The 72,089-nt window shown below is 35.8% G+C and overlaps 1 protein-coding gene and 1 pseudogene across 1 annotated transcript; both read right to left on the minus strand.

The window, feature by feature from the left end:
- Positions 1 to 15,871: 15,871 nt before the first annotated feature.
- Positions 15,872 to 18,677, minus strand: LOC113282398 (dual-specificity RNA methyltransferase RlmN-like). Its single transcript, XM_026531388.1, has 9 exons — positions 18,330 to 18,677; positions 18,192 to 18,235; positions 18,001 to 18,103; positions 17,792 to 17,889; positions 17,542 to 17,669; positions 17,327 to 17,435; positions 16,972 to 17,163; positions 16,744 to 16,880; positions 15,872 to 16,445 (listed from the first exon to the last, which is right to left on the minus strand). Exons 1-9 carry the CDS (start codon positions 18,580 to 18,582, stop codon positions 16,169 to 16,171), a joined length of 1,341 nt encoding a protein of 446 aa, XP_026387173.1. The 5' UTR covers positions 18,583 to 18,677; the 3' UTR covers positions 15,872 to 16,168.
- Positions 18,678 to 20,550: 1,873 nt separating this feature from the next.
- On the minus strand, positions 20,551 to 26,939 carry LOC113279443 (annotated as a pseudogene).
- Between the last annotated feature and the right edge of the window lie 45,150 nt (positions 26,940 to 72,089).

Here is a 72,089-nt window from a genome sequence, read left to right on the forward strand (position 1 = left end):
TTTGGGGAGGACGATCATGTGGGACCCACATTGAGCTGGTGGTGAGCATGTGTGTACTTGTCCCACGGTCATAGGCTTGATCTAAGCCATCCAAACATGCCGGTGAAGTTGGATGGTTGTGATCAATTTAAGACACTAGTGTACTTTCCTGTGACCCTTAAAGCATCACGCCGGCCGAACTTCCAGCAATCATTTGCTCCTCCCTGGCTAGGTCGTGAGATGGTCGGTTAGGTAAGTATAAAGGGGGTCCGCCGGTGTGCAGGACAATGCTTGTCCAACCGGTCATGGGACAATCTATGTCGTCCAACCATTCTGCCGAAGTTGGACGACCGCGATCTGTTTTGAGACCGATATTGGCAGTCTTGTGCGTACAAGCTTTTCCAAGCTGCTCCCCAACCATCCTACTTTAGGCTGGCATTCGATGATTGTTTGGGAGGCGTGGTATGTATTCGACCGACCAGGGCAAAAACGGGCCCGCTGGTGGTCATTAAGGTGGTAGCCTGCTCCTGCTGAGGATCGTATAGGATGGTTAAATCATGCGGCCAACTTGCGTGGTCGTGATTGTTTCTGAGACTGACATGGACAGCCCAGATATGCTCAATGGGGCTAGTATAACACACCGAGAGATATATGCTCAATCGGGATAGTATAACACACCAAGAGACTTATGCTCAATCGGGCTAGTATAACACACCGAGAGATGTAGCATGTACGGGTATTTCGTGCATGCCTCACTGTTGACACTTTGAGATTCGTGTTACTCTGTTAAGAGCAACACTCATTCGTCATGCCGCACCAATAATGAGGGTTCTGCGGGAACATCACAGGAAAGACAAGGCTAATCATGCATTATAAATAATGCTAAAAAATCACAGAGTTTTTTGGGATTGTTTCTACATGCTCCATCTTGGATGAATTTTATGTTTTTAATTCACAGAATACTGGGATTGTTTCCACATGCTCCATTCTAGGTGAATTAGTAAAGTGAAGAGGTACTCAGCACTTATCAAACAGCTTTATCCTCTGCAGGATGTCAGCGTATCAAATTTTCTTTTTTACAATTTTAGCCCTGAACTAAAATCCATCATCAATATTAAGTCCCCTGCCTAGCGCATAATGGTTACATTATTGTGGGGTAGGCATGAGATGGTGACGTATACAACGTAAAAATAAAAGACAAAGGAAGTTTACCTGGAGGGACTCTGGCCGACCGTGTTGGCAATCGTCAGTGTGAGTACGCCAGGTGTGACCACGACCTTGGTGGGACCGGTTTCCTCTTTCAGTTATTTGATCCAAGAAGGGAATAGAACTTGTATGCTCCTCTTCCCATAGAAAACCGTGCATGTAACCCTGGACGATGTGGACCCCACCATATATATGCTTCGACCAAACGTCACTCTGTTGCACCTGTTTGATAGGCATGTGGACCCGCGCTCAACCGTGGGACTCATCATGCGCCTGCTTGATCGAACGTGGGCTTGCTGTGCCTGCTTCGGTTAAACGTGGGTCCAATGCGCGCCTGCTTTGGCCGGACGTGGGACCCAATGTGAGCATGCTTGCTTCGAACATGGGCAGTTGTGCATGCTTCGATCAAACACGGGTCCACTGTGTACATGTTTCAAACGTCGGTCTTGTATTGTGCCTGCTTTGCCCGTATGGTTGATGTGCTTGCTCGAGTGTCATCCTTGCTACTTCGACCAAACACCGACTCTACTATCTTGACCAAACAACGGTCTTACTGCCTTGACCAAACACCGGCCTTGCTACCTGCTTCGCTCGAACGTTGGACCTAACGCGTGCTTGTTTTTCTCAAAAATGTACCTTGTGTGCTCAAATGTGAATGTGGGTCCTGCAGAGAGCGTTGAAGCAGCTTCTGGAGCGAGCAGGTCCCGGAGAGCGTTGAAGTAGCTTCTGGAGCGAGCAGGTCCCGGAGAGCGTTGAAGCATCTTCTGGAGCGAGTAGGTCCCGGAGAGCGTTGAAGCAGCTTCTGGAGCGAGCAGGTCCGGAGAGCGTTGAAGCAGCTTCTGGAGCGAGCAGGTCTCGGAGAGCGTTGAAGCGGCTTCTTCTGGAGAGAGAGAGAGAAAGCATTGGAGCGTTAAAGCGGCTTCTTCTGGAGGGAGCATTGAAGCGGCTTCTGCTGGAAGGAGCGTTGAAGCAGCTTCTGGTGGAGGGAGTGTTGAAGCGGGCTCTACTTCAGTTTGGTTCCCCCTTGCGAATTACATGCTTCTTGATTGACCATCTCTCTTGTGTTGAAGAAGTTCTTGACTGACGGCGAAGGAATTTCATGCTGAGCCTCAGTCCCCAAGCGTGGTCTATGTGGCTCCATCTTGTATACCCGATGGCTCTTTTGTACGTAATGGTCGTTGATATGGTGAAGCTCTGGATGGTATCAATCAACGAGGGTTCTTGGCAGCAGCTGTGATCAGAAGAGACTGACAGGGAGAGGCGTGGTGGCAACTTGCACGAACTTGGCACCCTCTTAAATCCCAGGTGCAATCTCCTTTGGTAACGCAACTACTTCTTCCACGGGAGACAAATTATGAAAGCGTCTCTCATTGATGTAGTTACCGTTGATCCAGATATGGAATATCTTGGACGTTGTTTCATCATTGTGGCAGTCGTGCATGTGGTACTAGAGTTGAAGTTGGCAATTTTGGACGCGCAAGATTTTGTATCTCGGTGGCTTTCCTCTTACTGCTTCAGCGAAACTGCTTACGGAAGGCTGAAGGTTGTATTGCATGTTGGCGAGATGTATGTTGAGTAACGAACATCATGAGGCTCTTAATTACTGGCAAACCTGGTTCTTTCTAGCAGGGCAGATGTTGTTGTAGATGAGCTTTCAACAGCTTCACGAAGTCCAGAGGATGACCAAAACCGCAGATTCTCCAACATAGCACGATATACATGCACCATCGTCTGATAGAGTGATTCTCCCGGATCTTTCTCGACATGACGCGTGGATATCGTTATCTTCTTGAGGCTGCTCCCTTGAGGTATCGTCTCCAGTGGAAGATTGCCGTCATAGAGCGTTGATACGTTGCACCAGCATTCTTTAAACCAAATGGCATTACAGTATAATAAAAATTTCCGAGAGGAGTTCGAAAAGCTGTCTTACTTGCGTCATGCTCGTACATCCTTATCTGATTGTACCCGCTATATCCATCCATAAAGAAGAACATGTCGTGTCCGCTGATGAAGTCTACTAACACGCAGTATTAGGTAGAGGAAAATCGTCTTTGGGGCAGCATTTGTGCAAGTCTCTGAAATCCACGCAACACCTGATATGTCCGTTTTTCTTTTCACAGGGACCACATTAGCCAACCAGGTCGGATGATGGATGAGCTTAATGAAGCCAGCAGCAAGCAACTTCTGAATCTCAGTCTTGATTTGCTCTTCTGACTCGTGCCTGAATTGCCTCGGATATTTCTTGATCAGCTTGGCTCCAGGTATGACATGTAGATGGTGGGTGACCAATTTTTCATCTGGACCGGGCATTTCTTCATACGTCCAAGCGAATATGTCCTGGTATTTTTTGAGAAGTTGTACAAGCTTCGTGCGTTCATCCGTACACAAGGTTGAGCTGGTGGAGATAGGCCTAGGAGATTCCTCATTCCCGATGTTAACGATTTCGAGATCATCAGTTGTGGAGTTGGTGCCGTCTTGCAGTTGTGGTGGAGCATCCAACACCTCTTCCTGTGGATATTCGTTGTTGTAGCATTCCGTTGGGCGGGGAGACTGGGTAACAGTCTCTCCTGCTCATTGCTAACAGCGGCGTCAGTATACGGTTTTCCTTTTCTGGTCACGGCTTTCCACAAACGTTCGTTCACTCTTAGCGTGAGCGTGGGTTGCGGCTTCACCGGATGAAGAAGAACACCTTGTCAGTAAAGATGCATCGTGGGGCTTAGCCCTCAATGATGCGAGTCGGTCCTCCTCCTGAATTGACGCCCACGTGGGGAGTGGGATGCAATGAACTTTGTTTGATCCTTCCTGCGGAGCTTCTCTTGGTTCAAACAATTCCACTCCACATATCGGTGCATAGAGAGACATGGATGCAGGGATACAAACGACTTCTTTATTCAGCATAGTCTTCAGGCACTGGTGATATGTCGAAGGGACAATCCTACTGTCATGAATCCACGGTCTCCCCAATATCATGTGGTAGTCTGGCTCTCTTTCTATGACTTCGAATTTCACCTTTGACTGGATGGGCCCTACAGATAAATTCAGGTTGACATACCCGTACGTGTTGGTTTGGTTTCCCTCGAAGTCTGTCATTGTAGTAGGCTTCCGTACGATCTTGTCCGGGCGAACCTTGGATGTCCTGAGAGTCTTGAGAGTAATCACATTCCAAGACGCTCCTGTGTCGATAAGGGCCCTCTTGAACTCTGAATCCTTGATGCATGCGGTAACATGTAGGGCACGGTTGTGACCTTCCTCTGGTTGATTGCAGCAAACATCTCCGCCCGCTGATTCTTCGAGAGGTGTAAAAGTTCGCATAAATTTTCCACTGAAGTCGCTTCCTGATCCACCGGCCTCTGGTTCATAGTGAAACTATTGACTTGAGGAGGATCGTTGTGAGGATCAGTCCCCAGTTTAGGAGTCTCCATGACAGGACCGCTCATATCTGATGTCATCTTGATGAGGAGATCGAGTATGTCGTTTATCGTTTCTTTGATCAGGTCCATGTGGGCCCGCGCTGCTGAAGTACCGTCTCCGGGTGCGTTGAATGCGTTCCTTGTTGGCTCCATGGGCTGTCGCGGCTCTTGTGGCAATCGCTCAGTTAATGTGTTAAGAAAAGTGAGTACCTCTTTCTGAGTTGTAGCCATGTCCGTTTGGGCCCTAGCGAGAACTTCTTGTCTCTCCATCAAATCCACCATGGTAATAGGGGGTTGTCCTCCTCTGGATCCTCCAGCTCCTCGTCCCAATGGAGGAGTGGCAGTTGCTCTGGTGACGGCTAGAGGCGTTACACTTGAAGATATGCCAGGGTTTGCGGTTTCTCTGGCTCTGGTGATAGGAGGTGTCACGCCCAATGGAATATCTCCTCCTGCACCGCTGGTGCTGGTAGTAGAGGAAGTAATTCCACGAGATGCATTGATGGCATTGACTGGTTGCACGGTGACACCACTGATTGGGATATCAACACCGAGAGTGTTGTCAGCGCTAGTCCCGTCAGGATTGGTTGCTGATCCAGACCTAAGATCCACCATTTTCGAAATCAGTAAAATTGAATTGGTATTGAAGAAATTGACTTCACAACCGAGAGATTAATCTCCCACTGTGGTCGCCAATCGTTTATGGGTGAAAACTGTTTCTGCGGTTTTTGGTAAATTTGGGTGTGTTGATGAGAAACGAATCTAAACCTTAAACAAATGAACTGCACGGGAGTGCTTTCTGATTCGAGAGATCAATCTGTACAATTCTGGCCTAAACCAAGAAATGGCCGTTCCATACTTGCTTCGGTCACAAAGTGAAGGAGATGGGGTTGATCTTAGGGAGGCAAGCAAAGAAGGTGTTGAGAGTGTGAAGGTGTTGGCTGTTTATGACTTGTATCAGAAAGATGATCTAGCTTGCAAAAAATGTAAGCAATCAGCTCTGGGTGTTTGAATACGTTGTTTTAACACTTGGTTTCTGTATTGTCCGTTGGAAATAGGGAGGAGAACCTATTTATACAAGTCATTGAGCCTAACCCTCATCTCTCTTGGGAAGTGGACGATTAGTGATGATGAGAGAAGTGGGCAAATACTGATCGTGTGACACTAACACTGCTCCACTACTCCATCACTACACTTCCTCCACTTCCCACGAGAGATGAGGGTTAGGCTCAATGACTTGTATAAGTAGGTTCTCCTCCCTATTTCCAACGGACAAGACAGAAACCAAGTGTTAATACAACGTATTCAAACACCCAGAGCTGATTGCTTACATTTTTTGCAAGCCAGTTCATCTTTCTGATACAAGTCATAAACAGCCAACACCTTCACACTCTCAACACCTTATTCGCTTCCCTCCCTAAGATCAAACCCATCTCCTTCACTTAGTGACCAAAGCAAGTCTGGAACAGCCATTTCTTGGTTTAGGCCAGAATTGTACAGATTGATCTCTCGAATCAGAAAGCACTCCCGTGAAGTGCATTTGTTTAGGGTTTAGATTTGTTTCTCATCCACACACCCAAATTTACCAAAAACCGCAGAAACAGTTTTCACCCATAAATAGCTACCTTGGTAACAAAGCATTCAATATTCACCGTTAGATGAAAATCTGATTAGACTCAAGCTAATATCTTTCAACCGTTAGATCGAATTTAGCTTGTTACACACAAATGAAAAGTGACTTCATTTAGATATGAGTAACCGTACCTAAACTTGTGCACCTTGTTGGCTCAACAATAGTTAACCGAAGTTAGCCATACGAACGCTTTCATATCAACCTTATTCATCTTAACCACAACTAGTTCAAATGACTCAAATGAAACTAGTTATAGAGTTGTTCAATTTTTTATATTCTCACAGAAGTATACAAGACACAATTGAAGCAAAATCGATTTTGGTTCACGCGAATCAAGTCATGAACATTATAGCCTCGGTTTGCAAAAAATTGCATTCCTTATTATATAAATGTATTAGTTCATGAAAAACGATTCTAGAACTTAACCTACTCAAGTATGCAAACGGGTATGCATACTTAAGTAGCCGGACTTGGATTGTGTTCGACAGTATGCGAACGGGTACGCACACTATCACACATCCAAAACAACAGTTGAATTAGTACGCGTACGGGTGCGCATACAAAAGTTTCTGGACTTCAACTGAGTTCGCCATTACGCGTACGGGTACGCATACCAAGGCTCCCGGACTTTACCTGACCTTCCCAGTACGCATACGGGTATGCATACTATACCAGTCTTGGATAAACATATATGCAAGTATGCATACTATGTCTATAATTCAATTATGGTTAAGTGTTCTAAACTCTATTTCAATCATTGAAACTTTTTTAGAGGATGACAATAGTTGTTTTCACTAACTATTAGCATCAAAACGATTTTCAAGTTATTGAAATAATCAATACGAAACATTCCGAGTCTACATCAAATGACTGTATTACACAAATCATGTAATATGTTACCAGGCGATTTCATATGATCATCTTTTGACTTTCGAGAAATATGTAAGCGAGTTATACTCAGCTCGAAATATCAAATGTGTATAATCGAATACTATATAGTAATACGACTTTTGTCTCAAGAAGGGGGATAGAGTAGAAATAAACTTTCTGAGTGATAGATGAGTTTCAGTCTCCATATACCTTTTGTTGATGAAGTTCCACAAGCTCTTCTTAGTAGTTCTTCGTCTTCAATCGATGAACGCCGTGAAGTCTAAAGCTCAACTACACAATCTATCCTAGTCCGAGACATTACTATAAGTAAACCAGACACCGAGACTTATAATTTTCATCACTAAACTTGACAAACAAGCTTGAGATAACAATGCTTGTGAGTTCGACCGAGAAGTGCTCTAACACTTCCTTTTGCAATAAATTGAATCTAGGGATGCAAAGTATGGTAATTCACAATTCAGTTTTAATAAAACAGGTAATATATGGTTATTTCTGAATAAGTCTTTACCCACACCAACTTTTATTTCAATGTCAAGCCAAATGGTCACTGTTAATGTGGGTGGTACTCTTATTTCTGGAGTTCATGCTCATGTTGGTTATATTCAAAGAAGAATTTTATGGACTGAGATGGAGGCAATTAGTGTTATGAAGCAACCTTGGCTTGTTATTGGAGATTTCAATGTTGTAACTTCACCTGGGGAGAAGAGGGTGGTAGATGTCCTAATACAAGCGCAATGATGGACTTTTCAACTTGGTTAGACAACTATGATCTTTTACAGGCTCCAAGAACAGGTTTACAACATTCTTGGTCTAATTGTCAGCATGGTAATAAAATAATTTCATGTAATTTGGATATAGAAATTTTCAATCAGTTATGATTACGAAAATATGCAGATTGGGGGTATAAACTTGATTTAAGAGTTTCTTCTGATCATGCTCCTCTTTTGGGTGGATGTGCTAGCATTCCTAGGCCTAAAAATGCTCCTCTAAATTCCAAAAAAATGTGGTTAACTCATCCTAATTTTATGGAAGTAGTGCAAAACTGTTGGTCTGAACTTATAGAAGGGATCTTGCCTTTGTTTTTCAAAGCAAGCCGAAAAAACTGTAGAATGTTCTTAGAGATTGGAACTGTAATGTTTTTGGAATGTGCATCTTCAAATTAAAAAAGCTGAAGAAAAGGTCCAAGAAGCTATGAGTAATTCTCATAATAATCCATTTGATATTGAAGCCACAGATGAATTAGTGGAAGCTTAAAATGTTCATAATTCAAAGGAGGTTCAGTTAAGTACCAAGAATTAAGTGGATTAAAGATGGTGCTGCTAACACCAAACTTTTTCATACAAATCTTAAAATTAGACAAGAAGAAACTGTACAGTGAATTAGAGACTAGTAATGGTGACAATATCTCAAATCAAGGGGAAATTTCTGATGAATTGGTCAAATTTTTTGAACAAAAAAGTTAAATTTCAAGCAGTTGATGATTCTTTGCTACATAATATTCCACAGGTTATAACAAATGAATACCAAATGATGTTAGATGCCATTACATAGGAGGATCGGATTAAAACAACTATATTTTACAGGGATCCAAATAGCTTTCCTGGTCCTGATGGCTTTTCAGGATGTTTTTACAGAGCATGTTGGCATATAATTCAAAAAGAGGTTGTTCAAGCCATACAATTCTGTTGGAGAAGAAGGTACATTCCTAAAGGTTTAAATTCTAATTTCTTGGTCCTGCTTCCAAAAGTAGATGGTGCTAAAACTCCAAATCATTTTAGACCAATAGGGTTGAGTAATGTAAGCTTCAAAATTTTCACAATAATTATTACTAATAGAATGTGAAATTTAATGGAAAAGTTAATCACTCCTCCGCAAGCAGCATATGTGAAGGGTAGAAGTATTAAAGAAAAAAAAAATTTAGCATCTAAAATGGCCAATGAGATGAAGAAGTAAAGAAGAGGTGGTAATGTTGGACTCAAACTTGATATCTGTCAAGCTTATGACTCAGTCAACTGAAACTTTTTATTTCAAGTACTTCAAAAATTTGGGTTCACAAACTCTTGGTGTGAATGGTTACATACTCTGTTCAAGTCAGCTAGAATTTCAGTTATGGTTAATGGTGGTTCTGGTGGCTTTTTTTTCCAATAGGAAGAGGTTTGAGGAAAGGTGATCCTTTGTCTCCAATCCTTTTTGTCTTAATAGAGTATATTTTGAGTATGAATCTTTCAAAATCAGTACAAGAAGGAATGATAACACCTACGGTGATTAGAAATGGCATACACCCTACACAGTTATTTTTTGCAAATGATGTGCTTATTTCTTAAATGGAGCAAAGAGAAGCATTGAAAATCTTCTGCAACTGTTAGAGAAATACCAAAAGTGTTCAGGCCAAATTATAAACAAAGAGAAGAACAAATATTTTATTAAGGGAACTTCAAGTTTAAGGAAAATCCAATTTAGAGACTTGATAAACAAATATTATTTAGTTTCCTGATAAGTATCTTGGAGTCATTTGAACAACATGTAGAGTAAAAACTACTACAGTGTGTCCAATGGTGGAGATGATGCAGAAAAAGCTTGCTGGTTGGAAGGGGGAACTATTATCCTTTCAAGACAGGTTAGTGCTCATAATATATGTACTATGCAATATTCCAATGTGCAACATGGCTACTTATAAATGGCTTGCTTCAGTCATAAAAATATGTAAGAAAATCATAAGGAACTTCTTTTGGCCTGAAAAAAGTGAAACCAGGAAACATAAAACCTTGTCTTGGAAAAAGGTACGCACTCCTTATAATGAAGGTGGTTTGGGTATCCAAAGGCTTGAAGTTATTATAAAGTTTTTTTAATGAAGATGATGTGGAAGTTTATAAAGTCATAGGATGATTGGGCATTGTTTTTTAAAGCAAAATACAAGAAGAAAAAAAACAGGATTTGGAGAGATAACTGACAACTTTCCTATGTGTGTCCTGGACTGAGATGGGCTTAGAATTCCTTATATTATGATTTTAGGTGGTGTATTAGTGATGGGCAACTAATATTTTTATGGTTTGATACTTGGATAGGAGAGTCTCCTTTAATTAAGAAAATTGGCTATACCCAATATGTCAAGGAAAACATACATATGAAGGTGTATAATATTTTAATTCATGGGTGTTGGTCCATTCAATTAGTTATTCCAAATGCAATTACTTCTCTCAGCTTACCAGATGTGAGTGGTCATTCAGATGAATTAATTTGGCAGGGCAACATAAAAGGTGGATTTTCAGTTTCTGGTGCTGCAAATAAGCTAAGAGTGAAAGAAACAAAAATTCAGTGGTCAAAGCACATCTGGAATAATTTCTCGCATCCTAGCATTGCAAGTAATTTCTGAAAAATATTACAAGGAATTTACATTGATGATGTCATTATGGTCAGTTATGGATATGATATGGTTTCTAGATGTTGCATTTGTGAGGAAGCTGAAGACAGTATGGAACATCTTCTACGGAACTGTAAGTTCAAACATTTGGTTGTGGTTACGTCCCATTTTTAATTTTGCAGTTCCAAAATGTTTTGAATATATATGGAAAAGTGCTTCAGCTAAAAGCCCAATAATACAACAGATCTGGATAACAACTGCTAGTGTTTGTCTGAAGGAGTTATAGTTTCAAAAGAATATAATATTCTTTGAAGGAACACTTCCTAATATTCAGAGTTTCAAAAGAAGAGTGTTGAAGTTAGTCTATGAAGGTGGATTGAGAATGAATGGAAATAAATTGAATCAAAATTATGACCTGCAAGTGATAGCTTTCTTCAAAATTGGTCATAGAAGTTCAAGATTTCAGTATATCAAACCATGTCAACGGTCTCCTCCAAGTAGTGGTTTCACTTTATTTTGTTGTGATGGTGCATCATTTCGAAGTCCTGAAGCAGCAGGATTTGGTGTTGTTGTTAGAGACCATTTGTGTTAAGTCATTGGTACTCTGTCAAGTGGTTTGGGTACTGCCACTAAACTGAAGTCTATGATGTGGTGTGTGTTGCTGAACTTGCTGTGACTTGGAAGTGTCAGAGAATTATCATCAGGTCAGATTCAAAAACTGTGCTCACTGACAGCAGGTTCCATGGTTTATAAAGATTAAATGGTTTAATGCAATCAAAAAAATCCCAGAGATTAAATTTGATCACTACTGTATAGAAGTTAACTTCTCAGATGATTGTACAGCTAAGAGATGAGCTCAGTTATTAGCTGGAGAAAGACAGTGGTAACTGGGAAGACCTGCTTTCCTGAAAAGAGTAGAAATGCCTTGAGTTGATTACTTTAGATTTTGCTAGGATAAAGTTTGAGCTTGATCCTGTAGGATTTTTTTTTATCTTTGCCTAATGTTTGCTTAATTTGTCATTCTTCTACTTTCACTTTTTCCAAATTAATAAAATTGTGTGATTTAGCAAAAACCAAAAAGATAAATAAAAAAATGGTGGTTCGGCAACCTTTCTCGAGTCCAAATTAAAGTTATTATGATATACTCTCTTTTGATGTTGAAACATTCTCAATTGTCATAGATATAAATACCATTGCTTGGGAAATTTTCAAATAATCCATATAATACAAAAATATCTCTTGAACAATAAATTGTTCCGAACTAAGATTGCTAAGGACCAATGAACATCCATTACTTAATTATATCATATTTCGAGATGTTTAACTAGACAAGCTTCACTCGAAATTTCTTATTTGAAATATTAAATCTTCTAGAAGTCATACGACATAGTCTCATAACGATATAATGATAAAGATTGTGAGTAAATAGAATGGTTCAGTCTTCACATACCTTTGTTGATGAAGTTCTACTAATGTCTTCAACGACCTTCAATCTCCAAGGGTTATTTAGTGATGTCTGATACTCAACTACTAACTTTTATACCTAGTCCGAGACTTGACTTCAGTAGACTATAAATCAAGATTATAGTTTCCTGCAACTAACATCGGAAACAAGCTTGAGAAAGCAAAACTTGCGAGTTCGACCGAGCAGTGTTCTAAAATGTTTGACTAGAAATAACTCGTGCCATAACGACGCTCATCGTAATATTTATTCGATAACATGGTGAACCCTGAATCCAACCAAAATCACATGTAACATTGTGTTCTAATAATGTTTTAAAAAAGTGTTAGAGTATTGCTCGGTAGAGCCCGCCAACCGTTGATATGTCAAGTTTGGTTGTCATACTTTAGTTCCAAAACTCAAGGTCGCTTGATTAGATTACTAAAGTCAACTTTGTTAGGTTAGACTAGGAAGTCTAGAAATGGTTATACATACAAGTATTACTCTGAAGAACCTGGAGAATTTGAAGACGTATAGACATCAACGAACACATCATCCTTTTGTTCGAGGTTAATAACATAAGACTTGACTTGTTTTCGTTTCTATCTACGTTACCAAGTCGTTTAGATTGAAAAAATAACATGTGAAGTTATATACAGGAAACTCTAGTATTAGAGACTTGATCATTCTATTATATATATGAAACTCTCTTCGTGTCCGGACTGGGGTAAAAAAGTGAGATCAAGACCAAGTGGCAAATCACAAATAGAAATGGTTTTTATTGAACCTATATCTGATTCATTTAACGTACCATCAAGGTTTGATGGATGCAACTTTTCGTGGTGGAAGATACAACTAAAGGAAGTAACACTCTCTTTCCAAAAGTTATTGAAAATATGAATTAAATGGCTTTGTATCGCAAGACCGATGTTCGGACTCTTAACAATCATGAGTAGTAACTACCTAATTTTTCTAACTGATTTCTATGAGAAAGAGTTTACTCATATGACTGTGGCATTAGAAGTGCCAAAATATGATCCGTATAAGATGTGTCAAAAGGATATGTCAAGATCTCCTCATGATTATCATTCTTGTGGAATCTGTATTCTTATGAAAGGATTAAATACTTTCCCAGTATATGTTGTTTGGCATAAAGATTTTCCAAACACTAATTGAGACATAAAACAATACAAGTATTTTATACATATTTCAAAACAAGTCTTCCTCGCGACAACACCTTGAACATGTTGGAAATGTGAAAGATAATTTTTTTGTTAACCACGTTGTTAGCAAAGGGCTACAATGAAGCTTGTGATCTTCTAAAGGAGTTTCGAACAAATTATTCCAAAAATACTCCTTGTAGATATTTTTTTCATAACCAATGAGAAAACACGTTATTTTATTTCATATCGTGTGTATAGGAAGATGTTACTGATTTTTAGTAATAATGGAATAGCTTTATGTTAGGTTATGGATATGAAATCGATCTTTTGTGAAGGCTAAACCCAAAAGGAAACATTATCCTTCATATTTATCGGTTTCAGATTTTGGAATTATTTCCTAAAAAACTGGTGTTTTCGGTTTCGAAGGGATTTCCTAAAACCTATCTCTTTCCAAAAAAGAATGTTTTCACCTAATATAAAAGGAGGAATTCATATGTTGTTTTCACATACAATTTTGGAGTTATTTTTCGGAATCAGTCTTGGGTTTCTGGTGAGCAACCATGGGAAAAAAAATCTAGGAGTGATAAACCTTCTAATACCGTCTAATCTTGATATTCAAAAAATCCGCTTTCCGAACATGATCAAAGATAAGCACAAATCTACCTTATTTATGGATAGTTCATGTTGTGATAAATATTTAGCTCTCATAGGAGATTTGATTCAACAGTTTCACATGCAAGCTATGTGAAGTTCGTTCAAGATCGAGACTACAGAAGACTCTTCTATATGGACAGTTATTCACCAGATGTGGTAAGAGTTTTATATGAATATCTTCACAATATTAATCATATAAAGATCACCTTTGTTACCTATGTTGGTTGCAATCACATTCATATCAATCATAAGATGATTCCTAATATCATCAAGTACAAATAAGAATGTAACCATATGATTACCGGTAAAGAAGTTGATACAAACGCTCCGTCAACTAGCCTTATTTGGAAACCTATTGATTGGGATAAAGGTAAATTACCAACCAAAGAAATACCTTTTGATTTGAAGGATCTTTGGAAAGCTTGTTATTGCCACTCTGTTTGCAAGTGGAAGAGACAGGTCACATTGGGACAAGGAATTTGTTGATTTTGTCTACTTTTTTCTTGAAGTAGATAAACAAATAGATCTTTGTGGAATAATCCTTAATCAAATGCTTAATATAGCTGAGTATCCTACTCTCTTGGGCTCCTATAGGAATCTTGGTTATCCATGTCACATAACTGAAATTTGGAAGAGTGAACAAGCAGATTTGTTTGGCCATCAGCTAAACACTAAAGCAGTCTCTGAAGGAAATATTAATCAAATGTTAGGAAGACAGAATAAAAAACAGATTCGCGTCTCTTCACCTCAGTCTTCTGATACATGAAATAATAACCTCTCATTACTTCTTTATGGTCTTGGCAAGCAATTGAACTGTATTCAAACACAATTAGCTTTTGCTGCTCGAAATCATCCGAAACTCCACATGGATTATTAGCTATCCATACTGACTTCTGGAAAAATGAAAGATTTCCAGGTTTGCTTTAAGAAAGTCAAAAGTGGTTCCAACCAAAAAGTGATCTTCTTCATCAGCCTTCATATGAATAAACTAATCAATTGGTGCTTTCCTTTAATGATTATGTAAATTTTATTCAACTATCAATAAATATGAATGATAAGTTTTTATCGCAGATCTTTGTATCATTCTTTAACGGATATGATTGCATTGCTTGTGCTGATTTAATATTTATTTCTTTCGGTTCTCATAAACCCTAATGATTTGGTCTCATATTTCTTATCTTATGTGATCTCGTGACTTGTTGATTTTGATACTTAAAGGTTGCTTTATCAATTGATCATATGGCTGATAATTAAACTCATGTGTAAAGTCACGACTATACTATTATCGATTTATGTTTCATAAATTGTGTATTTAGTATACATATGAGTTTCAGATTTAGCCTTTTACTTGGGAAGGTAATAACTAAGATCCATCGACCTTTCTCTGGTAAACATTGTCTCTTTGTTATTCTTTTGTTCCACAGGGGTATAACAAAACAATGGGGGATAGTTCTATATTAAACTTGTGCTTAAACGTCATATCTTTCTGGGGTGAGTGGTTGTGGAATTTGAGAGAAGAATTATTCTGTTAATCTTTTTTCTGATATGGAACTAGATCGATTTCGATCTTAGTTTGCCGTATCGAAGATAACGATTATGTCTGATTAATTATTTCCTGTTAAGAAAAGCAAAGTTAATTATGATATTTGTTTTTGTTTAACAAAATAAGATACAGTTATTTTCGGAACAATTGTTGCATGTTAAAAAAAATAAAGCTAATTCTGATCTTTATTTTTTGATTGGCGAAATAAGGAACAATTGGTTTTGGTACAATTGTTGCATTGTTAAAAAAAGTGAAGTTAATTCTATTCTTTACTTTTATTTAACAAAAAGAGATACATGTCTTTTAATACAATTCCATACAACCTTTGGATCGGATGGAATTTAGTGATTCCCCATGGAATTCAACAAAAGTAAACAATTGTTGCATGTTAAAAAAAATAAAATTAATTCTGATCTTTATTTTTGATTAGCGAAATAAGGAACAATTGGTTTTGGTACAATGTTGCATTGTTAAAAAAAGTGAAGTTAATTCTATTCTTTACTTTTGTTTAACAAAAAGAGATACATGTCTTTTAATACAATTCCATACAACCTTTGGATCGTATGGAATTTAGTGATTCCCATGGAATTCAATAACCCCCTGTAACCCTGATAATTTTGGCGATAATCTTGGTGACAATAAAAGGATAATGTTTCTACAGGCCAATCTTCTTGGTGTACCATTAAACATAGGGTCTAGTATCTAAGCAAGTAGCGAAAAGGACACGGGATGTGATCCCTATTTCTAGTAATGAAAAACAATAATCAAATAGCAAGTAGTATGATCGCCCAATGGTGCGAGCTTATAAAATTTGAGTTAGGCTTCTGTGCTGCAGTTCCAATAGGCGTCGTAAATATTTGTACTAATGCTAGTATTGGCATTACCATACATCATACAACCATTTGGAACTGAGTGGGAATGCGGAGCCGAGGAGCCTCAATCTCACCAGGCTTCCCAAGCTGACCGCAAGCAGCCATTTGATCATCACCTCTACTGGGACGCAATAATACAACACACCCTGCTTCGGCCAGAGCATTCCTAAACTCTATCATTTTCTTTTCACTGGTTGGTTTAAAGGGTGAGCCTTTGTGTGGATTAAATGTGAGAAGATTTACTTTGCATGGAATGTCCTGAACAAGATCAACCAGCCTCTTTGCATCATCCATGCTGCAAGAAACACATATCACGTAAACAATTCAGCATACATTAAATCAGAAGTTATATTCAACGACCAGGTCTTCGCACCAGAGAAATGAGTCATTTTCCTCACTCCTCCGAGATTAGATGCTCCACCAACAAAACAAAAAAAAAAATTCTCCCTAAATGCCCTAGGGAGATGTCTGTGAAGTTAAAATGCCCGAGTGCATTTAAGAACAAAGTTCTGGTCAAAAGTCTGTGGTTTAACATGCCTCTGAATCCTATCTCAACGAAAATATTACATAGACTGTAGAGAGGCGTTGCTTACCTGTCATTAACTCCAGCGAGCATCACATATTCAAATAACACCTTATACTTATGTTTGGTTCGGAGTTCCTCACGTAGAGTCCCTAGAAGGAGTGCCAAGTTATACTTCCTGTTGATCGGCATGATCCAGTTTCTAACCTGAATGATTTTTCTCGATGTGATTAGTATGTGTATGCACATTTATAGCATACACGCCACTAACCAAATCTACAGTGATAGAGAGAAATACCTCATCAGTTGTTGCATTCAAACTGACTGCCAATGCACAGTTGGACTCATGAAGGAAGCGCCTGAGTTGGGGAACAAGCCCGCTGGTTGAAACGGTAACTTTGTTTGGACTGAATTGAAGGCCTTGAACATCAACCATTATGGAAGCAGCTTTTAACACATTATCAATATTGTGAAGTGGTTCTCCCATTCCCTGCAAAATCAATTTTCCAACTTACATGTGTTTTCCAGGGCAATATGCCAACCAAGAAGTCCATTAGCTGAGAACCTAAAATCTCTAAACTCGGATTGAACCAGCTAGCTTTCATGGACATTAATGTAGTAAGTTTAAAAAATTTCATTCATCTTCAGCTCACCATAAATACAACATTTGTAATAGATCCGATTTCACTTGAGAGCAAACGCCGTGCAAAAACAGCCTGCTCTACTATCTCAGCTACAGTTAGATTCCTCATTAAACCCATCCTACAAAAATGGAAGATACATGTGCCATATTAAGACTAGCAGCAGTTCACTGTAATCTTTAACATATTGAACCCGGACGTGTTGATTTAAAACAAATTAACTTTACCTGCCGGTGAAACAAAACTGGCAGTTCATGCCACAACCAACTTGGCTTGAAACACAAACAGTATTTCTCCCACTCTTTGGAATCACAACTGTTTCTATGACTGATCCATCTTCCAACTTGAACAGTATCTGAGACCTCCTGTGAGTATCAAAATTAATGAGAATATTCTCACAATAACAGACACCATTTCTACATCTCACAAGAGAAGGAGATGTTAAACAATGTAGGAAGTGAAAGAAAGACACCACACCTTTCGAGTTCCATCTGATGCAGTGAGGACATCTTTCAAAGACAAAGCCTTAAATGCAGCTAATTCCCCCAACATTTTTCTAAAATCTTTGTTCAATCCTAACAACACAAGGAAAAAAACAACCCATCAAGATAACAAAATACCTGACACCATTACAGTACGAAAAACCAATAATTTGCTAATAACAGTTTATATCATCAAAATTATACCTTCCAACTCATCACTACATAGTGCCCAAAGGTTGTTCCCATATAAACGCTTCCACAACATTAATGCTTGACCAGGTCTATATCCATGTGATTGCACCCATTTCTATCCAACCCAAAAATCTCCAAGTAAGCAACACAAGTTGCGCAATACAAAGACAACTATTACAAATACAAAAGTTAGAATTACTCACTTCAAGTTCACAATAATTCATGTTCTTTAGAATCACTTTCGAACCTGCATAAAAATACAACTTTTTGATTAGACCCCACAATTTCAAAAGCATCAAATATCAACTACATTGAAATGATTATAATGACAGAAATCTAACCAGTTTTTTCTGAGCTATTTTTTAATGGTAAATCTGAAACTGAAGAAGAAGAAGAAGAAAAACAAGATTTTGCAAAAACTGAAATAAAGGGGGTGTTATGAGGCGTCGAGAGAGTGGATATGTAAGATGTATAAGAAGGATGGGATACGAAAGTGGAAGGAGTTTTAATTGAGTGTTTCATGTATGGATTCTTCTTCATTACTTTGAGACAACTTGTTCCTGCGCGTTTCATGCACATATAGCTTACCTCCATTGATAAATTCTCACTCTTTTGCAGAGACTTAAAAATGTTTTAGGGTTCTAATGGAGGGAGAGAAGAAGAGCGAAACACTCTGGAGTAGTGAGTACTGGTGGTATTCAGGAAGTTTTGTTTGTGGATACCAGTCACTAGATGGATAAGGAGGAGCTTTTTCCACGGGGATTCTAAACTCAAGCCCAACAAAAAGAAGTTCTTATTCTCAAGCCCACCAAGAAAATAAGTTACACTAGAACTTCCATAAATTGTCGTCGAAAGGAGCTAGGGGTGAGCATTTTATCTGTAATCCGCGGATTTAACCGGGACCAACCGCATTTTTGCGGATTGATGTCCGGATCGTTCGCTGATGGGTTGGACGCGGATGAGATTTTTGAAAGGGAAATTTAGGCTAAGGCCTAATCCATGGATAACCCATAATATGAGGCCCTTAATTAAAAGAAGTTTAAATCTAGGCCCGGAGCTATTAAAAGACATTCATACCCTTTTATATGAACGGTTTTTTGGGGACCAGCCTTTTTTTGGGGGGGCCATTGTTTTATTTTGGATAAGACATTAGAAGTAAATCTAGGTCATCCCGTATCTAAATATTTATATTAATACCAAAATTACCAATTTCAATTAAGTTAGTGCAATGATTAGTTGTATCATTAGGTTAACATAATTAGTGATTAGTACAAGATTAAATCAAAAAAAAAAATTAAACTAAAAAGAAATTAAACTAAACTAAATGATTAGTGCAAGATTAAATCAAGATTAAATTAAAAAAATTGAACAAAGGTTCGGTTGGGAAATATTTTTTCCGACGTAACCGAACCTTAATTCGGTTAGAAAATGTTTTTCGCGACGTTGGGAAATATTTTGCGAAATAACCGAACTAAGGTTCGGTTGGGAAATATTTTTTTGCAACTAACCGAACTATTATGTTCGGTTGAGAAATATTTTTTGCTACTAACCGAACTATTAGGGTTCGGTTGGGAAATAATTTTTGCGACTTTGCCGAACCCTTAGTTCGGTTAGGAAATGTTTTTTGCAACGTAAACGGACTGTTATTATGTTGGGAAATATCTTTTCGAACTAACCAAACTAAGATTTGGTTGGGAAATGTTTTTGCAACTAACCGAAGTATTAGGGTTCGGTCGGGAAATGTTTTTTTGCTACTAACCGAACTATTAGGGTTCGGTTGGGAAATGTTTTTTGTGACATAACCGAACTAAGGTTCGGTTGGGAATTTTTTTTTGCGAAATAGCCAAACTGTTCTTCATGTTCATCATTTCCATTAGGTTCGGTTAGTTCGACAAAGTTTCTCACATAATTTCTAGACGAACTTCTCTCTGCAACTTCCATTTTCAACTCATTTGACGGTTAATACTCATTTCTCATTCGAACGAGGAACGTCAAGGAAAGAGAGAAGAAGAAGAGAACAATTTTTTCTTTCAAAACTAAAAAATTTCGATTCCCCACTGTTTTTGTTTTTGGTTAATAGATTCATTTAGATTAGATATATATGATTAGATTTATATAGTTATTAGGTTAGTTTTAATTTAAATTAAAGTAAAGGGTAAATGTGTATTTACCTAATTTTAGGACACCCCTTATAAGTATAGGGAGGTTGGCCTAATAAGACCATGGTCCCCCCAAAAAAACTATGGTCCCTAAAAAATGGTTCTTTTATATATTGTCAAGCCCCAAATTAAATAAAATTTTAAATTTAAGCCCAAAATTATTAAATCTAGGCCCAAAATTATTAAAGTATAGTGTAAATGTGTAAGCAGAAGTTACACATGCATATGCCATGTGTATCCAGGAGTTACACACCCTTATGACATGTGTAATGCAAAGTTACATATCAAAAAATAGACATCAAAAATAACGCATAAAAAAGTACATGTATTACTTTAATATTCATTTATAATAATTTCCTAGCGTGTGTAACTTAGCATGTGTAACTAGAAATTACACACGCATCTGTCTAGTGTAATTGAGAGTTACACATGCGTCTGATTTGTGTATTCAGCATCAACTCCAATTCCAGCGAGACCATTTAAGAAATTAGCTTTTATGAAGTTATCTGAAACCTGAAATATAACAATAAGCAATCTGCATGTTTCAGGAAAAAAATATAGTCAAATACCACATAAAAGGAGGCAAAAGTTCGTAAACAGGTAAAATCTATGTAACCCGAAGTTACACATCTAATTAGCATGTGTAACTTCTAGTTACACATATATTTAGCATATGGGCTATGTACTAAACAGTTACACATGCATCACATGTGAACTTTTTTGGCTATAAAATCTGTTCATTTTAGCATGTGTAGAAAAGAGTTGCACGTGCATTTGACTAGTGTAACTATAAGTTAAAAATGCATCTTACTAGCAAAATATTCCATCAAAGCATCATACTAACAAGGTTCAAAGACAAGTTATTTGATCTTACAAGAGCAATAGTTGATCCTAAATTCTCAGCACAATAAATCATACATGTCAGAGCTAAAAACAAGTTATAAATGACGCAGGGTAACTCACCATCAATTATATTATACTGAATGAGGGCCTGAATAAAGACGCATGCAAGTCTCACAAGTTTGTTCTACATATAGTTGTCCTGCAAAGTAATAAGACAAAAAGGTACCATAATATCAAATTAAAATGAAGTATTTGCTCTTCTTGTTAGATGAAATCTCCTGGATTGCAATCACACTACGAAAAAGTTGTTTTTATGGTCGGATCCCAATAACAAGGCAACTTAAAAAGGAAAAAAATGCACAACTGACAAATAAACTGTTTTACAAATTTGCAGGAACTAAGTGAATAAATTACAATTAAGAGATCAGTTGCAATAAGAACTTAAATAGATGTATAATACGACTTGTGTAACCGGAAGTTACACATGCATATGTCATGTGTAATCGGAAGTTACACATCCAATTAGATAGTGTAACTAGCAGTTACACATTCAATTAGTATATCCTCGGACATAACTGAGGATCAACAACAACAACGTATGGCATACTTCAGTATAATAAAAAGAATAGTATCATCAAGTATGAGACTCATGCATGATACCAATATAAAAGAAAATTCACTAGAAAATTTTAAAAACTTTGCCTAGTACTTCCAGATGCTACTGTTGCGTCATTTTTGCACAATTTATCCATGTACAAATGAAACACATGAATATAAGAGGGACAAGTACCTTAATATGAATTTGTAAGTACTTGACATAGTCAACGATATCATCCATGAGCAAAGGATCATCACTGATCACCTTGACAATAGCCAGCATCCTTATCCATCCATGCATAAACTGCTAGAGTGTCCTGTCAGTGCAGCTGATGAATCCAACTGTAACCAACTTCCTAATGTGTTTCCCTGCACAAAACAACACAAAACTAGTAAATTAGCAGACGAGTTTCAATTAGATCAGCAGGTATGCCTCTAAGAACTGCATATGCATATCCCATCAAATTAGCATGTGTAACTAGTAGATACACATCTAATTAGCATGTGTAACTAGTAGATACACATCTATTTAGCTTGTGTACCTAGAATTTACACATCTAATTAAGTTTCTCAAAGTGAAGGACAAAAACACTTACATAAACATTTAAGCAAAAAAAAAATTAAGCTAGAAAAAGAAGGGGAAGATAAAACTAGAGCAGAACCCTAAGATCCCAGCAGGACTTGTCAACCTTCATACCTACATTCTGCATAATCGCCATGTTAGAAACAGAGCGCCAACAACTTCAGTCTCTACTTCTGCTGGTGTTTCCTCAGCAGGCCTGTCAACCTCCACACCACATCTTCTGCATAATTGCAATGCTCTGCTTCGTCGTCTCTTATATTGAGAAACACATCGTACAAATTTTCTGAATAAAAAAAAAATAGTTCCTCATGAAAAATACAAATCATAATACAGAAGATTCACATACATTCCACCATTCGTGTTGGATGATTTAGATATTGTAAGATGCAAATTAAACGTCAAAAACCAAAAACAACGTTGGTCCTTCCTTTTTACCTATTTTGGGCCTTCGAGAATTGGGATATCTGGCAGTTTGGAATTCATCTGAGAAGATAACCAAAAGAAGATGTTTTCAGATAAGAGTCCTAGTTAATAAAACCAGTTCCATGGGTGGTGTTGAAAGAATAGTTCCTTACCGAACAAGTACAAGTCACCTTCTGTGTAGTATTTGACAGCAACCTCAGAGGTCGGCAGCTTTTTCAACTCATCTGGATCAATGAAAGAAGAAACCACTAAGAAACAGATTATTATACTGGACCACTGTGGTCTGAAAGCTTCTTGATAAAGAAAAGAAGAAGGGGACAGAAATAAAAGACACAACTTCTTTTGCTAGCCAACACAAATGGCCTATTGAATTTTCACATCAAAGATACTAAATTTATAATTGCAACCAGCAGTTCTGCCAGAGTGCTGGTCCCAACAGGGACTAAAATACCTCCTTTTGTTCAGAGATGCTCTATCATTATGTTAGATAAACTATGGATTTATCAATAAATCCTTGTATACAATTTTTCAATTACCAAATTTAAGCAACATTACGATTATCAGGCATAATCATAATACATACCTCCTTGAAGCTTTAATAACTTGCCATAAGTTTCAAAAGCATGCATCTCCACACATTCAGAAAAATGATCTGAGAAAAAAAAAATTGACGACACTTGATACTTTTCAAACTTCGGGACTAATCCAAGCAGTAAGCCCCTTAAGCAGGTCAAGAACACATAAAAGTGCAAGTAAAGAGGTACACTTAAAATTTGTCATAGGCTACTTACAAGCCATTCTTGGGCTTATCATATACATCACCACTATCATGAAATAATAGAATACTGCAATGTGTTGGGCAAGAAAGCGGTCAAACCACCAGGAATTTCCCCCAAGTTCCTGCACAAAAGAAGGTGAGGTGAAATGATACGAGAGTAACTTGTGAAGGGTAAATTTCTGAATTGAACTACATAGCATCTGAATAGTAACAAGTATAAATGAATTTCCAACCACTAATGAGGCTTTGACTGGGTTATATGAGGTGCTACAACATGATATAACAAAAAAAAAATTATGATTTCCTTTCCCGCAATATACTCCTTAATGACTTAACTGTCCATATGGTAAAGACCATATTCATTTAAGTAATGGGTTTAAATTGGTTTCAGACTATTGATACCACATTTCAAGCATGTGCTTATTGGTCGTGTTCAAATTCACATATAATTTTGATAAGTGCTTGTAATGGCATATGCATTGGCCCCAAACAGTCACTCATGTATCCATATCATTAAGCAAGGTAACAAGGCATGGAGAAGTCAAAACTGCTCAAAGTATGATATGAGACCAAATGGGTATGCAATCAGATAATAAGAGGTCAAATAAGGAGATTATAGGGTTGCATGATAAATGGTCGCACCTCCATGATAAGTAGGTGATGCATCTCATTCCAGCTTTCAGCAAAATGCACTTTCAAATAATCCGCTCTTCTCCACCAACCAAAAGTCTCGTACAGGTGTAGAACAAACATAAACGCTGAATCACAACAAACAACATGCCACAATTAGCAAGTACAAAGTCTTCATATACAAATGGGGACATTAATACTTAAATCCTTCAATAACAAAGGATAGGGATAATTGTGTACTCAGCCATAGGCACATATTGCCTATCATCTACTCAATTGGCTCGGTAAATTCAAAAGAGGCCATTATACCCAGTTTACTAATATTGATGACTAGGATATTGGTTAACAAGGTTGATAAACAACTAATCAGATAGTTGCACCTTCGTGTTTGTTCTCCTAAACTTTTTAAAGAACCGAGCACATGACCTTGAATACTAAGTCCTGAATTAGAATGTTAAGAAAGCCAACAATTCTACAATAAAGGCACTGTTAAAAACAAATATTAAACAAGGGTTTAAGAAATGTAGCACACACCGAAATAAGTAGGGCTGTTCATGGTCGGTTTTGGTTCGGTTTCTAGCCAAACCAAAACCGAAACCAATATTATTGGTTTCTAAAAATCTAAACCAAACCAATCCATTAACCATTGGTTCGGTTTTCAAATGGTTCCAGTTGGTTTCGGTTTGTCCCAGTGGTTTTTGGTTAACCAATAATTATGTCAAACCAAAAAAAAAATACACAAATTTACAGATAAAAAAATCGTAGTTGCTGATAGTATTGGTTTACACAAATATACAAACAAAAAAAAAATCAAGAATAGTGTAAGCTTACTCTAATTTTAAAGATCAAAAGAAGATATATAATATATCTTAATTTAGTTATTGACAAATAAAAAAGAAGGAAGACGGGAAAAAAAAAGTCAAGTAGCAGCAGCTGTTGTTGGGGGTGGAGAAGGGAGGCGGCTGAGAGAAGGAGAAAGAGAAAGAGGGAGAGTATCATAATGAAATATTAGATTTAGGGTTTCTATTTATCCTCTAAATCAATGGGTAGAATCTAATACTCCCTCCGTCCCACTCCTAAGTGACCTATTTGAAATTTGCACAATTTTTAAGGCAAGCAAGGAAAATAGTATTTTTAATCATTTTTTACAATTATACCCTTATGAATAATAACTAGTGAAATTTAAAAATGGTTTATCTCTCAAAATACTCCACGGATGTTCGCAAATTTCATACAATTGAAAAGCATTTTAAAACACCTACGTAACGAATATAAACATGCCTATCAAATTATACATATTTCATATATTATTTATAATTAACTAAAAGGATAATTCCGGAATATCTCATTGTTTAGTGATATAGGTCACTTATCATTGGGACAAAATCTAAAATCAAATAGGTCACTTAGGAGTGGGACGGAGGGAGTACTTTTAAATCGACGGTAGAAACTAAATTTAAAAATTAATCGGTTCCCCAATGGTTTTTGGTTCGGTTTTCAGGTCAAACCAAAACCAAACCAGTAATGTCGGTTTTTCAGCTTTTTTTACCAAACCAATCCAAATCTAAATGGTTTGGTTCGGTTTCTTGCTTATTGGTCTGGTTCGGTCGGTTTCCAATGGTTAACCGACACCATGTTCAGCCCTAGAAATAAGAAACTCTAGAAATGGTTTCGAGTACAAAGAATCTTGCATAATCTCTGTCACGGTAGAAAACATCAAGTATCTTTATCACTGAATGCTGTGTATTAAAAGAAAGAAAGATAAATCCAAAGAAGGCACAAAATATTCATGCTGAGAAGAAAAAAGAGCTTCAACCGCTCATTGTAGAATCTTCACGGAAAATGTATATACAGGTCTTTCAAATTGTAATAGATTAAAAACATTTCAAAATACCTACAAGTATTCCAACATTCGTAATTTCTCTAAAGAGGCAAGTAATTTACCGTAAGAGCAATATTCACTGATTGTTCAACCTTTATAGCCCATCTCTCCAAAACAGATGAGGATGTATCCTCACCAGTATCCTCTGCACTTGCACTTCCTTTTCTGTCATCTCCTGGGAAACTTTTGGATTAGAACGACTCCTCTACTTTGACTTTTTCCTCATCATCTTGCAATATTGTTCTGTTCCGATCTGAATAGAACAACCAAAAAAGAAATCAAAACCTAATCAAACTAATAAGAAAATAGAACTACTAAATGAGAAAAACATATAGAATCAATCGAAAACCTTACCTGAAGTAGCTTCGAAACAACAAATTGGAATCGGCTGATTGATTTGAATTCGTAGTTGTTAAACCTATTTGAATCAAATCGATTACATGATATGTCTTCGAATCAACTGAAAAATCCAGATTAAAGGAGACGGATCAAATCGATTGGATGATTCAGCTGCTAAATCGATAAACTAATCTATAAATCAAATGAGAAGAAAGAAAACCCTAGAAAAATCTGTGTAGGTTTGGTCTGAGATTCAATCTAAAAACTAAAAATGAATGATTGATTTTTTTTCATCTGTTTGTAGTCATCAGCAGAGATCGATAAAGCTAAAAGCATTCCTCTCTGTAATCGTTTTCTCCTGTTTGATATTAAAACCGTAAAATTCTTCGGAGCAGAGACGAGAGAGAAGTGAGAGAAAGTGAAAATGAATCTGGAAATGAAACCTATAGCCTATTTCATTAGGTATATATAGTAAAGGGTATTTTTGGTATTACAAATTTCCCCAAACCCTGAACTTTATTAGCAAGCCCTGAAATCTAAAGTTCTGGGCCTAAAAATATTAAAAAGTGAAAGTATGGAGTTGATATGAGAGGATTTAGTGGGGATTCTATATATTAAACCCATATAGTAGGGGGTTCTAGTATTTTTCACTTTTTGAAATCCAACGGATTACGGATTGGGCTCGGATACAACTTTGAAAATCCGTTGAACTTCCATATCCGTTAGATTAGGGACATTTATATAGTTTCTAGAAAATATATAGATAATTTGGAATTTTTAAGGTGTTTGCTTGGAGTGTTGTTCATGGTACTTCTTTATTCATACACATATATAAAATGTGTAGGTTTTATATGAAGTCATCTATATTGGTTTTATTTTTTCATTATGAATTTTAACTAACACAAATCCATTGGATTATCCGCATCCAATTCGTTCATCCGTGCATCCATTGGATGCAAATCCGTTGGATGTTGGATTGGATGCGGATGCCAAATTTGAAATCCGTAATGAATTGGATTGGATGCGGATGAAGTAAAAACCGGTCCATACAGGCCCATGCTCACCCCTAGTCGAAAGTAGAAAGTGAAAATTAGGTCAAACCCATTTTTCAGATTTTTTTTATCGTGAAACCCATAGGCGCAAAACTTCAGGCACACCCCCATTATATCGGTGAAAATTCTTCCCAGACCCATCTTTTTCTAAATTTTTGTTTTCGTTTTTTCAAGGCTAAACTAAGATTTTTTTTAGTTTTGGAGCAGCATAAAGAGAGAAAGAAAAAGTTACCCTCGAGATTGATTCATATTCTTTCAAATCTGGAAAGAGATGTATGTTTCAAGCTAAATAATCAAATTATCAATTCATATTCTTCCAAATCTGGAACGACTTGGTCTATTTCAGGCAAAATAATCAAATCGACATGGATTTTAGGTTTTAATTTGTAAGCATTTCTGTTTTGGTTTTTTGTTTTCATTGTTACAAAATCTATCTCTCATCTTGTTTCTAATCTATTTCGATTTAGCTTTTGTGTTTTTTTAGTTTTAACATGTTTTAGGTTTGCGCATTCAGAGATTAACGTGAATGAGTTCTACAATTGACAACACTTTTATTATCATTCTCGACATCATCATCATCATCGTCGAGATTGGATAATACAGGTGTTGTAACTAAAACAAGTGAAGATGAAGGAACAACCAAAAAAAGTTGGATAAATATAAGAAAGAATATGTTTATGCCATGTATACACCATTGGTTTGTTTAACTTCTGGAGATTTGGATTTGAAAACTTTTCATCATTATATTGCCAAGTTGCTTATTTCCTTAAAGCTTTTTCAGAAGCGTAAGTGAATTCTTGATTTTCTTCTTCTTATTGTTGCTGAGATGACCAAGTGAATTTCATTGGAATGGCAAGTTTCATAATGCTAGGATAATGATCTATAGGTAGATGTCATGGTTAAATATAATAGACAGCTAGTTATTTTTGTGTTTAGAAATGGTTTGTTGAGGTGTTTTATAAAAGGGATGGTTGACGTTCTGTGATAATAGTTACTGAACTTTGTAATGAATAAATAATCTATTCATTATAAAGTGTTTTATTAATTAGTGTTTCACTTATTGCTCATAATAAATGACTAATCATTTTTTAATTATAAAAGTTTTCTTAATTAATTATAATATTTATTTCTATTAATAAGTAATTTTGATAAATAATATCAATAGACATTTTTGGCGACAATGAGTTGTAGACGAGGTGGAGGCCGAAATATTAGTGGTGGTTAAGGGCGGCGCCAAGCACAATTATATTTATTTTTGTTCTTTTATCATAAAATGGGATACAAAGTCCATTTTTCACATGTATCCAACTTGCCAAGAGTTTTTTCTCCCTCTTTCCTCAAAATCCTGGTTTCGCCCCTGGTTTGTGGTGGAAGAAGTAGTGACGGTGAGTGCTGGTGAGTAGTGATGGACAATATTAATTGTATGTTGTCGTTACAACATCGATAACATCGTAGTGTGGAAGATGTGGTTGGTTGTTTTTAACACTTTTGATAAAGGAAAGTACCATATATTTTCGGGATTATATCATACAAGATAATATTTTCATGATCGTAGTTGGATCACCCAAATGGTACCCCTGTTATCTTTGGTACTATATCGTATAAATCATGATTTTTTAATGTTAAAATAAAATTGATTGCAATACAAAAAAGAATATATACACGGAAAAAAAATAATGAAACTAATCAATTGACGACATTTTGTTCAATCTAAACCTCATACATGGCATTTGTTATTGAAAATTAGAATAGCGTCCAACATCCTACATGGGGTGGGCGGCAGTGATGGTGGCAGTGGTGGAGTCAAAAATTGACATTGAGGAGGCCTACTTTTTAAAAAAAAAAAGAAACATGTAAACTTTGGTGGACTAAACCATAAATATATATGGACAAAGTACTATTTATAAAATAAACTAAAAAATTTATGTAGTTATTAAAAAATTAAGGGGTTAGAGCCAGGTTAGTAACCTTGGCTCTGCCACTAGGTGGTGGTGGATAAAAAAAATGGATCCATATGGTTTTATGGTGGTGGCGGGTATTGGTGAACAAAAACATATTATGCTAATTTCGTAACGCCACAAAATATGTAATGTTATATTATAAAGTATAAAACATGGTTGATCATTCTAATGTTAAAATAAACTCGATAAAACACATGTTCATTTTAAAAAATTGGTGCAATCAATTGCCATGTTATGTAATAACTAAACGAACGACACAAATCAAGATCAGAACATATGAAATTATTTATTATCGATTTGTCTGTGTAAAGAGTGGTCAGGATTCGTCCTTGGCAAAGATAAATTTATCGCTGGGGTTTGTTTAACTTAACCATTTTTAAATATTTTATTAATTAGTGTCTCATTGATTGATCATAATGATTAATTAAATTTCTATTATAAATATCCCTTTGATAATCTAACATAAATACATAATTTTATTAATAAATAATTGTATTAAAATCTATATTAATTCTAATGGTGGTAGTGGAAGTAGGGTTAGTATAAACGGTGGCGGGTGTTTGTGAATGGTGGAGGCGGTAACATTACTATTGGTGGAAAAAATAGTGGCGGTGGATGGTTTTTATGGTGGTGGGTGTTGGTAATAGTAGTGGATAATCATAGTTTTTTCTTTTTAGTGAGTTTTATTGACCGAGTAAAAAAAAATCTTCACAAAACATGCAACATTGTATTGTGAAAGATGTAATTGGTTGTTTTTAGCACCATTGATAAGGACAAAATCAAATATTTCGAGGATGATACCGGAACGTATAAGACAATATGATCATGACTGTTGGATCACCTAAACGGTATCCTATTATATAAAGGAAATTGGTGTACCCGCGTAAGAGAACATTATCGCTCTCTCAAGTACTATGACATTTTTTTTCCTGAAAGACCATCAATGTCGAGTTGTTTCGCGACAACTACCTACTAAGACAACAACTTTCACTCAGTTCCCGATATAAAACATTATTGACCGGGAAAATGTATTTGTATTCTAAAATATTTGTTTGAAAATTATGTTTGTTCATCAAAATCATCATAAAAAACTCTAAATCATAAATCTAAATTTCGCATCCAATGTTTATAGAATATTTTTTATATTTTACATTCTCAAATCATGCGACCTCTTGATTACAAATCAACAATATCAAATTACGGATCAATATGTATAGGTTTCATTCACTGGGTTAGAAGGTAGAGTTGATACAGATGGGTAAATCACACAAAGCAGAACATGACTGAGAATATTTCAATAATTTGGTCAAGAAATAAGGTCAAGTCCCACGGCTTTCTAAGTTTATATATCCTGTTTGTTTTTAACATTTTAGTTAGCCATATTATGTTTGTTACTAACTTTAAACTTGATGTCATCTTCTACTGTGAACTTTATGTGATTTCAGAATCGAAATAGTTATACCTCTTTCATTCGTATCAAGTAATCCATCGTATATTCCAACAATTCTTCTACATCAATTCCTTTCTTTTGCCGTTTCCGGACCATCGGTAGCCGTTATTATCAAACGCAATCTGTCTAATTTTTGTTGATGTTATGTATTTGCAATGTTCATTTTTCTTAAATAAATAGATTGTGGAAAAACTAAAAAAAAAAGAACATAAGTATTTCATCGGGTCTAAGTTACTATATCCAAAATACTCCGGACACTTCTTTTGGTGCCTTGTTTCCTCAAATTCATCGTTGCATTCTAGACATTACACGCAACACCAATCATTTGCGACGTGAGCTATTTGCGCAAGTGTGGTCAATGTATCCCTTACCTGTAATAATAATAACAACACGTCAATTTTTTTCAAGGCATCCAGTTGTAAATGGTATGAATCTAATGGATTTGAATTGTACCTCAATCTTAGATATCACCTTCTTCTCACATAACATAGCAGTTGAGGAAGGACAAGTCTTGACCACTCTTTACATAGGCAGAGTTAGCCAAACTATGTTTTGAAATTGTTTTACGTGGAAATTATTATTAATCCATATTTTAGTCGGCTCCTATCGAAGCCGATCTAATTAGTCCTATAGAAAGTTAATCTTAAATTTTTGACCTTATTTCTTGACCAAATTATTGAAGTATTCTCAGTCATGTTCTGCTTTGTGTGATTTACCCATCTGTATCTACTCTACCTTCTAACCCAGTGAATGAAACCTATACATATTGATCCGTAATTTGATATTGTTGATTTTTAATCAAGAGGTCGCATGATTTGAGAATGTAAAATATAAAAAATATTCTATAATCATCGCAGGCGAAATTTAGATTTACGATTTAGAGTTTTTTATGATGATTTTGATGAACAAACAAATATTTTCAAACAGTTGTTGTCTTTGTAAGTAGTTGTCGCGAAACAACTCGACATTGATGGTCTTTAGGGAAAAAAATGTAATAGTACTTGAGAGAGCGATAATGTTCTCTTACGCGGTCACACCAATTGCCTTTATATAATACGGATACCGTTTCGGTGATCCAACAGTCATAATCATATTGTCTTATACGTTCCGGTATCATCCTCGAAATATTTGATTTTTGTCCTTATCAATGGTGCTAAAAACAACCAATTACATTTTTCACAATTCGGTGTTGCATGTTTTGTGAAGATTATTTTTTACTCGGTCAATTACACTCACTAAAAAGCAAAAACTATTATTATCCACTACTATTACCAACACCCACCACCATAAAAACCATCCACTGCCACTATTTCTTCCACCAATAGTAATGTTACCGCCTCCACCATTCACAAACACCCGCCACCGTTTATACTAACCATACTTCCACTACCACCATTAGAATTAATATAGCTTTTAGTACAATTATTTATTAATAAAATTATGTATTTATGTTAGATTATTAAAGGGACATTTATGATATAAATTTAATTAATCATTATGAACAATCAATGAGACACTAATTAATAAAGTATTTAAAAATGGTTAAGTTAAACAAACCCCAACGATAAATTTATCTTTGCCAAGGACAAATCCTGACCACTCTTTACATAGACAAATCGATAATATATAATTTCATATGTTCTGATCTTGATTCATATCGTTCGTTTAGTTATTACATAACATGGCAATTGATTGCACCAATTTTTTTAAAATGGACATGTGTTTTATCGAGTTTATTTTAACATTAGAATGATCAACCACGTTTTATACTTTATAATATAACGTTACATATTTTGTGGCATTACAAAATTAGCATAATATGTTTTTGTTCACCAATACCCGCCACCACCATAAAATCATATGAATCCATTTTTTTTATCCACCACCACCTAGTGGCAGAGCCAAGGGTTGACTAACCTGGCTCTAACCCCTTAAATGTTTAATAACTACATGACTTTTTTAGTTTATTTTATAAATAGTACTTTGTCCATATATATTTATGGTTTAGTCCATCAAAGTTTACATGTTTCTTTTTTTTTTTAAAAAGTAGGCCTCCTCAATGTCAATTTTTGACTCCACCACTGCCACCATCACTGCCGCCCACCCCATGTAGGTTGTTGGACGCAATTCTAATTTTCAATCACAAATGCCATGTATGAGGATTAGATTGAACAAAATGTCGTCAATTGATTGGTTTCATTTTTTTTTCCGTGTATATATTCTTTTTTGTATTGCAATCAATTTTATTTTAACATTAAAAAATCATGATTTATACAATATAGTACCAAAGATAACAGGGGTACCATTTGGGTGATCCAACTACGATCATGAAAATATTATCTTGTATGATATCATCCCGGAAATATATGGTACTTTCCTTTATCAAAAGTGTTAAAAACAACCAACCACATCTTCCACACTACGATGTTATCGATGTTGTAACGACAACATACAATTGATATTGTCCATCACTACTCACCAGCACTCACCGTCACTACTTCTTCCACCACAAACCAGGGGAGAAACCAGGATTTTGAGGAAAGAGGGAGAAAAAACTCTTGGCAAGTTGAATAAATGTGAAAAATGGACTTCGTATCCCATTTTATGATAAAAGAACAAAAATAAATATAATTGTGCTTAGTGTCGTCCTTAACCACCACTAATCTTTCGGCCTCCACCTCTTCTACTACTCATTGTCGCCAAAAACGTCAATTGATATTATTTATCAAAATTACTTATTAATAGAAATACATATTATAATTAATTAAGAAAACATTTATAATTAAAAAATGATTAGTCATTTATTATGAGCAATTAGTGAAACACATATTAATTAAACAATTTATAATGAATAGATTATTTATTATGTGCAATTAGTGAAACACTAATTAATAAAGCAATTATGATATTTAAGTTGAACAAACCACCACTGTTGATTTATCTTTTCTATTAATTCTAACCAAGATGGAACACTGGTTATAGGCCACTCTTATGACACAATAGGTCATGAGTTCGAACCTCCCCGTTATAATTTTTGAAAATCCATATCTTGACTTGTGTATTCATTTTTCATTCATAATATTGGAATTAATGCCACGCGTGCGAGTTCTAGGGGGTGGTCAGGAGAACCACAACCCTTGATTTATCTTTGTCTGGACAAATCCTGACCACCACTAACACATGCTAACTTATCCTAGAGGCCGCTCTTATGACACAATCATGTACGTGAAAATTATTATTAATCCATATTTTAGTCGGCTCCTATCGAAGCCGATCTAATTAGTCCTATAGAAAGTTAATCTTAAATTTTTGACCTTATTTCTTGACCAAATTATTGAAGTATTCTCAGTCATGAGCAATTAGTGAAACACATACTAATAAAACACTTTATAATGAATAGATTATTTATTATGTGCAATTAGTGAAACACTAATTAATAAAACAATTATGATATTTAAGTCGAACAAACCACCACCGTTGATTTATCTTTTCTATTAATTCCAACCAAAGTGGAACACTGGTTAGAGGCTACTCTTATGACACAATAGGTCATGAGTTCGAACCTCCCCGTTATAATTGTTGAAAATCCATATCTTGACTTGAATATTCATTTTTCATTCATAATATTGGAATTAATGCCACGCGTGCGAGTTGTAGGGGGTGGTCAGGAGAACCACAACCTTGATTTATCTTTGTCTTATGAATGAAAAATGAATAATCAAGTCAAGATATGGATTTTCAAAAATTATAACGGAGAGGTTCAAACTCATGACCTATTGTGTCATAAGAATGGCCTCTGAGGCTGGAAATTCTGGAACTTGGAAAATCATGTACGTTGAGAATTAGTAGATTTCAACCTTTCTTTTGTGTGAAGAACGTTTCCTGTTCATAATTTTGGATAACCAAGTATCGATTGAGATTTGAGAATATTCAAGTTTTTTACATGACTCATTTTTTGATGCTCACTTTTAGTGGTTTCTTTAGCTGATGACATGTTGCTGCTTTTTGGAATTTGATTTTTACTGTACTTCTAATGCTTTCATTTCATTTTGAAGCGACAAACTGAAATAATATTTTAGAATAAGTTAATTCCAACTACATTTTAAAGATTATTTTCGCGGTATATTGGCTTTGGACTAACAGGAAATATGTTTGTACATCCGTGCTTAGTAGGAATAGGATAACCACAATGTAGACACAGAGCTATAGTTAAAATTAAAAGGAGCGTGATGGCCAGATGGGGTTGGGGTTGAGGCTTGGGGGAGGGGGACCAATGAAAATACTGGAGTATGGAGTTTCGTTAAGGACTTGAACGGTTAAAATCAGTCAGTAGTGGTGGTGGGAATTGGCTCATCACATACGCATATTGCTTTTTGTTTACACTTTATAGAAGTATTAAGATTTAACCCGTGCCGTAACGGCATGGGCATAATTTTTTTGATATGCAATTTTCGGTGTGTGGATATTAGATTTAATACTTATTATTTGTCGTGTTACCCTCCTTATTTACGGTCTTCAATATACAAACCATTTCTCATGTATCCATATATGATTATATTTATATTTTGAAACTTTCATATCTTCCCAAATATGTTAGAGTTGTATCTTCAAGCCACAAATTTATCATAATTAATTTTCACACTCTCTTTCCCAAAACTGTTATAGTGTTTATAATTTACAAAGGTATCTTATGAGTCATTTGGAATGATGCTACACTTTTGTATTTCCTTTATTTTAGTGAACGTGCAAAACCAAAACATTGATCTATGTTAGTTATGACGTCATCTGAGTTCATTCATCATGGATAGTTGGGTAGGCCTTAAAAATGTCCAGATCCTTGTTGACTTTTTTCCATTTAAGAATAGACCAAGAAGACTAAAACCCAGTATGGACTCAACAATAAATATCACTTTTACGTTCTTACGAATTCAATAACACAATAAGATCTCTAGTACCTCAAAACTTCTACACATTCTATGATATTGAATAACACAATAAGATCCAAATGCGTGGTTATTCGCTGCTTAAAAATGATAAATCCATGGTTAGCTAGTCAGTCAAATGGTTAACCACTTAACGTGATACCAATAAACTCAGTGATCTATCATTCAATAAAAATGATGTTAAAACATTTAGTAAGGAATATTTTTGTATGAAATGCCTTATGGAATCTCTGGATGCAATAATTCTTGCAATCAAATTTTGTTGGATTTTAACTTTTATTGACTATAATATTATGACTCACCAATTGGCATTTTAATCTTGCGTTTGTTACATGAAAATTTAAAATCATGTAAGTGTGCCTGAGAAAACCTCTTAGTAAGGTAGGAAAACAGTCTCGATGACAAACTTATAGCGATAAACATGTATGTTATCAATATCTTCTTTGAACTATCTTATAGTAGTGAATATGTGCGCAAAAGAAACTTATGTTCTATTTATAATAGTTTGTTTTAAACCACTATATCGTTGTCACTGATCCACAAAAGACTAAAATTCTAAATATCCGTGACAACAAAGTTTAGATAAAATATTTAGCAGTGTGATCAAAGTTTGAGAATATAACGAATAAACAGTAACTCATTCAAGGATAACAATTAGTAATAGGATAGAGACTAAGAATGAGAAGGTTACCTTTTTATTTGTGTGGTGAAATGAAATTAAATAGAAAGAAAAATTATGAGACATAGATTATATCAGGGTGGTTGTCTGACCAAGCCACGTAACTTAGCAGGTGAGTATAAAACTGAACTATTAAAGCATCTAAATTATACATAATCGAATTACAAAAGGGATGTTTCTAAACACATGAATATTATTGGATATATTTTTTTATAGAATCTTTTGGATGCAACGACTTGAATTAAAATCATACGTTTGATACCGAGAAGGAAACAAATAGAGTGGCACTAACAAATTAGTTATCCGAAGATGGTGAGTCCCCTATCCGATTGGTAGGACAAAAGAATAAATCACTTGAAAGTGTTATTGCTTTCCCTACGTTGAACTCTTTTAGGAACGCGAGAACATTTCCAGAGCACGAATGAAATGGATGATTTGTAAAATATACAACACATTATAATTCATATAAAGAACAAAATAAGTAGGTGGTTAACTTTAAGATTAATTGCTTATTTGGTATAGGATATATGATTTATAATTCTCGATATTCATCTCTACCATCATTAAAGAACTTCGTTTGGAGTAATCTGAAAATGAAGATGGGAAAACAATAAGAAAAAAATAATAAGAATCACAAATGCAAGAGAGTATGAGTAAAAAGAATAAGTAAAACGATCAGACTAATTTTTTTTTAATGAGTTTCAGTTTTTCAAAGTTTAACCCCCCCAAGAAAAAGTAAAAATAAATAAGATAGATAACAATGAAAAATAATGTCCGGGGAAGTGAACTTCATGAAAATTATATTATCCATTGAAGAACTGAGAAAAAGCCCATCGCCTCCCAATCATGCTTGTTGAAAGCCCGGTGGAACATCTAAAATAAATCATACCGTGTTCGCTGAAATAACCATAATTTTCTTTTTTAGTTGCTTATTCTGATTGAGATTCAAAGTTATATAAAAATAAAAAAAAAAGTAAATAAAACATGAACTGGGAGCAAGCAAAAAAGTGATAGTGATTTAAGACTGTGCAACTAACTCGATTTAGAGAAACATAAATAGATTAATCAAATACTTGCGATTATGGTCGAAGGACATGAATGCACTTTATTTTTCAGCGGCCACCGTTGTTCACCAACAGTTACCACCACCACTCTTTCTTCCGAAACAGCTTCCGCCACCATTGTCCATAATGCCATGACATTTTTTGTATCACCACTGCTCACCAGATCCACCGCAACCACCACTTCCTTATATAATTGTTAGCAAATCTAACCATTAGTTATAAGAATAAATTAATATAATTATTAATAGAGTAATCTATTTATTATAATTTTAATATGACATAATAAAATATTTGTTATAAAAAATAATGAGACTTTAGTGATATGATAAGTAAATTTTGGCCGTTAGATGTATTTTTAATCTCAATCACAACCATCACTTGTGAGAGACAACCAACTAATAGTTTCCATTGATATAGTTTTTAGTAAAATTATTTATTAATGAAATTATGTATTTATTAGATTACTTAAAGAATTATTCATCATGAGCGATCAATGAGACACCAATTAATAAAATACAAATAATAACATTTAAGTTGAACAAACCACAACCGTAGATTTATCTTTTTCCCAGATAAATTCTGACCACTGTTTATCTAGGCTAACTTAGCCAAACTGTGTTATGTATTCTAGACTAGGAACGGCACGGGCATTGGTTTGTTTCATGTGTCTTTTTAAATTATTCCTATTAGAGGTCATACCCTCCTTCAGTTCCCTATTTACTGTTATCTTTTAGTATTTCGTTCAAGGTTTGTATGGGAGGCTGACACTGCCATTGCCATGGAACTTAACCAAATTAACTTAAAACCAATAACATATTAAATAATTTAATTAAGATAAAAGTAATTGTATTATTGTTTCCTTCTTCATTAGAAGTGAAGAAGTCATGTGGATGTTAAGTACTAACGCATTTTTCTCTTTTATAAACAATAACATGTTCATTACAATAAAAAAGGAAATTACTTTTACCTATCCACTAATTTTAAAAAATAAATAAATTCAAGTGCTGTTGCATTAGAAATTATCAGACCTTCCGATCCAAAGTAGTCCTATGTTGGTATAATCATCTAGTTCCTTCCATTCCTTCCCCTGTCTCTTCAGTAGTTAATTGCATTTATAGGCTGTATGCCTGTATAGACGCACATAATTGTACAATAGGATTGGGCCTGGAAGCAGTCATGACATGGCAGTTTTTATTTTCATTTCTTGGTGTACATAACCTCGGACCCATTGGTTGGATTATTAAATAATGAATCATCAGTAAGATCTCAATGTGTTTATCGCCTTTCTTAATTTTCTTTTGCATAATTTTATCAGGTTCCATCTATCCATCTCTTGGTGTAATGTTCGCATCTGGGACTGTAAGTCGTTAGAAGGATGATCTACAAAAACAGGATTATTGAAACATAAGAAAACCAAAATACTTCGGACTCTTCAACTAAACATAGAATAGAATTACCCATTCAAGTGTGACTCTTTTTTGGCTTAATTCCTTGCCGAGTTTTATTGCTTTTTAGCCTGTGATAAATTCAAGAAGTAGCATTCCAAATCCAAAGACATCACTCTTTTCAGAAGATTGATCTGTTGAGAAATATTCAGGAGTTATATGGCCTACTATTCCCGTACTGCAGATGTCATCTGTGTTGATGGCCCAAAAGCTTGACTAAACCAAAACCTCCAAGTACAGACTCACATGACTCATCAAGTAGAATACTGGCAGCTTTTAACATCCAGGTGAATTGTTTTTGGATCACATTACTCATGGAGGCATAATAATTCTTATGCAGATCCTAAAGCAATTCCCTCTCTAGATATGTATACTTTGCTCAGCTAAACAACATATACAATATTTCAACTAATTCATTTGTTTGGTAATAACACAAAAGTACCTTGGATTTTGGATGGTCAGCTCATGCGTCCGACAGTGCTCTCCCGCATGGATGGGGTATTTTTAAGGCTGGTCAGCATACCAACAATGTTCGGATGTAAACCCATAAACATCAAATTCGAAAGTTAATTGTTACACATATTTAGCACTTACCGTCTAAAATAACATACACACTATAAATAACATACCTATTACATATGTGTTGTTGATTCTGGAATCGAGACCTTGAAAATCTATACAGCTCCGTAGTACACCTGAAAACGCCCGGTGTTCGTTGTTGGATGGCCATGATTGTTTTGCAAATGTTAAATTGAACTTGTCCATCAAGTATGCATGGCCTTTGCGGGTAGGGCTTTCCCACTTCCGTAGATTTCCTTCTCAAATTCTTTGGAACGGCAGCAGGTATTCACAACTTTGCATTATGCAGTTACTTAGCTTCATATGTGATGCAGGAGCATAATTAGTTTCCTTTCTTTTATCTGAATTATTTATTCTTAGGCGTTAGATGATTTTCTTATAGTAAGGGCTAGGATCTAAAGTAGCGTTATTTAGGATTCTTAGCCAAGAAACCCTAGGATTCTTAGCCAAGAAACCCAAGTAGTATAAATAGGTTATTGAAACTCTTTTGTAGGCAGTTTTTATTGTTATTGAATATATTTCAGTTGAGTTTCTGATTAGAACTCTTCTTTTCTACGTTCTGTTGAGAATCAAACCCTAGTTTTCTTACTTCCTATCTACTGTGCCATAAAGTTCGGTATCGAGTCAAAGAGATCCTATACTTGTCTTTCTCTTTATCATGGCTGGGTGTGGTGGAGGTTGTGGAGGAAACAGAAATCAACAAGCAGAGCTTGCTGAACGTAGGCGGATGGTTCAAGACTTATCACGGACTGTTCGAGCAATCCAGCGACATGAACGTGCGGAAGCCGATGGCAATCGTGTACATCATGAATTATCAGAAGGTAGTTATGATGATAGTGGTTCTGAAAGTGAGGAGAATCCTTTTCACAACCAAGCTAGAGGATTGGAAGCAATGCTGGTTCAATCCCTAGACTTGAATGGCAGGGGAATCAACGTTGAAGTTGCTGATTTTTTTGGTAAGATGCATGTTGAAGATTACCTAGATTGGGAAGCAAGCCTAGAATCTTATTTTGAGTGGAAAACTATGACATAAGAGAGGAAATTTTTGTTCGTGAAGTTGAAGTTGAAAGGTGCAACGCTTCAATGGTGGAAGCGAGTGGAAGAACAACGTGCTCGACAAGCTAAACCTAAAATCAGAACTTGGGAGCACATGAAGTCAAAATTGCGTAAACAGTTCTTAGCGGCTGATTATGCAATGGAGCTGTACGAACGACTCCACAACTTGAAGAAACGAGGATTAACGGTGGAAGAGTACACATCTGAATTATACAACCTTCTCATAAGGGTTGGTTTGAATGAAACTAATGAGCAACTAACCTCTCGTTACTTGTCAGGAATGAATCAATCCATAAGAGATGAGATGGGAGTAGTCCGTTTGTTTACCCTAGAAGATGCGCGTCAATATGCTTTGATGGCAGAAAAAAGGTTGTCACGTCCTAATATGAGACGGAACATAACAAGCCGAACTAGTGCAACGTCTCCAAGGAATAATGCTGCTGTAAGGAGTGATACTAGAAATAGTACTACTGACAAGTTTGAGAAGGGAAGAAACTCACGTTTTCAGCCGCAAAGCAACACTAGAGCAGGCTCATCTAAATATAACAGTGGGTCGCAGGCCCGTTGTTATACTTGTGGAGACAGTAGTCACATGAGTTATGCATGTAAATCGTAGGGTAAACTTTGCTGAAGCTGAATTTGATGAAGAACGTGCAGAACCTGTATATGATGACTATGATGACTATGAAGAAGACAATATCGATGTTTTACCCGTAAAAGGAGATTGCCTAGTCTTGCAACGACTATTGGAAGCACCTAATGTGGAAAAAGAAGATTGGAGGCGGTTGAGCGTCTTTCGTACTCGTGTTTTTTGTGGCAAAAAAGGTCTGCAATGTTATCTTGGATGGGGGGAGCAGTGCGAATATCATCTCCAAGGAAGCTGTTGAGAAGTTAAAACTACCAATAGAAAAGCATCCTAGTCCATACAAGGTTGCTTGGATTGAAAAAGAGAGGTACGTACCTGTTACATTGCGTTGCCTAGTCAAGTTTACTATGGGTAACGACGTTGAAGATGAATCATGGTGCGATGTTGCGCCTATGGATGTCTGCCACATCTTGTTAGATACGCCGTGGTTATATGACAAAGATATGGTCCGCCTTACGAAGGCCAACACATACACTTTTCGGAAAGACGGAAGAAAGTTCAATTTACATCCACTCCAAGAAGAAGTTGAAAACAGTCAGAAAAACAGCAAATGGAGAGATGTATTAACAGCCCAAAAATTTGAAGCTGAGAGTAAAGAGTCAGGGATTATCTATGTTTTGGTTGGAATGAGTGTGAATGAAGAACTGCATGAAGAGTTTAGTGATTTTCCAACTGAAATTCAGCAATTGTTGATTAAGTTCAAGGATCTGGTTGCCAATGAGTTGCCAAAGGGACTGCCACCAATGAGAAGCATTCAACATATTGATTTGGTGCCTGGTAGCTTCGTTACCGAACCTGCCAGCTTATAGAATGCCACCAAAAAAAAGAGCAGATATTCAACGACAAGTAGACGAGCTGATGGACAAGGGGTTGGTGCGAGTAAGTAAAATCCCATGTGTTGTCCCATCACTTCTTACTCCAAAGAAGGATGGGTCATGGCAGATGTGTGCGGACAGTCGTGCTATCAACAAAATAACAGTCAAGTATCGGTTCCCAATTCCTCGTTTAGATGATATGCTTGATATGTTAGTTGGTTCTAAGTTTTTCTCCAAGCTAGATTTGCGGAGTGGGTATCATTAAATCAGGATGCGAAGCGATAATGAATGGAAGACGATGTTCAAGACTCCTGACGGACTATATGAGTGGTTAGTTATGCCCTTTGGACTTTCCAATGCGCCTAGCACTTTCATGAGAGTCATGACTGAGGTATTAAATCCCTTCTTAGGAAAATTTGTTGTTGTATACTTTGGTGATATATTGATATTCAGTCGAACTAGAGAAGAGCATTTGTTCCACTTGAACCGAGTCATGGAAGCTTTTGATAAGGAGAAACTCTATGTCAACATGAAGAAATGTTTCTTCTTGAGCGACAAGGTAGTGTTCCTTGGCTACATAGTTTCAGTCGAGGGATTACAAGTTGATCCAATGAAGGTTGAAGTTATAAAGGAATGGGCAACACCACAATATATTACTGATGTTCGTAGTTTTCATGGTCTGGCATCCTTCTACAAAAGATCTATAAGGGATTTCAGTGCAGTGATGGCTCCAATTACTGAATGTCTAAGGGGAACTACTTTCAGTTGGTCAACATCAGCAAGTTTTGCCTTTGAGAAGATCAATAAGTTGTTGAGGGAGGCACCGGTTCTTGCTTTACCAGATTTTGAAAAGCTATTTGAAATCGAGTGTGACGCGTCACATGTGGCTATAGGAAGTGTTCTTAGTCAAGAGGGCAGACCGATAACTTACTATAGTGAAAAGCTAACAGATGCTAAACGCCGTTACTCAACATATGACCTGGAGTTTTATGCTTTAGTGCAAGCTATTCGTCATTGGGAGCATTTCCTAGCTTGCCAAGAGTTTGTGATATACACAGATCATCAGGCACTCAAGCATTTAAACTCTCAAAAGAAACTCAATCCTTGGCATGCCAAGTGGAGTGGTTACCTTCAAGGATTCACATTATCGCTAAAGTATAAAACAGGCAAGTCAAACAAGGTGGCTGATGCATTGAGTAGGAGTTCTCTGATCTTAACATTAATGCATACTCAGGTGACGGGTTTCGAGGAATTGAAAAGCCAATATACAACTGATTCATTTTTCAGTAAAGTTGTGGCTGATCTCAACAACTCAGCAACCTACATTCTTCGTCCATACAGGATGCATGAAGGCTATTTGTTTAAAGGTAACCAATTGTGTATTCCATAAGGTTTACTTCGTGAACATATAATCCAAGAGTTAATGGTAATGGATTAGGAGGCCACTTAGGAAGGGACAAGACCTTGGCAATGGTATCTGATCGTTATTATTGGCCAAAGATGGCTAAATATGTTGGGCTAATGGTGAAAAGGTGTCGTAGTTGTCAGCTGGGTAAAGGAAGCTCGCAAAATACTGGTTTATATACCCCATTACCAATTCCATCACTTCCTTGGGTTTATTTAAGCATGTATTTTATGCTGGGATTACCAAAGACATCTAAAGGATACGATTCTATCTTTGTTGTAGTGGATCGATTCTCTAAGATGGCACATTTTCTTCCTTGTTCTAAGATATCGGATGCTACTCATGTTGCTGATTTATTCTTCCGTGAAGTAGTTAGACTACATGGTGTTCCGACTACTATTGTTTCCGATAGAGATGTCAAGTTTGTGGGACACTTTTGGAAGACTTTGTGGAAGAAACTTGGTACTCAATTGAGATACTCTAGCACTTGTCATCCACAAACAGATGGCCAAACAGAAGTTGTCAATCGCAGTTTGGGTAATCTGTTGAGGTGCCTTGTTGGTAATCATGTTGAAACTTGGGATGCCATTATACCCCAAGCTGAATTTTCTTATAACAATTCATTTAACAGAACCACAAAGAAGACCCTCGAAGCAGCGTATGGATTTCAACCACAACATGTGCTTGATCTAGTTCCACTACCACAAAATGCTCGAGTGAGTGATGATGGGGAAGCCTTTGCTGAGCATATCAAGAAAGTTCATGAGGAGGTGAGAACTGCAATTAGAGCAAGCAATGATTCGTATGCTACAGTGGCTAATCGACATCGGCGAGTTAAGGATTTTGAAGAAGGAGACCAAGTTCTAGTGCATTTGAGGAGAGAACGATTTCCTAAGGGCACCTATCACAAGCTCAAGTCAAGAAAGTTTGGACCTTGCAAAGTATTGAAGAAAATTATTTCAAATGCTTATGTACTATAACTGCCTGGGGATTCACATATCAGTCCAATCTTTAATGTTGCTGATTTGTATCCTTATGAAGGATTTGATGGAGAGACTATTGACGTAGGTCGTCAGGTAGCAAAACTTTCAAAGGGACCAGCAGAAGTGATTGAAGATGTATTGGATATTAAACAAGCTGTTTCAAGGAGAGGCATACAATACAATCGAGTACTCGTCAAGTGGTTGGGCAAATCGGCTAGCGAAAGTACTTGGATTGCAGAAGAGGAACTTAAGAGGATTGATCCGGGAATTTATGAAGAGTATCTGAAAGTTTTACCGACCATGCTCAATTTTTCTTCACCCGAGAAGATTGATGCAGGAGCATAATTAGTTTTCTTTATTTTATCTGAATTATTTATTCTTAGGCGTTAGATGATTTTCTTATAGTAAGGGCTAGGATCTAAAGTAGCGTTATTTAGGATTCTTAGCCAAGAAACCCTAGGATTCTTAGCCAAGAAACCCAAGTAGTATAGATACGTTATTGAAACTCTTTTGTATGCAGTTTTTATTATTATTGAATATATTTCAGTTGAGTTTCTGATTAGAACTCTTCTTTTCTACGTTCTGTTGAGAATCAAACCCTAGTTTTCTTATTCCTATCTACTGCGCCATAAATATGAATAATACTGATGCTGATGATACTATCATGACATGCATAAATCTAATCTCTCAAAGTGATAATCACAATATGGAGTCATTATATCTTCGTCGGAGGAGAAGATCTACCCTAGTAACTTCATTAGTTAACATGAGACCCACCTTATGCCACTTGCGCAGGACTAACAACTTAACCATGTTGTTCACCCGTTCAAGAAAAGTTTCATTAGCGGTAAAAAAAATCACTCAAAAAAGTACTACTGCGTGACTAATATCATGACTACAGTTTTAGGGAGGGAGTGGTAAATCAAATAAATAGAATACAGAATACTACTACTCATCGAAACACAAAGGGTTGCGGACAACAGAAGAACTATTCTTGCACATCAGCTGGAAATATCTATATTACTCACAAACTGCCAGTGAGAACTAATACCTAAAGAGCACTTCTCAGTGTACCCCTATATTGAAGATGGCCAAAGCTATATAATATATAAGCCTGAGTGAAAATTTATGTTGAAAATCCTGGCCACTTGTGAACCTTAATTTCATCATTTTGAAGATTCATCTTTCCTTCTTATTGTTTCCACTTTCATGAGTGAAAATATTAATTTTAGCGGCAATATGGTCTCGATTGTAGTCCTAAGAAGCTGCTCTCCTCTTTATAATGATCTTTCTCTGCGAGTAAGCATACATGAGGCTTCAACTCCATTTCTGCCCTCGGTGAGCCATCATCGACTGTTAAAAAATTAGAATTATAAGAAATCCTTCAATACAAAAGAAAAATTCAGAAAACAATCCATTAAAAATCAATCCTAAATCTTTAACAAAATCAATTAAAAGATGGAAGCAAAGAAAATTAGCTATAACAAATCCCTGAAAGCAAAAAATAATTAATATATATATATCATAACCAATTCAAATCCCCAACACACAATCAAATTAACTATAAGATACCCAAAGTGAGTCATACCCGGGATTAATCGATTTATGAATTAAATTTATGAATTAAATTTATGAAATGAACTAACATTCAATTACATTGACCACAAAGAAGAAGAAACGGTTTGTGTGTGAGTTTATGACTTGCAATTCAATCGATTACCAAGAACATGAAACGGTTGTGACATTGAGATCTCTTTGTGCGTTTTTCTTCAGCTTCATCGAAGGAATAATAACGACATTGGAAGAATTACGGTGAGTGTAACTTAGTGTTAAAATACGTGGTTTGATCTATGCCGTTCTTTTATATATCCCAAAATGTGGATATCCGTCCAAAACATAGATCGATCTTAGTCGTGCTTTATGTATCCAAAATGTAGATTACCGTCTATTGGTAAAAACACCATTGTCCCTTATAATATAGATGAGAGTAGGATTCATGTATGGCCAATTCACCTGGTCCCTCACGTTTAATATCAAATTCCAATTTTTATTTATTTTGTATGATTTTAATGAATCTCTTAATGAAATGATATAAACCCGTCTATTTTCCAATTATTCATTAGGGTTTATCATTTGGCATTGACTATTGCAAGAAGAACTTGATCGATCCACGTTAATCCATAATAAGGAGTGAATATGATATCATGCATCAAGGGTTCCCTGCAGCAAATAAGGAAAGACACTGTTTGGATTCAGTTATAGTTAATTGTAATCTCATATAAGACTTATCATTTTCTTATTATCGAAGGATTCTTGTAAATTTATTTTCTTCTAGTGGATTATGCAGCTATAAAAATGGTTGAATAATCTGTTCTGCAGCTATGAAAATGGTCGCATAACCTGTTCTGCATCTACAAAAATTGTTGCATAACTTGTTATGCAGTGTGGAAAATGGTTGCATAACATGTTATATAATAAATTTTTTGTTAGTATTGAAACCAACAAAAAAAGACTGCATAGCTTGTCAAGCACTTACAATAATATCTGCATAACATGTTATGCGGTCGTGAAAACAGATGTATATATCATTATGCAACTATTTTTTTTTATAAAAACTGAAATAAAAAATTGATGCATAACTTGATATGCTTTCGAAAATATTGCTGCATAACGCATTATGCATCAACTTTTTTTGTAAGCACTGAAATTAACCAAAACAATGGATGCATAACTTGTTATGTAGTCGAGAAAATTATTGCATAATTCGTTATGCGTCTTTTTTTTTTATGTTATTTTTTTAGGCGTATATATCGTTTCAGTGGTTGCATAACTAAATTAGTAAATGCATGAACCAAAATATTTTATGCATCTTTTTGTTGTGTCTGCATAATGTGTTATGCATCTTTTTTGGTGGTTGCATAATGGTTATGTATCAAGTTTTCGAAAATTTTGCCTAAAAGAACAATCACCTCCGACTTTTTCGTAATAAACTTAAATTTGGTATTATTTGTACTCGTTGTGCAGATCTCTTTAAAAGCTTTCCAACTAGATAAAATTTGTAAAATTCCAAGGCGCGGTTTTTTAGATATGTTATATTCTTGTTTGTTTACCAATTATACCCCTGAAAAATTAGAATGCATAACCCGTTATGCTGACGCTTTTCAAAATTTCATATAATTATGGGTGTCACTGGAACCCAAAAATGTTTTGGGCCTGACACATTTTTTTTTTTGGGTCTTAGCCTAATTTCCCCAAGTAGAAACCAGTGATGATCAGCGGATGAACACCTGCTATTTGATCCACCCACATCCAGACCATTTTAAATAGCCAAAGTTGGATTTGCATCCTTGTTAATATGTTATCATGCGAATTTGACATCTGCGGATGGACGGATAAACAAACTAGATGATGATAGAAAACACAACTGAATAACACAAAGTATATATTTACATTATGTCTTTACTAACCAAATAGAAAACACACCAAAACAAATGAAACCATGACAACACCCCAAGTGCAGTAACCTCAACCTCACTTATCTACCAGTTATATCCAAACAAAAATATTGTTATCAATAACAACAATTGAAAGTAATCAAACATCATAATCTATTTAAAACTAAATGTTGATTTTTCTAGCTTAGAGCATATTTAGTCATCCGTATGTGTTTGTGTTGTTTTCGGATACGCAAAAGAAGTCATCACCAGACACTTGACATTCAAAGGTATCATGTCTAGTCAAAGGCCTATGACCTCATCGAGGCTTGTTCTAAAGCTCCTGACCTTAAACTAACCAGATATCCTCTAAGACCTTTTAGCCTAGTCAGACAGTGGCAAATCCAGACCACGCCTTATTTTTGAAGATCACGACAAAAAATGTTATAGTCGGAAATTTTATATACCGGTGTAAAATTAAGTTAAATTTCCAATTCATCCAAACAGAAAATATGCACTTAATTGAACAGATTATATAAAAACTTCGATAAAATTAGACTAAAATACATTGAAACTTCTTGATTCTAGATTCCTAAATATGTCGGATGACAGAATATACTATGGATTATGCAATTGGTGAGAATATAATAATATAAATATTCTTTTTTTATTATTTTCAAAATTGTGCAGGGGCTAGAAGTTAAGTTTAACACTAAATAATTAAAAATATATGAGTTATTATTTAATTTCAAAAATATTATGGGACATGCGCCCTAAAGGCCCCCTTTTGGATTCGCCCGTATCGTCAGGTCTGTTATAGGGAACTTTGGCCCCGTCAAGTATGCTACTAGATATATTGCCATTATTAGGTCGACGCGCTTCGGGGCTCCTATTAAAAATCAGTTACTTCTCTGTCTGGCCCTCATTTTAAGCTAATTAGGGAGCTCTGCGAACCGAGCGATCAACTGAGTCAACCCGGTTTCGTTTTCTTTCTCTCTTTTTCATTAATCTTTATCTAGTTTCATGAATCTTTAAAATCTGTTTTAGCCAGTTATGAATTTTACTCTTATTTGAATATGTATTTGATCGTTTTTTATTTCTTTTGGTCTATAACTTTGCATGCATCTGTTCATTTGCTGAACTTCAAAATGTTTGCTTAACTGTCTTGTTTCCTCTTAATGCGTTTGTAGTTTATTTTATCTCTAATGGATTTTGCTAATATTTATGTTGTGATCATAGCGTTTGCTGAGCTAGTCTTAGAGCTTTTGCTTACAAGATTAGATGTTATGGGTTTCAAAGCTTTTGCTAATGGTGCTTTGTTGAAGAAGCCTCGGATTCGACTCAACTCATCTATAATCGGTTTTCCCTCATCCCGTCACAGTCAAGATTCTAAAATTTTCAAATTCCAGAAAGTCAGCTGCATGCAGCTAATTAGCTGCCTAATTTTACTATAGATGTTCATGAACAACTGTTATAAATACCAAACTTGGAAAAATTATAATATATTCGGTTTCCATATTTATAGTTTGGAAAATAATTCGTATTTATCCAGCAGATACCATTGCACCCAGTTTTACCCTCACAACCCTAATAATCTTTCCCCTACTTTCCTTTTAAACCATTCTTTACCTTTAAGTCGTCGAAAACCTTATGTTATATCAACATCATTTTGCTTGGAACACTTAAAGAAGGTAGACTTTTAGTTCTCGACAGGAATGGAGGAAGGTAACACTAGTCATGTAGTTGATCTGGTTAACAAGTCCAAGCAAGCTATACTGGATTTGGGAAATAACAATGAAGTTGTTGTTGTCAATAAAAGTAATAACAATGAAAAAGAAGATGAATCGAAGTGGGAGGCAAGCGCTATTGGCAAAATAATTATTGAAGGTAGAATGAACTATGATACAATTGAGAAGTACATCAGTTTCACCAGGCCATTCTTAACAATTGATAATCTAAGAATTGTGGAAGTTGAGCCGAATTTGATGATTTTCAAGTTCAATGATTGGGATTTGCTGAACAAAGTGATAGAAGAACGTCCATGGATCATCAACAAGCATCTATTGGTAGTGCACGACTACATTCCTGGCATGATCTACACAGAGAAGCATTGGGGTTTTCTGAAAAGACGAGGGTACCCAAATATACCTCAATCTAAAACTTTTCCACCTATAAGTCCTTTCTCCGAAAGTGATTGTCTATAGACTGAGTCGAGACAATACAACTAATCGGTTAACACTTCATGTGATCGTCTATGGATACGAGATCGAGATAATACGATAACAAGATAACTTGACTATGGATACAAGATCGAGACAATACAACAACGAAGTATGTTTACTTGATAATAGGTTCGGACTTAACCAAACTCTAGGGATTGTCTATCAAGTAAAATATGAATTAACGTTTGTGTAATTTACATTAAATTATAATAACAACAATTATAATTGTGGAAAATAACAGTAAACGACACAGCAAGATTTTGTTAATGAGGAAACCGCAAATGTAGAAAAACCCCAGGACCTTGTCCAGAATTGAATACTCTCAGAATTAAGCCACTATACAAAATCAAACCAACTTCGTATAGTTGAGACCAAGCAGCTAAACCTATAGTTCACCTAGTTTCCTCAGTATCCCTGCGCCTCCAACTTGTTAATAAGTCACGCACTTGGAACAATTCCTTTGGTTCGTATTCCAAACAGTAAAGGAACAACAAATATTTTTGGTAACAACTCTTTTCAAACAACGTGATTTGAGTTTGACAAAGGCTCTTCCGTTTAACCAATAAACTCCTTTGTCGGGTCCTTAGATCAATCTCTTAACAACTACCGAAGTAATTGTTAGACTATGCAATCAATACTATTAATCACAAAGAAGTGTATTAATGCCGATCTACTCAACAAATCAACCCAATCATCACAAAGATAAACTGATTATAGTTGGATCCCAGCCGAAACAAGTATTGTGCACACCAAAGATTATGAACCCAAAAAGTCTTCTTGTCTTCAAATCTTCTTTAATCTTCAATCAGCACCTGCACACAATCAACTTGAATCTCTTGTGATCAATCACACACAGAACGGAGTCTGTTAACGTTGGATTATCACAAGACATATTTATATCTACAAACAGTCTAAAGATCCCTGTCGAAACTTCGATCTAGTTTGAGTGAATCTTATATCAGAAGAGAAGATTCTCAAGCATAATCAAACTAGGTGCAATCAAAGTTCAACAACCGTTAGTCAATCAAATCAATCAAAAACTAATAATAAACCGCAATTATCTAGTTTCCCACCAAAGGTACTAATAGAGCTTCTCAATCCCAAAGAAGTCTTTAAACTGAGTGGTCGTAAGAGATTTCTCCTAATTAGGTTACATTCCTCTCCGAATAGGCGACTCCATCAATAACAACACAACTAGGTAGTTTTGCTGGCTCTAAGGATTAGTTTGCTAGAAATGCAAACTTCAATATTTATAGACAAGGAAGTTTGGGCACCAAGGAATTTCCAAAACCGAATATTCTCAAAGATATGTAATAAACACAAAAATCGGTTTTCATAATTCCGGAAAATGCACTGTCCAAATATTGACCGAAATTCCAATAGAAAAATCTATAATCAATAAATGCACATTACTAATTATTATATTCTAAATATATGCATTTAATTGCTGGAGATTAAATAACATATAAAAACTAAGAAACCTTAATTAAAAGATTCTCAATTTATTTCGATCTTGGGATTCTCCTTTAGCTATTAAGGAATACCTTTGAACAATTAATGATAAGAGTTACTGCACATGTTAAAAGTATGTCGACATCTTTACTTTGCAAGTCCTTTTTCATACTTACAATCTTGGAAACGATTTTCCATACTTCCAAACAAGTTTAGAATTGGTTCGTCTGAATTCCAAGAACTATGTGATTGATTATCCTATCAAATCACCAATTATGGGTTTCTCGGTTCTACCAAAACAAGTTCGGTTCTACCTCCATGTGAGTATTGTGCATAGTCACGCTAGTTACCAAAATTCGGTTGACTAGGTACTAGGATCGGTTCCCCACAACTTATGGTAACTACCTGTATTCGGTTGCACATGTCCATAGGTCCGGTTCCCCCAAAACTAAAAACTTGTTGCACATGTTCATAGGATCGGTTCCCCCATCTACGAAAAACGTGTTGCACCTCATAGAAGGATCGATTCCCTCTTGCAAATTTGTTGCACCTCTTACTAGGATTAGTTCCCCAATGACTAGATAAAAGTTTCTATTTACAAGGCATCGATCATACCATCTTGAGTGATTGCTTAAGATCGGTTTCACTAATAAAAGTCATACCAATACATAAGTCAGGCCTTGTGAATAGTTTTACCATGATACATAAACAAGTTTATGAGCGGTTATACTAAACACACATATTGGTAATTCAAAATAGATTTGCAATGAATAACAATACCAATAAGCCTAGCGATTTCCCTTTCGATTCACAAAACAAGTTTATGAACTTACTTCCTTTAAACGAATGTAAAACATTGTTTCCTAGGATGAAATCTTCACTCATACCCATACATAATCACAATAGCATTCATATGATCATGTCGATGTCTTATATACAAAGTTTAATGGTTAAGCAATAAACCTCGTATTGTATTCCTTAATACTATGTCTAACTAGAGTTTCATACACAGCTTCGCAGTTATGTTTTCAATATGCACGACTTGAAAGATACGATAGGGAAAGAAACAGTTCAAGTCAAATATTACTAACCTCAAGAGGAAGGATGATGTTGTCGTTGTAGCTCCATACTTCTTCTCATTCTTCAAGTATTCATGTAATACTTGTAAGTCTCATATCCTAACACTTTCAAGCTAACCTATACGAAGTTGACTCTAGTATAGAGATGCACATGAACCATCCTGTCCCGTGGAACCGTACCGGTACCTTCCCAGAACCGCAGTAAGATGGGACAGGTACAAGTACCAAAACCTGGTATCGTGCCTAGAGTAGGTTCAAGTAACGGTTCTAGGCTATTCATGTCCCGTCCCGTCCTGTCCCGTAGTACCGAGCAATATGTAATAACGTCTAATAATAGTTAGGGTTTTTGAAAACTAATTAGTTTTTGTTCATTTCTATTTAGTTTTTGTTGATTTCTTTAGATTTGAAACTGATTGTAATTTTTTGGTTCTTAATTTTAGGGTTTTGGAATTTTTGGTGTGGTTCATAACTTCAATTGAACTTAGAACTTAGAAGATTTTTTGCTTTATTTTCTTTTTTATAATTTTACATACGCTACAGATAAAGAACTGGTACCGTCCCGTCCCGTACCGAGTTAAACAGGTACAGGTCCCGTCCCGTCCCATATTGCACAGGTACAGGTACCGGCCATAGGGAGGTACAGGTACTGAGCTAGACAAAAACCCGTACTGTACCGTCCCATGTGCAGCCCTACTCTAGTATGTAACTAAGCGACTCTTTAAATGAGTTTTGATTCACTAAATTATGACAACCAAACTTGACATACCAACGCTTGGTGGGTTCAACCGAGCTATGCTCTAACAATCTCCCCCTTTGTCAATTTTAGTGACAAAACTCTTACATCATATGGATAAACAAATTACAAAAATTCATTATACACATACGCTTGATTCCAAGTTCAACAACACAAAACCTGCATTAAATTCAATCCTTAAATGTCGCTGCTGACATTATAATAACAAAGCTAATACTCCCCCTAAAGGTAAGATAAGTAGATTTTCAATTCGCACGTCTTTGTTATTTCCATGTAGTTCCTCATAACTACATATCATATGGTATGTGACTCCCCCTTAGTCTATGCTTTCACTCTTTTCGTTAGAATAAACATTTTAGCACAAATGTCCTTTCCTTAGTAATACCAACTCACAACAAGTCAATATCACTTGTTTACTCCATATATTTCTCCCCCTCTTTGTCACAAAATGACAAAGAAACGAAAAAATAAAGGTCAAACCGAAAGGATCTTACAAATCTCACAAAGAGAATTTGCAAACCTATAAGAGTTGAGCACGAGGGTTTTACAAACCATTTTAGATAACCAATATCAAAACCGAAACTACAAGTTATTTGGTTTTAACATGTTATCTAGGAAACAATTTCCCGAAGCAATTTTCCCTAATAGTTTAGCATATCAAAAATCGACTAAGCACCTTAGTTCATTTGCTAAACCGATTGTACAAGTATGATCGCTTGTTCGATAAGACCAAAATAAAGATCAGAATTAACTTTATTTTTCTCATCAGGCTCTAATTATTCTCAAAAATAACTTAGACCTTTCACTTTTAAACAAGACAAATACTAGGTTAGTTAACTAGTAATTCTTGTTAAGGCATTCGGTCAGACTTGAATAACCGAAACCTTCATATTTGATAAGTCTAACTAAGATCCGAAAAACTTAGTTTCTATTATCCGGAAATCACTTGGACTAAACAAATGATCCCGAAACACTTTTGTTAAGCCATAAACAATCCATACAAACCAAATAAATCAACTTGCATAATCATTTATGTTAACCAGAAGCAATTGAAACAAACATAGACATTATAGCACTGCAATTGCACCGAAATTTTGTAAGCCTAAACAATTGATACCAAAAAATAACGAAATATAACAATAGTTTTTCTTAACCGGAAACAATTGAATCACACACACATCCGTACACAAATAATGGAATCAACATCAATTGTACCGAAATTTTGTTAAGCAAAAGCAATAAGGATATGAAATAAAATCATGCTTTTCTTAAACAGGAAAACAATTAACTAACAAGATTGTTACCTCAAATTTCGCATCCTCTTCTCCAATATGTTTGCATCTTCTTTCCAGGGAGAATTGATACCGAAATATCATTATGTTGTCATCCTTATGCAAAACAAAAGAATAACAACAACAACCAACCTTTACCAGAGAAAGGTTGAAAACCGGTTTTAACTATGCAATGCAAAAGTTGAAACCTCGAAACACATATGCTTTTATGTTAAACCAAGAGATTCAACATATTGTGATTTTTTCACATATTGTTTCTACAGGAACCCCTCATGATCCTTTGATAAAGCCTACCAACATGGGCTAGAACTTAGTCCCGCTAAATCAAAAAGTCACCCAAACCATAAGGGTTCACACATTATGAGATAGAATATCAAGGTAATAAAACCGAAATCAAAAATCCCATAAACATACATAGCAATAAAATAAAGCATTCAAGCACATGCTATGTAACCGAAAACTATCACAAGAAATATTATAAAATAATAATTTTATTCATAATAATAAGATAGTTTTATTCATAATAGACTTTACAATTATTGAAAGAAATCAAAAACTGAAGTCTATTTTTATGGATTTACTCCTTCATCTCAGCACCAGTGAAGGATAGGTTATTACTTTCGCACTTCCACTTGTGAAATTCTTCCAGTAGATAACCTTGTTGCTTGACCAGAATTTCTTGCAGATGAGTTATTTTCGAGAAGGATTCTGCAAGAACATGTAATTCGGTCTTGGATTGAACACAGAAGTGTGTCAATGCTTCAATACATTGATCTTTCTTTAACATATTCTCTCTTTCTTTCTTGCTAAGCCAATCTCTCTTTTTGATCTTACTCCTTGATTTCTCGTCCAAAGATGATGCAGATTTATTCTTCAAGAGATCTTTCTGATCTAGCATCTTATCAAGAGAAGACATTGGATCCAGACCCATAGTTCGGACAAGGAATGACCAAAGAATAGAAGGATCTTTTTATATATTTTTTTCGAAAATATAGTATTCCCATAAATACGAATATCTTAAATATTTTCAGTTACTAGATTTTATTCCCGTAATCTACACAGAAGTGCCTTGAACTTTTCTTCTTCCTTACACAAAAATTGGCACACAGTAAGGAAGATGTTCTAATACAGAATCTACAACAGCAAGAGTGTCCTTGATCTAGTATCATATGGAATAATCTCTTTTCGTTACCACTGGTTAACGAAGCATCTTGGGATTGACTGAGGTTGCATATATAACTTTTAGCAATTCTGTTCTTGAGACAGTTTTTGCATTTTGTCTTATTTTTCCCTTTACCATTAGATGATTTACAAACATTCGGAAGACATGTCCATTTTTAAAATGGGTAAATCACTGATGGAAGAGGAAGAAATAAGATTAACAACTAGTGCAATATTAGTTGTTTCCTCTTCTTCAGAATCATATGAATCATAGGTCTCATCAAGAGTTACAGCCAGTGCCTTGCCTCCAGTGTATTTCTTAAGATTGGGACAGTCTTTAGCAATATGACCAAACCCTTTACACTTGAAGCATTTGGCTGATATTCATCGTCATCTTCCTGATCTTTCTTGACTGGAACACGATCATGTGGACGAGACGATCGATGAGTATCTTTAATGAATCTCTTACTCCTTTTATTTAAGAGATCTCGAAACTGTCTAGTGATCAGTGATAATGATTGCTCAATTTCATCATCAGACAATTCTGCAATCTGTTCATTTGAATCATCCAAATGTCCATTTTTTTCCATTGGAGCTTTTGGAATCTTTGCAGCTTTAAAAGCAATTTCCTTAGTTTGAATAGAATGTGATTCATGATCAAAGATCTTTAACTTTCCAACGAGTATGCTTCGTGAGAGTGTCGAAAGATCATTTGCTTCTACGATTGAATGCTTCTTAGAATCGTATCTTGATGACAACGATCTGAGAATTTTGCATACTATATCTTTTTCAGAAATAGTCTTTCCAAGAAAGAAAGAAGCATTAATTATCTCAGAGAGTTTGACATAAAACTCTGTAAAAGTGTCGTTGTCATCCATTCGAAGGTTTCCCAATCGGACAATAGAGTTTGAAGTCTAGCTTCTTTCTCTGAAGTACTTCCTTCGAATACGATCTGAAGATTATCCCAAGCTTCTTTCGAAGTTAGGCATGTTGATACATGATGTTGTAGATCACAACTTACAGCATGTACAATAGAATTCAAACCATCTGAAATCTGCTTTGCAAAAGCCTTTTCTTTAGTTGAATAATCTACTAAGCATTTAAACTCAGTTTCTGAATTTGCTACTTTCGGGCGATCATAACCATCGACAACTAATAGCCATGTATTAAAGTCTCGTGATTTAAGAAAAGATCTCATAACATATTTGCACCATGGATAGTTTGATCCGTCAAATCTTGGCGGTATGTTAATCGAAGTCGATTCATGAGAACTCGAATTCATTTCTTATAGGTTGGATCGCACCAAACACAGATTGTTATACCTTTTCGTGTTTTCCTGCTCTGATACCAATTGAAAAGACGAGGGTACCCAAATATACCTCAATCTAAAACTTTTCCACCTATAAGTCCTTTCTCCGAAAGTGCTTGTCTATAGACTGAGTCGAGACAATACAACTAATCGGTTCACACTTCGTGTGGTCGTCTATGGATACGAGATCGTGAGAATACGACAACAAGATAACTTGTATGATAGAATATAGATACAAGATCGATACAATACAACAACGAAGTATGTGTACTTGATAATAGGTTCAGACTTAACCAAACTCTAGGGATTGTCTATCAAGTAAAATATGAATTAACGTTTGTGTAATTTACTTTAAATTATAATAACAACAATTATAATTGCGGAAAATAACAGTTAATGACACGACAAGATTTTGTTAACGAGGAAACCGCAAATGCAGAAAAATCCCGGGACCGTACAGAATTGAATACTCTCAGAATTAAGCCGCTATACAAAATCAAACCAACTTCGAATACTTGAGACCAAGCAGCTAAACTTATAGTTCCCTAGTTTCCTCAGTATCCCTGCGCCTCCAACTTGTTAATAAGTCACGCACTAGGAACAATTTCTTTGGTTCGTATTCCAAACAGTAAATGAACAACAAATCTGATCGGTAACAACTCTTTTCAAACAAGGTGATTTGAGTTTGACAAAGGCTCTTTTGTTTAACCAATAAACTCCTTTGTAGGGTCCTTAGATAAATCTCTCAAAAACTACCGAAGTAATTGTTAGACTAATCAATCCAATCTATCACAAAGATAAACCGATTATAGTTGGATCCCTTTCCAGCCGAAACAAGTATTGTGCACACCAAAGATTATGAACCCAAAAAGTCTTCTTGTCATCAAATCTTCTTTAATCTTCAATCAGCACCTGCACACAATCAACTTGAATCTCTTGTGATCAATCATACACAGAACGGAGTCTGTTAATGTTGGATTATCACAAGACAGTCTAAAGATCTATAAAACAGTCTAAAGATCCCCGTCGAAACTTCGATCTAGTTTGAGTGAATCTTATATCAGAAGAGAAGATTTTCAAGCATAAACAAACTAGGTGCAATCAAAGTTAAACAACCGTCAGTCAATCAAATCAATTAAAAAATAATAATAAACCGCAATTATCTAGTTTGCCACCAATGGTACTAATAGAGCTTCTCAATCCCAAAGAAGTCTTTAAACTGAGCGCCCGTAAGATATTTCACCTAATTAGGTTACTTTCCTCTCCGAATAGGCGGCTCCACCAGTAACAACACAACTAGGTAGTTTTGCTGGCTCTAAGGATTAGTTTGCTAGAAATGCAAACTTCAATATTTATAAACAAGGAAGTTTGGGCACCAAGGAATTTCCCAAACCGAATATTCTCAAAGATATGCAATAAACACAAAATCGGTTTTCATAATTTCTGGAAATGCACTGTCCAAATATTGACCGAAATTCCAAAAGAAAAATCTATAATCAGTAAATGCACATTACTAATTATTATTTTCTAAAGATATGCATTTAATTGCTGGAGATTAAATAGCATATAAAAACTAACAAACCTTAATTAAAAAAATTTCAATTTATTTCGATCCTGGGATTCTCCTTTAGCTATTAAGAAATATCTTTGAACAATTAATGATAAGAGTTACTGCACATGTTCAAAGTATTTGGACATCTTTGCTTTGCAAGTCCTTTTTTCATACTTACAATCTTGGAAACGGTTTGCCATACTTCCAAACAACTTTAGAATTGGTTCGTCTGAATTCCAAGAATTATGTGATTGATTATCCTATCAAATCACCAATTATAGGTTTCTCGGTTCTACCAAAACAAGTTCGATTCTACCTCCATGTGAGTATTGTGCATAGTCACGCTAGTTACCAAAATTCGGTTGACTATGTACTAGGATCGGTTCCCCACAACTTATGGTAACTACCTGTATTCGGTTGCACATGTCCATAGGATCGGTTCCCCCAAAACTACAAACTTGTTGCACATGTTCATAGGATCGGTTCCCCCATCTACTAAAAACGTGTTGCACCTCTTACAAGGATCGATTCCCTCTTGCAAATTTGTTGCACCTCTTACTAGGATCGGATCCCCAATGACTAGATAAAAGTTTCTATTTACAAGGCATCAATCATACCATCTTGAGTGATTACTTAAGATCGGTTTCACTAATAAAAGTCATACCAATATATAAGTCAGGACTTGTGAATAGTTTTACCAAGATACATAAACAACTTTATGAGAGGCTATACTAAACACACATATTGGTAATTCAAAATAGATTTGCAATGAATAACAATACCCAATAAGCCTAGTGATTTCCCTTTCAATTCAAAAAACAAGTTTATGAACTTACTTCCTTTAAACGAATGTAAAACATTGTTTCCTAGGATGAAATCTTCACTCATACCCATACATAATCACAATAGCATTCATATGATCATGTCGATGTATTATATACAAAGTTTAATGGTTAAGCAATAAAGCTCGTATTGTATTCCTTAATACTATGTCTAGCTAGAGTTTCATACACAGCTTCACAGTTATGTTTTCAATATGCACGACTTGAAAGATACGTTAGGGAAAGAAACGGTTCAAGTCAAATATTACTAACCTCAAGAGGAAGGATGATGTTGTCTTTGTAGCTCCACACTTCTTCTCATTCTTCAAGTCTTCATGTAATACTTGTAAGTCTCATATCCTAACACTTTCAAGCTAACCTATACGAAGTTGACTCTAGTATATAATCAAGCGACTCTTTAAATGAGTTTTGATTCACTAGAATATGACAACCAAACTTGAAATACCAACGCTTGGTGGGTTCAACCGATCTATGCTCTAAAATTTTCAACAATTATGGATTCAACCATTTAAATTCTTTTTATCTTGGTCACATGATTCAAGATGTACTACTGAGATATATAAAGCATGGGACAAAGAAGTTAATGGTTCACCAGGCTACAAGTTCATTAAGAGACTTCAATTCACTAGAACTGCTCTCTCTAAATGGAATAAACTACACTTTGGTAACATTAATCAAAATGTGGATAATCTGCAACAAGAGTTAGCTGAGATTCAAAAGCTTCCATTTTCCAGAGATAATACTGTAAATGCAGGAGAGTTAAGCATGGAGTTAAATAAATGGCACCAAATTCAAAGTAAATTTAACAAGCAAAAATCCAGGGACAACTTTGTGAAAGATATGGATTTCAATACTAAAATACTTCCACATCTTAACAAAAAGGAAAAGAGCAAGAAATAATATTGACTCCTTGAGAGACAATAATGGTTCTTGGTACACTAAAGAGAGGATATCTCTATTCTTCTTACATCCCATTTCAAAGATATAAGTACTTATATTTCACCTGTTATAGAAGAACGTCACTACACTCTCCTACCTTATCTAATCTCAGATGAAGATAATAGGAAATTACTATTACTTCCAACTGATGAAGAAATTTTAAAGACTCTTAAAGGTATGGAAAATTGGTCTGCACCTGGACCTGAAGGTTTTCAAGCTGGTTTCTATAAATCTCAATGGAGCACAGTTGGAGCTGATGTTTGTGAAATGGTCAAAAGGTTCTTTACTACTAAGCACCTACCCAAACAGCTTAACAAGACATATATATCTCTTATCCCTAAGAAGAATAATCCAAGTAAATTCAGACCAATTGGATTATGCAACACTTCATATAAGATCATTTCAAAGATTTTTTCCAATAGGATGAAGCCATTTATGGATACAATTATATCTCCATATCAAGATGCACATGTCTCTGGTAGATTGGTTAATGATAATACCATCATTGCACATGAACTCATTCATTCAATGAAAAGAAAACAAGGTGAAGGAGGTTGGTTAGATCTCAAGTTAGACATGTCTAAAGCTTTTGATAGGCTTGAATGGCCTTTTCTCTTGAAGATCCTCACAAGTTTTGGATTCTCTGAAGACTGGTGTCAGTTGATACATCAATGTATTAGTACAACTTCTCTATCTGTCCTTCTTAATGGCTCTCCTTGTGATGAATTCAACCCTACAAGAGGAATAAGACAAGGTGATCCTCTTTCTCCTTATCTCTTCATCTTAGCCATGGAATGGTTTTCAAGAACAATAGTTGTTGCTCATCATTCTAAAAGCATTAAAGGGATCTCAGCTGAAAGATGAGCTCCTCCTATAAATCATCCACTTTTTGTAGATGATTGTCTCATCTTCACTCATGCTAATTTAACCAGTGTGAATAATCTACTTCAAGTTTTGAATTATTTTAGTTCACAATATGGTCAAGTCATCAATTTTGACAAGTCCTCAGTATACTTCAGTGGCAATGTGGATCCTAGCTCTTGTAACACCTTAAGGCAGATTTTGGGTGTAAAGTTAATGGATAAAAATGAGAAATATTTAGGTTCTCCCCTCATTATTGGTAAATCTAAAGTTAGAGATTTTGAAGATATTCAACTGGCTTTTGATAGAAGATTAGGTACTTGGCAAGGTACCACCATGCATCAAGCTGGCAGAATCGCAATGGTCAAGGCAGTACTTAATTCAATTCTTACTTACCAGATGAGCACCTTTAAAATGCCAAAAAAGCTTTTGAAGAAATTAGACACTACTCAAAGGAAATTCTGGTGGGGTTTCAAATCTAACAAGGGAGCAAATCTTATAGCTTGGTTGAATATGTGCATCTCAAAGGATCTTGGAGGTCTAGCTTTCAGAGACCTTAAAAATGTTAAACCATGCTCTTCTCACAAAGTTAGCATGGAGAATTTATAATCAAGAGGATCATATGTTAAGCAAAGTTCCCAAAGCTAAATATTACAAACAAGAAGATTTTATGCGTATTAATTCTCAAAAAAATAACACCTCTAGGGTCTGGAAAGGAATTGAACAAGGACTTTCTATTCTGCAACAGAATTATTTTATGAAGGTTAACAAATGGCAAGAAGACTATGATATGGAAGGATAAATGAATTTTGGGGCTCAATGAATTGGTTGTTCCTGTAGATAATTCTCATTATCAGTACATATATGTCAGTGGACTCATTATTAGTGACACAAATAATTGGAACATTTCTCTGCTCAATACTCTCTTCTTACCATAAATTGTTGAAAAGATCAAGTTTATGCAGATCTCACAATCAGAAGAAGACATTCTAAGATGGTCTCCTGCAAAAGATGCAATTTTTTCAGTCAAAAGTGCTTATAATAAGCTCACAGAGAGAAGAATTCAGCATCAAGTCAGTATTAGTTCAGTCCCCAAAATTGTGTGGAAGTGTTTATGAAAGATGAAACTACCACATAGAGTTATTCTTTTTACATGGAAATGACTCAATAATGTTGTTCCTACTAGAGAAAGACTATCTCAACACAATTATTCTATAGAACAACATTGCAGTATATGTCAAGCTGAAGAAGAATCTCTCTTTCATTTGTTGCTTACTTGCAACCATGCCAAGGATGTCTGGAGATTGCTGAATATAGACATTGATCAAGTTATCATGAATTGTCACAATATTCAAGACTAGATCATTTCGTGGTTCACTAATGTCAGTAATTCAAACTCAGAAGAACATGATATCTGGAGGAGAACTCTCATGGTGGCGTGTTGGATAATATGGAAGGAAAGATGCGAATGTGTCTTTAAGGATAAAACTCTAAACCCTCTTAACAATGTAGCTAGAATAAAATTCTAGTTGATCAGTTTTTCAAGTCTACCAAGTCAAAATACAGATAGTCATGCTAGCTTAGTTCATAGAAACTTCAACCTGAATATGCATGTTGATGCTAACTCATTTACTATTTATGTCGATGCATCTTTTGATTACGACTCTAATAACTGTGGCACCGGTATGGTGTTGGTTTCTACTGCAAGTAAACTCACAGTATTGAAAGGCTCCTATGCAGATAGAATAAGAGATCCATAGGAAGGGGAATGCACAGCTATTTTGGAAGCAGTGAGATGAATTAAAGCATTGGGTCACACAAAAATCAACATTATAACTGATGCAAAGAATGTGGTCAATTCAATTAATTATGACAACTCTTTGTCAGATGGGAATACAGGAAAATAATCAGAGATATTAAGTTACTGTTAAATTCCTTCAATTTCTGGAGTTTTAATCATATTGTTAGAGATAATAATTGCTTAGCAGATAGTATTGCTAAGAAAGTGAGGCCAGCTAACTCTTTTGTGGAGGAACTACATAATGTTCCATGTTGTCCTGAAACTCTTTTAGGAAGGCATATTGCGCCCATCATTGCTTAAATAAAATTTTCTCTTTTATATAAAAAAATGTCAACGCGCTTCGACCTGATCAACTTTTTTTTTTAGGCAAAGATTGTTAGAGCACTGCTCGGTCGAACTCGCATGCATTGCTATCTCAAGCATGTTTGTCAATGTTAGTGATAAAAACTATAAGTCTTGATTTCTAGCCTATTTATAGATGTCTCGGACTAGGCAATAGTTTGTGTAGTTGAGCTTAGACTTCATGGCGCTTATCACTTGAAGACGAAGAACTACTAAGGAGAGCTTGTGGAACTTCATCGACAAAAGGTATGTGGAGACTTAAACTCATCTATCACTTGGAAAGTATATTTCTACTCTATCTCCTATATTGAGACATAAGTCGTGTTACGGTATAGTTTTCTCTATACACATTTGAGATTTCGAGCTGAGTATATCTCGCTTACATATTTATCAAAATATGTGTTGATAAGATTTCGCTTCGACCAAGTTCATCTTATATCATGAGAAAATTGTCGAGTAACATCTTACATGGTTTGTATGATACAATCATTTGGTGTAAGACTTGGAATGTTTCGATAATGATTATTTCAATATCTTGGAAATTGCTTTGATGTTAATAGTGTGTGAAAATGGCTATTCTCATTATAGAAGAATGTTTCAATGATTGAAATAAAAGAGTTGATGATGTAACCATCTTTGGATATAAGTATATATAGTGTGTTCGCACATTAGTGTATAAATCCATAAACCGGGAACCAAGTGTATGCATATGTGTGTATACCAAATTGGTGAAGGAGACAAGATAAGTATGCGTACCCGTACGCATATTGGTAGAAGTTTTCGAACCGAAAATATCTTCCGAGTTTGGGAATTACAAACTCCTAAACAAGTCACCTTAAGTATGCGTACCCGTACGCATACTGGTAGAAGTTTTCGAACCGAAAATATCTGCTGATTTTGGGAATTACAAACTCCTAAACTAGTCACCTTAAGTATGCGTACCCGTATGCATACTGGCGGAAGTTTTCGAACCGAGAATTTCTGCTGAGTTTGGAAACTTAAAAAACTCAAATCCGGTTGCTTAAGTACGCATACCCATACGCATACTTAAGCTGGTTATTTTATCAAATTGGTCTGTTTAGAACTTAAACATTTAAATCATAAGGAATGCAATCTTTGCAAACCATGGCTGCAATGTTCATGATTGATTCGAGTGAATCAAATCGATATTGCTTTAATTGTGTTCTTGTATAAATCCATGAGAATATACCAATTGAACAATCTTAACTAGTTTCATTTGAGTCATTTGAACTAGTTATGGTTAAGATGAATAAGGTTGATATGAGAGTGATCATATGGCTAACCTCGGTTAACTATTTGTGAACCAACATGGTGTACACGTTTAGGTACGGTTACATAAACCTAAATGAGGGTACATTTCATTTGTGTGTAACAAGCTAATTTCGATCTAAGGGTTAAAAGATATTAGCTTGGTTGAATCAGGTTTTTCATCTAACGACGAATATTGAATGCTTTGTTACTAAGGTAACTTGGATTGCAAACCCTGATTTGAAAACTATATAAAGGAGAACTCTAGTAACTGGGAAACCTAATCCCCACACCTCATGCGTGCTACTAGTTTCATAACTAGAGTCGATTCTCCTTTAACCTTAGGTTTCTTCTCGAGACCCTGTAGGTTAACGACTTGAAGACTTCATTGGGATTGTGAAGCCAGACCCAACTATTCTCTTTGTAGTTGCGTGATCTGATCTTGCTGTTTCTATCGTGTTGAGTACAATTGGAATAATTGACTCGAGATTTTATATCTCCGATAAGCAAGATAGAAAAGTAATCACAAACACCTTTGTCTCATCGTTTGTGATTCCACAATAACTTGTTTCGCTAGTCGATTAAGTTTATTGTGAGGTGACTGATAATATTAGGCTGTTCTTCGGGAATATAAGTCTGGTTTATCAATTGGTTCCTGTTCACCTTGATTTATCAAAATACGGAACAAAAACTCTTGGGTATTTCTGTGGGAGACAGATTTATTCAATCCTATAGACTTTTCTGTGTGAGACAGATTTGTTTATCAAGTCTTCGACTTTTGGTCGTAGAAACTCTTAGTTGTGGGTGAGATCAACTAAGGGAATCAAGTGTGTAGTATCCTGCTGGGATCAGAAATGTAAGGAGCGAAACTGTACCTTGAATCAGTGTGAGATTGATTAGGGTACAACTACAGTTCAGTCCGAAGTTAATTGGTAGTAGGCTAGTGTCTGTAGCGGCTTAATACAGTATGGTGTTCAAACCGTACTAGGTCCCGGGGTTTTCTGCATTTGCGGTTTCCTCGTTAACAAAATTCTGGTGTCTATGTTATTTCTTTTCCGCATTATATTTTGTTATATAGTTGAAATATCACAGGTTGTGCGTCAAGATCAATCAATTAGAATATCCAACCTTGGATTGTTGATTTACATTGATTGACACTTGAACATTGGTCTTTGGTACCGTTCAAGTTACTCCTCTTATATTCAATCGGGCTCGCAAATTTCTATTTGCTGATTGCGGATTGACTTAAGAGTTAGAGATATTAAACTCTTTGATACACTTTATTCTAGATTGAGTCTGAATGTCTAGTTGATTCTCTAGAAAGTGTATTGGAGTAAGTCCTCTCAGATTGCCAAACGAATTATTGGGTGTGGTTGTTAGACCCACGCATTTTCAAAGATCAACGTAATAATCGCGTGCTCTCTTTATGAGGCAGATATTAAATAATTGTCACTGTCTTACACCTAACATTTGACCTACCTTTGTCAACTTGACATGAAAAGGTTAATGTTACCCTAGTAGCATATTTTACTGTGAAGATTAATTAAGTCACATGGGGGATAACATTTTGGGTTTTAGTCTGGCGGTATACAATAGGTGTTAGTTCTCAATGAGAATTTTATAACGGGAAATACATTTAGTCGTGTGAATTGGAAAAACTAAATACATAGGGCGTGCAAGTAATTGGTCTCTTATAGTTATTGGTTTGAACATTTCTTCACGTTGTCCAGTCCTCTCACTTCGTTTACGGTAAAGCCTTTTCGTAGAAGTATTTTTCCCCACTAACATTAAATCATGTAACTTCAGCATTTATAAGTAAGTCACTAATAGACCATGTGTTAGGTACAACAACAATCATGTTAGTTATATTTTCAAGATTTGCAGTGATCTTTTCTCTCTTTCTCCCTCTTTAAGACCAAACCTATATCCTCTTTGCAGTTGAATCAACGTTTGAGCGGTCATGACTTGATTTAGGCAAGTATCATTCGATTGGAATCTCTTGCAAATCAAAACCTTTAACTTCATCGATTTTCTTACTTTATTGTTGTAGAAAACATTGAATCAGTCTTATTAGATATTAAAAGATTAGGATTATCTGGTTTACATTTATCTTTCTAAATAGTTGTTTCCCATTATCTTAATAAATCTGTAAGGATAATAATATGTTGCCTATATATGTTCTTTATGATTTAACTACATTGAATAAGAAAGTGTTTTTTTTATACCTATATGGTATTAGAGCATACACCGTTCCTATAAAAAATCCTAGAAAAAAAATGCCTAAATATTCTTTTGAAACCACTACTTCAGAAACCCCAACTGTACCTATTGAATGGTACAAACTATTTAGAATGGGAACAATTTGTCAAACTAGTTGTAGATGGTCGTCGAAAACTTGGGGATCTTACTAGTAGTGAAGAAAACGCAGTTGAATCTGATCCAAAGTTCAAAACTTGGAGGTTAAAGAATTCATTGGTTACTGGAAGGTTTCTCCAATCCATGAAAATTTCCATCTCTAACCCACATATGTTCATGAGAACTTCTAAAGAAATCTGGGATTCAGTTCGTACAACGTACTCGGATCCTGAAAACTCATCCCAAATACATTAGTTGAAATAAAAATTTTGGAGTACAAAGCAAGGTGAGAGAGATATTACATGTTAGAGCATTGCTCGATCAAACTCACAGGTGTTGTTGTATCAAGCTTGTTGTCAAATTTAGTTGTCAAAACTATATGTTGATTTCTAGTGTACTAAAGTCAAGTTTCGGATTTAGGGTTAGAAGCGTGTAGTTGAGTGTTGGACATCATTGAACCCTTGAAGATTGAAAACTGAAGTTCAAACGAAGACATCAACGAGGAATTTATCAACAAAGGTATGTAGTTCTGATTTCATTTGGAATTATTGTTCAATTCTACCTTTCTAATCTATCGAAACAAATGCTCATTCTGTGGAACAATTCCTATGACGGTAAATGTACATTTATGTATATATATGCTCGAGGCTATTTGATCCATGACTTTAGTGACAACAACCTTATCCCTGGAAAGGTTGTCATGTTATAGTGAATGACTTACGAATTCAACGAGCCAATTATGAGTTATAACGAAGAAGTTATGAGTGATTTATTAAAGGAACAGTTATAAGTGTTGCTGTAACGATTCCAAATTTGTGCACCCATCTAAAACCGGGGTGCACATTCCGGCCCTTCCTATTGGAGGAATAATCAGTCACAAAACCAGAGTTAACTTCCTATTTTCACTATAAAGGAAAGTTCTCTCTCCATTCTTTTCCGTTGTAATGGTTCAGACATGGACGGGCTTTTTTAATATTGCTCTCGTATGGACGTGCCATTTCATATTTCCGAACTAAGGAACTCTCTGTCCTTAGGGGTTAAAAGAAATATCGTAATGACCCGTAAGTCCTTTTGTTATACGGGACAACAAAAACATTATCAGTAGGTACCTAACGGTAGAGAGTTTCAGGGGAGAGTTCTCTGTCAAACCGATACGCCGTACAGGAGCAAAAACATAATCGATAATACCTAATGGTAGAGAGTTTCGGGGGAGCGTTCCCTATCAAATCAATACGCCATACGGGAGCAACAAAAGGATCATCGATAATATGCACGATGGTAAGTTACCCATATCGCCATATGGTTGGAATTATCATCGGTGGGGGATCTGAAGGATAAGTATGTGTCCATTGCTCTGAATGAGTCATTCGAATCACCATCATAGATTATCCCGTCCTAATTATCCTTATCACAAACTTCATCTCCATCCTGAGAGTATTCATACAACCAACGTCCATAACATATCAACAAGAGCAAGCCTCCTACATCAAGCGGAGAAATTGTATGCACCCCCAGTAGAAGACGAACAACACTAGTTATCTTGTAAGCAGCTGGAGCAAGCATCAAGGTAAAACCTGTTGGGTTGGAATTCCTTGGTTATCTACTCCTGAAAAGGAGAACCTACACTAGCGTTGATGCCTCTTTAATTGAGATGCATAACCAATGTAATTCCGGTACATATTATCGTAATATAAGCGAGAATAACTGATATGGGTTAAACTTTTCATCGCCCATATTACCGATGATAAGTTTGTTGATCGGTTATGGACGTTGGTCGTGTATTGATTTATAATGAATTTCATATCATCCAACACTCTAACATTTATCGCTCATATGACCCCTGACAAAGTAAAAACTTGTTGGGGTTGGAACTCCTTGCGTAATCCACTCCTGCAAAGGAGAACCTAGACCAGCGTTCATGCCTCCTTAATTGAGAGGTATAACTAGTGTGAATCCGGTACATGAGCCTGACATAATCTAAATATGTTATTGTGCACGGGTCCTCGAAATATATGCATGCTGAAGAGGGGGGGGGGTTAGTGGTACAAAAGATTTCTAACAACGAAGTACATGCCTCAGAAGACATGAAACAAAAGGCGTTCCATGTTATGGGGAATCTTGTTCAATTATAATTTTTTTTTTTAAAAAAGCCTGTTACATTATGGGCTTGAAAATATACTATTTGGTTGAGAAGCCTGCTACAAAGATTTTTTTCTAGTGATTAAAGTTGCCCGTTTCTTCTTGATTTAGGGTGAGATCCGTAAAAGGTTTGTAGATGGAAGTTTCTGGTATGATGATGCCAAGACGTCACTGCTATGGTATTGAATCAATACGCGATGAAACTTCAATCGGAGTCTATCTATATGTTGACATGGCACGAAATATGTTTCTGTATTATCAATAGTTTAAAAGAGTGTTCTTGCCATTTACAGGTTGAGTTTATACTATGTAGATATGGTTTGGGATCAACACAAACCTACTATGAGTCTATGATGAAAAGGATGCCATGGTACTATAAATGTGCATTGGTGTACATCCAATAGATAATTAAAAAGCTAACCGATAAGGAAACACGACACAAATCACAAATGCTTACATGATTTGGAAAATATAATATAGTTATACAGCGAATGTGCAGCTAACGAAGTGGCGATCTACACAATATATAAAACTAAAAACAAAACTTAGGAAAACAAAAACAATAGAAAAAAACAACTACATAGATAATCTAGGGAATGTGTTAGTGGCATGGACATCAGGAGTACATTTTTCAGATTGTCCAACAAAATTCTTCAACGAGACCGCGCTCCTCATGTGAGGAATAATTCCAACCCATGTTTTCCACGGTACTGTCCCCCAAGTTTCCGTCCAAGTTCTGGTGAGTGTATTGCAATGAAATAACCGATTATTCTACCACAATAGGAGGTCGTCGTTATTTCCAAAGGCTATGGGGTTATAAGTCGACCATCCTCGTCCAAGGCGACAATAAGTCCTTTAAGTTCTCTATGTGGGGGAAGGCAATAAGACCTTATTTAGGAGGCGAATAAGACCTGCAAGGTTCGTGCAAGTACAAAATCAACAGAGGCTGCGCTAAGACACGAAAAACATGCACAAAACGCGCTTCGCTCACGATAAGAAGACCCAAGTAAGCATCCATGCTCGCCAAACCATTACCCATAAAATGAGAATTGTTACAAACGTCTATTTTCGCTATATCTGTCTGCATAGACGAAAAAGCAGAGGCAAGTGGGGGAATAATGACACCCACATGCTTTCTCATCTTCTAAGTCAGATACCCAGCAATACAAAAAAAAAATAACATCCAATTTCGTGCGAGCATTCATTCCAAATATATGTCTATTTACAAAAATAAATACAAGAAAATAACACAGCTGTGAGACAACAAAAGGGAAAAGTCGCACAAGTTCATCTTCAATCCACCTTCACAAAACCCTTACCCAAACTCATCATCGCCAACACATCCTAAAACAACAAAGTAATCAGCGTCACCGCCAAGTAATCAACATCACGACAAGGTGACTCTAAGCTAAGAGTCGCATAACAATAAAGCGGATCCTTCCAACAGGCTCGGTGGACAGTTCTTTGCGTATGGTAACCCAAGGATCAAGTCAGGTACCACACAATCGAGAGGAAATACTGTTATGCTTCAAAGAAAGATAAAACACACTTCTAGAGGGTCCCCAATCTCGACAATAATCTTTCACAAAACAAGATTTAGACCTGTGGAGGAAAAGGGATACTACCGCAAGCAAGAAATAAAATAAGACAGGAAACATAAATAACTGAGGCAAGGGCTCAACAGCAGCAGGAAGAGAGATATCATGAACTTCCATGAAAGTCCTAAAGCTAGAAGAACAGGAGAGGAAGATGAAAGATGCTCATCTTCCCGGGGGTATTTATTCAAGGAAAAGCAATTAAGACGCGTAATGGCAATGCCGGAAAGTACGAGAGTATATTGAATGAGAGTAAATAGAACGGTAGAATCGACACCAAGTTTGACCAAAAATTCTCGTATTCTCCCACCTGCGCGAAAACGACATTACAAAGTACAGTAATGCTTTTCTGATCCCTATTCTCCGCCCTACTCTGATCCCATGCCTACGTGTTTCACACGTGGCTCGCTTAGATGGACTGTATCACGTGATCTTACCTTCTTCTCTTTATTCTAAGTTTTTTTATCTGTAAGTTTTTCTGTATTCCATACTCTTCATCTTTAATCCTTTTTCTTTTGTTGATCAAAAATTAAAATAAAGTTTGGACTTATAAAATCAACCTCTCAAGGTTACCAACCGCAAACCAGTAGACGGTTAGGGTGAAAGTTCCATGAAAATTATGCAGAAGCCCCATTTGGAATCAGGTTATTGAATCTCATGGATTCAACTGGTTGTAAATGAAATATTCAAAAACCCACCCTTTATTTCATCCATTACAACAAACCCATATTCCAAATCTCTATTTAGATTCTTAAATCAGTAAATACTAACCCAATCAACCTTGTGTAATTTAACTCCAACAAAGTCTGCGTACAGAGCAAATAAAGTCTGAAATCGAAATAGGGTTTTCAAAAAACAGTGAACTAGGTCTTTTCTTTGATTTTAGTTAAATTAGAAAGTTTGTGATTCATGGGAATAATAGGAAAGAAGAGAGACATGAAAGAAAAATTTGTTGTTGATTTGATAACCATGATCAACTATGATTCTTATTGGAATTTTTCACTTCAGGTATCACTCAATTACTACTAAAATCTTAATTTTATCCTCTCGTACTGAACATTACATACGGTTTATATTTGGCATCATATGGATTGAATAAGGATGACAATCATATAGGAATACGGTGAAGACAATCTAGATAACTTAGAAAAAAAAGGTTTGTCTAAGGAAAATAAAAGAAGAAAGAGAATAAATCTCGTCAATTTACAGTTTGTTGACACGTTCATCCTAGTCAGCTAGCCACTTCATCATGGGCGATAAACAGGGCGCAGTGTGGGGCGTCATGTAGCACTACGTTTGTATTTTCTCTTAAGATCACTCTTCAAGCAATATCAATAGAAAAGAGGCAAAATGTAGGGGCGAAATATCGCACAAGACAAAATTACAACCTC

Source organism: Papaver somniferum, chromosome 5, assembly GCF_003573695.1.
Source record: "Papaver somniferum cultivar HN1 chromosome 5, ASM357369v1, whole genome shotgun sequence".
Classification (NCBI taxonomy): domain Eukaryota; kingdom Viridiplantae; phylum Streptophyta; class Magnoliopsida; order Ranunculales; family Papaveraceae; genus Papaver; species Papaver somniferum.

Excerpts from the sequence above, each read along its gene's own strand:
- LOC113282398 (XM_026531388.1), bottom strand. The coding sequence starts at position 18,582 with ATGGAGGTAAGCTATATGTGCATGAAACGCGCAGGAACAAGTTGTCTC. Across the intron at positions 18,104-18,191 it reads TGAATTATTGTGAACTTGAA|AAATGGGTGCAATCACATGG; the intron begins GTGAGTAATTCT and ends TGGGTTGGATAG. Across the intron at positions 16,881-16,971 it reads TGAATGCAACAACTGATGAG|GTTAGAAACTGGATCATGCC; the intron begins GTATTTCTCTCT and ends AAAATCATTCAG.